Here is a 72,089-nt window from a genome sequence, read left to right as displayed (position 1 = left end):
AAAAATTCAAAGAGAACCGGTGTATTGGAGATACATGTACTGACTAATTTTCTTAGTTGCTGACTAGAAACAAAATAAAGAACAAGTCTATTTCGAGAACGTTTATACCGGACATCTTAACTGGTTTTCTGAATAACTGACAAGAAACATAAAAAGGGAATCAGTCTATTGGAGATATTGACTGGTTTTCTGAGCTTCTGACTGAAAACAGAGTAGTAGAGAACCGGACATCTTGATTGGTTTTCTGAGTAACCCGTAGTTCGAGCACTGATTTCAAGCCCCTAGTTGGAGCACTTATTTCAAACCCCTAGTTGGACTACTGATTTCAAACCTCTAATTAGAGTACTGATTTCAAACCATAGTTTGGAGCACTGATTTCAAACCGTAGTTGGACGACTGATTTCAAACCCCTAAGTGGACTACTGACTTTAAACCCCTAGTTGGAGCACTCAATTCAAACCCCTAGTTTGAGCACTGATTTCAAACCCCTAGTAGGAGGACTGATTTCGGACCCAAGTTCGAGCACTGTTTCAAACCCGTAGTTGGACTACTTATTTCAAACTTCTAGTTAGAGCACTGAATTTAAGCTCAGAATTGGAGCACTGATTTCAAACCCTAGTTGGACTACTGATTTCTAGTTAGAGCACCGATATCAAATTCTAGTAGAAACGCAGATTTCAAACTCTAGTTGGAACACTGTATTAACCCCGTAGTTGGAGCACTTATTTCAAACCCCTAGTTAGCTATTGATTTCAAATCCTAGTTTGAGCACTGCTTTCAAACTCTAGTTCAAAACCAGATTCGAACCCTAGTTGAAAGACAGATTTCAAACCCTAGTTGGAGCACTGATTTCAAACAACTAGTTGGACTACTGATTTCAAACCCTAGCTGGAGCATCGATTTCAAACCCCTTGTTGGGGCAATTTTCAAACCCGAGCTGGAGTATACATGGATAGTTCTGGGATAGATACTGTTAATCTGATGTCGCTCAAGAATGGCAAAAATGGCGATTTTCGTCAACTCCATTTTCGTGTTCATACACAACCACATAATTTCGACTTGCCCTGAACCTAGCATGTAATCTGTTTAACCCATTTAGGCCTAGCGTCTAGAAAAAAAGGCATTGAAAAACGCGTAGACCCAGATGAGACGCCGCACGATGCGGCGTCTCATCTGGATCTACGTTGTTTGCTTAAAGGAATTTCTGTAAGAAATATTCTAAATATAGAAATAGATATACTGAACATCCCTAATTTTGGAAATAAATTGATCCAATTTAGAAGGATGGAAGAGTCCACTAGGCATAAATAGGTTAAAAGCTTATTGTATCACCATTAAAAGTCAGACGTTTCTCCTCCGTGTTTATTTCTTTGATGAATAAGCTTTTTCGGTTGACAGTCGTAGTCTATCAGTAAAGATTAACTCGCTTGCTTCAGTGGTTTTAAATGTAATGGGATGACTAGGGATTTAAACACGATTATTTCTTGTATAGATAAACAACTTGAAACTGTTCATTCCCGCATTATGCAGCCTCAGGCGCGGAAGGACTGCCTATATTTTCAAATACACACAAATCGGTGCAGAGTCTAGACGGTGTTTCCTTGTTTTGCAGTGTCTGAACTGCATTATATCCCCGTCTAGCAATCTATTGCACATGATATCAACAAGATTATACGAAACTGTTTTATTTCACTTCAGAGTGTTTTATCAGCGGAATAAAAAATGAAAATGACGATTACAAACATGTATTAACTAAGTATTCTTGTAATCATCTTAATATTGTAAAACATTGGAAAATTGGCAATAGATTCGTTAGAATAAATGCGTTGTGTGCTTTCGTACTGATTAGAATTGTTTGTGTAAAAGTTCCCATCGTATCGATAATGGATGTATCCTCTGCTGATGAGAAATTAACTATGTTATTGTAAGTTCGATTTAATTTTATTCCGCTCCATTTGAACAAAAACAAATCTACTCGAAATAAGAAAGCGTATATAATAAGAGCCGCGCTCTGAGAAAACTGGGCTTAATGCATATGCGTCAAGTTTCGTCCCAGATTAGCCTGTGCAGTCCGCACAGGCTAATCTGGGACGACACTTTCCGCTTTTATGGTATTTTTAGTTTCAAGGAAGTCTCTCCTTATCAAAAATCAAGTTTAGGCGGAAAGTGTCGTCCCTGATTAGCCTGTGCGCACAGGCTAATCTGGGATGACACTTTACGCACATGCATTAAGCCCAGTTTTCTCAGAACAAGGCTCATATCTACAACATCGCCGCTATGTGTTTTTGTGTACAATCGGCTCAAGTTTTAGGTACAGTTAAAATAGCGATACAACTGACAGCTATCAAAACCATTAAACAGAGCAGATTGTTTTCGTTCAAATATATTACAAGTATCATTCTTAAGTGAGTTTAAAATGCGTCAGTCCCACTCGAGTGCACTGAGTACCAATAAATCAACTAGAAAGCTACATTCATTCATTATCAAACCTGTTTACCAACATTTTTGTGTTACGAATTAAATGCCCGGCAGAAAATGACAGGATTTATCCACTGTACGGATGATTAAACACGTTTGCGAGGGTTGCAGTTTATTCAATCCATATAAAGTGTGTCACTAACTCGCTGAAGAGTGGATGTCATAAATAGATAGTAACATTGGGTAGAGTGTAGTTTTGCAAATGCCATTAGTGTAGGTGTATCGACGGTATTTCAGCTTAAATAACATATAATAAACACATATTTAAAAAAGATAGTGCCTTTTGAAGAACTAGGACACAATACTAATAAAACCCCGACGATCCTACATTCCACCTTTCACCACAAAACCATTCAGAATTGTGTATGAGATTTTGTTCAATCACTCACAACGGCCATATCGCTTCGTCGCAAATTTTGGCAAACTGTTTGATGTTTTCGTGACACAAGACAACAGAATGTAATTTTTAGACATTTTAAAAGTAAATATTTTGAAACAGTCATGTGAGTGAGTGTGCAATCGGCGCAATGTTACATTCAATCACTAGCTCTAAAATATTGATAAAACAGAAAACTAACAAAATCAAAACGATTTAACCGAACTGAGTGTTGTTCACAAAATACTTTTCTAACATAACACTTTATGCACTTTAAACTGCGACCGTCCCTTTGTAGTTTACGTAGTGCTGTAAATAAACTGAAAAGCTAAACATAGATAATATCACGTTCGTTCATTATCAAAACTGTTTACCAACATTTTGCGTTACGCATTTTGTGCCTTGCAGAAATGTACCATATTCATTCATTTTATGGATGATTTATCATGCTTGCGAGGGTTGCAGAAATTAATTAACCCATTTATGCCTAGAGCGTCTAGAAAAAAGGCATTGGCAAACAGCGTAGACCCAGATGAGACGCCGCATGATCTCATCAGGGTCTGCGCTGTTTGCTTAAAGGAATTTCTGTAAGAAATTTTCTAAATATAGAAATAAATATACTACACATCCCTAATTTTGGAAATAAATTGATCCAATTGTGAAGGATTGAAGAGTCCACTAGGCATAAATGGGTAAAAACCGAATAATTTTAGTAGTTCACCATCTTGTAAACGAGTACGCGGTATAAGTACGTAGTAAGATAGGGTAGAATGCTTGGAAATGTTATTACGGTGGGTGTATTTACAGTATACAGTGTATTTAAACCGCATGAAACACGCATTTTTAAGTGAATGTTTCTTGTGAAGAACTAGACACAGTATCAATAAAACCCGGCCGATCTCATATTGCGCTTTTCACCACAAAACACTTTACGCACATGCATTTAACCCCCTTTTCACAGAACGCGACTCAAATGTGTACACTTCAACACGAGATGAACTTATGCCCAACCTAGTATTAGCTTTAATAGCTATCAATACGCGCCAACGGGGCATCCATGTATAATAATAAACTTATTTTAAATATCATCAATATCAGATAAGATGTTTGCTTTTGCGTATAAAAACCTAAGAACACATTCACCTGTCTTTATGTAGACGGTTTAGGTCCGTAAAATACTTTAGTGGCAATCACGAATATATGTGCCTGTAACTTTTCTTTTATAACAGTAAAAGAAGTTAATGTAATCAAGCGAGCAATGTGTTTCTTGGTTTTGATACGTTATATTGCCCTCCTCAAATGCGGCGAACGCTTCGCCATGTTACGTTGTCGTAAATGATTGCAAAAAGCAAGCCCCATATTTATGTATGTTTAATTGAGCCGCGCTCTGTGAAAAAGGGGTTTAATGCATGTGCGTAGTGTCATCCCAGATTAGCCTGTGCAGTCCGCACAGGCTAATCAGGGATGACACTTTCCGCCTATACTAGATTTTTGCAAAGAAGAGACTTTCTTGAAATGAATAATATCAGAAAGCGGAAAGTGTTGTCCCTGATTAGCCTGTGTGGACTGCACAGGCTTATCTGGGACAACACTTTATGCACATGCTTTTAGCCCCCTTTTCACATAGCAAGGCCCAATTTTAAGAGAGGTAAGTTATACCAAATGATGTTTTCAATCGATTTTAAAAGTAGGTCATAAAATAGATATTTAATTTGTAGTAACTTGGGACATTAAAATCATTTTCCCTCATAGCAAGAGTTCAAAATATTGCGCTTTACATCGCTAACATAATTTGACTATTCAAAAATGTCAATAAAATATCATTATATATACACAGCGCCTGCCAAAGACGGACAACGCGTGCAAACTATGAAGTCGCCAATCTGTCTTCGATCCACATACAATTTGAAGCTGCAATGCTAATCGCTATTGTTTTTATATTTTCTCAGTGGGGGTTTCTATTTCTTATTATCCAATACATTATAGTCTTCGAAGAAACAATTCAACATTAACAAATTATGCCACACATGATAAATAAAATTGGTACAATACCTGGTTATCAAAATTCCTAAACGCACACTATGCTAATATTAGAAAAGAGCACCCCAAAATACGACACAAGCAAAATTATTAAATCAATTCACAAGCACGCACAGTCCTTACCTCGGCAAGCAAATCCGCAAGACTGACGACACGTGAACACCGCCGCTACAGCTCTGATATCCGCCTGAACGCCTTTATAAAACACGGTCCACTGGTTCGGCCGATAGCACAAAGCTGAAATATTAAAACGCCGAGCGATTGCGAAATATGATCAATGTACAGTCGTTATTCATGTGACGATTTTATCAAATAAATACATATACCATGCGTCAGTACACCAACAAACCTACATCAATAAACTTATCGACAACGCTCGGTGAAAGTGGAAATTAGCTATGCTTCACCACTCATATTCGTCCTGTCTATTTAAAGCTGTAGGTTTGCACAACTGGATATTGCCAGAATTGGACTTCGTTAATGCTATTTACTATTATGGAAATTCCGGTTTTTACCGGAATTTCGTTCTAACTGGCTACACGAACTGTCTGGAATTTTCCCTTCCACTCTCCGTATTTGGCAAACAAGCAGAATTATAGCGCCAGACGGTAGCTTGATCGATCGTCGTCCTCGCAGCATGTGTTTGCATGAATGGTGCTGGGTTAAATAACACTATTTCGACATGGCAGTCGTGGTAATATCATATTTGTTGGAATACCACAAACAATATTAATATACGTGCGAATTGATATGTAAAATGTTTCTTTTGAAAAAGATAGGAATATTTATGTACAACACTAATTCGTTCGATTTAAGAGGTAACTTAGCTTAAATTAAGTCCTTCTGGTCATACACGGAAATGTTAATCCGTTTTGAATTATTATAAAATTATTTGATTTGTTTTCTGCCTTTCTAGGGATTTTTTAATTTCTGTGTTTCTTAGGATTTATTCAGTGAAACATAAGGACTCAGAACATTGTCTGCAAAACTTGGTTTAGCCTTATTGCTAGTTAGAATAGAATGTATGTGCAAATTTGATGGCCATGACGACACAACGATCACGTTAATACTTATTTTTTAGTTTCATTGTACCTCATTCTGTTTATCATGCTAGTATTAAAATTTGGTAATTTCAATTCAATGAAATCAAATTTTTAGTGTTTTTATTGCTTTAGAATGTATTGTTCGATGCTAGGAGATTAATATGTATTAATTTTTGCGTGTTTTGAGATTAATTCTGGACATAGTGCGAGGTTAGGCTAGCCATCAACGATGTGCTTTTTTACATTGACCGTTCCATGGCAGTGACTCCGAAATTAAACTTTTTTGGTGAAGGTTTGTATACTGCGATGTGTATTTGTTGTTATTTGGTTACATTCCATTAAGATGAGGTTGGACTAACCTTCAAACCGGCTTAAATCCCTATCATTTGCATTGACCGTTCCCAGGCGGAGACTTCAGTTTTAATCATTGTTTTATTTTTTTAATGTTTAACAGTATATATAGTTTTTTTTTTGTACAGACAATTAATCACTTTCCTAAAATAAATGACTACGAAGGTTTACAAGATTGTATTGCCTGATGTCTTTTGAGTTTCAATGTTCCTATATTTTATATGTGATAACCCATTTGTCCGCCATATTGTGACATGTCAATATGTACACGGGAATACGATTTATCATACCACCGCATTGATATCTGCCTGATATAACGTTGCCTGATATATTTTTTTATATCATGGTCAACAGGAAGTTCTTATATCAGTCAATGTTTGGAGTTACGTGGGATTTGCAATAAAGTCAACAATTTCTATCAACATTAATCAGGCTCAACAAAACAAACAATTTGATACCAAGAACGCATATATTCTATTCTAGTTTAAAGTCATAAATCACAAAAACGTTTATTTTTTAAAAAATAACCACAGCCCGCACTACAAAGTTAAATGACGTCATCAATGGGACAATAAGTCTTAAATATCGATATAGTCATTGCACTCGCAAGTGCTGCACAGAAAGTCAAGGCAAATGATAACTGTATGCTAATCCTCAACGTTTTAACAAATGAATTAACACGCTTATGTCAATATTGACAACATCATCAAAATGTCAATTTCAATACACATCTCCAAAATGGCGTCTCCAAACTATTCGGTGAAGTGTGTTCTTCGATTAAATTTGTCGCTGCAGTCCATTCCTGATCTCCAATTCAAGACGTTTATAATTAAAGCGGGTGTACTCTTCTCATTCGTAGTGCAAACAACTTCTTTTCTCTATACGATGTTTAAAATAAGCGACTATTCGTGTCTTCTTTTCGAACGCCGTTGCTATATGTATGTCAACGTGTAAAAGCCGGATCAGCAAAATCAGAGGGGATCAGTACATTTTAAATATAAAAAATGGATTTTTTTGCAGATTTTTAGAAACATGTGGTATGATAAACAGAAAAACAGGTTACTGTCCCATCGTTTTGTAATATATCAGGCTCGGCACGAATAAAATAACGGCTCGGCAAGCCTCGCCGTTATATTATTCTAAGCCTTGCCTGATATATTACAAAACGATGGGACAGTAACCTGTTATTCTCTATGTATAAAACCAGACAAAACTTTAGAATGCAACGAAGCACTAACAATCGAAATATTAATTGGCTACACTCCAACAACTATTATACCGCTTTTACAGGATAACTTGTGATGAAAAGTACATGCAAACTGTTATATTGATCTTATATTTATACTGACACTGGGTACGGTGTATTACAAAGATTATGTAATTTTATATTGTGTATAAAAATCACACTTAAACTTTCAATTTCATTCAATAAATAAACCCTTATTTCCAACAGTATTTTAATATCATGTAATGCGTTTGTAGTCCCACAGATGGTTCATAAGACTGACGGAGTTGGGTATGCCAAATATCGAATTGATCATGCTTTACTAGTAGGTCGGTTTTCAAAAATTGTCCTATCTGGATACATTGCTTGATAGTTTAATTTGTGTATGCCCCCGGATCGAATGATCGGGGGTATATTGTTTTTGGCCCGTCTGCTATTGTATGTGTGTGTCTGTGTGTATGTGTATCTGTGTGTTTGTGTGGCTGTGTGTCTGTCCCAAAACTTAAACCTTGGTCATAACTTTTTCAATATTGAAGTTAGCAACTTGATATTTGGCATGCATGTGTGTCTCATGGAGCTGCACATTTTTATTGGTGAAAAATCGAGGTCAAAGTCAACCTTCAAGGTCAAAGGTCACATATATGGATTCAAAGCAGCGCATTAAGGGGAATTGTGTTTCTGACAAACACATCTCTTGTCCAAACATATCATCTCACCTATAGAAAAGGTCTGTGTTACTTTGAAAGATAACACAAAAAAAAGAATGCTATGACCAGCATAGTTCTATAAATGCTTGGCTGTCCTTCTAGCGTGACCCATCAAAGGCGCTTACAGAGAGAGTTTCAAAGTTTATTGTCTAATCCATGACATGTACAATAAAATACATAAAATAACACAATTTACAAACATGCATGGCCAATCTTATATATTTGTAATAATTTGTAATGTGTGCTATTACGATTTAAACTGTTGCCTTTTTTACAGGCACATGTTTCATTGACATACATCATTAAAACCAGATTACCCCTGCTAACTTTTTGTTAAACACCTGTAATAAAATATTGAAGTTGATAAGACACTGGTGATTGTAAAACAGGGCATTAATGCGCAAAGTGTACACGTAACGAAGGGGAACAAGAATGAGAAATGTGTGACACTGTCGTGTTGTTTTTCTAGCGTATGGAACGCCATAGCTGTCTCACATTGTTACATTTCTTTTTGTCTTCATTAGAAGGTGTCTTATTATGTCAAACCGTCGTGATATATTGTCCATATTTGTTGTTGTCTTGTCAACGCACAATCGTATTATGTCAAACCGTCTTGTTATCTTGTCTGAATGTGATGCTGACTTGTCTAAATACAGTCTTATTATGTCGAACCGTCGTGGTATCTTGTCCAAATGTGATGTTGACTTGTCAATACACAGTCTTATTATGTCAACCATTTCGTCACAGGAAGTGGTTATAAACCACAATATTTTTGGTCAACAATACAGAAACGAACATCATGAAAGTGAACAACATCACCGAGACGAACGACATCACTGAATTTGACATAATAAGACAGTGTCTAGACGAATCATTACACATTTTTACAATATAACACTATTATTTGACATTATAAGACTGTGTTTAAACAAGTCAACGCAATATTTTGACAAAATAACAGGACTAGTTGACATAATAAGCCAGAGTGGAGACAAGTTATCACCGCATCTGGACAAGATAACATGACGGTTTGACATAATATGACTGAGTGTTGATATGTCAACACCACATTTGGACAAGATCAAACGACGTTTCGAAATAATAAGACTGTATTTTGAAAAGTCAACATCACATTTGGACAAGATAACATGACGGTTTGACAAAATAAGACTGTATTTTGACAAGTCAACGCTACATTTGGACAAGAAATCATGACTTTTTGACATAATAAGACTGTATTTGGACAGGTCAACACCACATTTGGACAGGATCACACGACTGTTTGACATAATAAGACAGTGTTTTGACAAGTCAACACCACATTTGGACAAGTTAACATAACGGTTTGACAAGTCAACACCATGCATATTTTGACAAGATAACACGACTGATTGTCATAATAAGACTGTGTTTTGCCAAATCAACACCACATTTGGACAAGATAACATGACGGTTTGCCAAATCAACACCACTTTTGGACAAGATAACACGACGGTTTGACATAAAAGGACTGTAATTTGACAAGTCTACACCACATTTGCATATGATAACACGACTGTTTGACATTATACGACTGTATTTTGACAAGTCAACACCACTTATTGACGAAATATTACGACGGTTTGATATCAAAAGACACCTTCTGAAGAAGACAGAAAGACATGTAACAACGCAAGACAGCTATGGCGTTCCATACTGGCGGGTTTAAAGGTTGTCGTCTTTTCGCACTGTCGGGTTTGAAAGTCGCATAACGCTTACTGGCAAAATACAAGTAAATATGCCTGTCGTGCTGTCGTGTTCTCGCACAAACGTCCTTCAAACCCGCGAACGCACAAGGTCGACATGACAACATCTGCTACCAAACAAAATTTGATGCATCGGATGAGCTTTTATAGATTGCGGCGTAAAAAGCTGTTCGGTAAATGTGATGCCGTCTACATGAATGTGCACAGTAGGGAGAACATAATGGATCAGCTGCACGTGCACAGTTTTAAATCTATTCATAATATCATCACCTCAGTTATGGATAAAGCCAGGGTATAAAAATGACAGAGGGAGGAAGACGTAAAAAGGCCACGCTGACCTCGTTTTATGAAGCTTTTTCGGATGTTCTGCTTGTATCTTTGAGTGACTCTTTAAAATCAAAAGCAAATAAAACACATTGGGTGTTGCTCTCTTTTACCAGCAAATACAAGAGGGACACAAATTATGAGACATATTTTAGAAAGGGTGGGCAAAAAATGGAGGACTCCGAAAGCCCAACCCTCACCCCCTCTGCTATTATGCTTTATCTCAAACCAAACTTTCTCTCGTTCGAAACCAGTAAGGAAAGCGCCATGAGACGCGCATGCCTGCGTATTATCACTTTCCATTAATTGTCGGGACAGACTGGTGTTTGCCGGGGTAATGCATTAATTGCTCAAAATACGCATCAGCTCGAACTGAGCTGTCATTAAATTATTGGCAAACCCATTGTGGGTGCGCTGCAGAGAAAGGGGGCTCATAAAAAGGAAAAGAAAAAGTAAAGCAAGCATAGATATTTAATGCAATTGGGTTCTGCACACGATTGTTTATTTGATCTTAGTAATATGGCTGAGTCTGTATCATAAATACTGATTAAATTGGATATCAACGGATGTAAAAACATGAATTATTTGAATTTTTTTTAAGTGGTCGATGGGAAATTTATGGTTCTTAATAAAACGGGATAAAACGGGCAGTCCGCACAGGCTAATCAGGGACGACACTTTCCGCTTTTATGGTATTATTAGTTTGAAGGAAGTCCCTCCTTACCGAAAAATCAAGTTTAGGTGGAAAGTGTCGTCCCTGATTAGCCTGTTCGGACTGCACAGGCTAATCTGGGACGACACTTTACGCACATGCATGAAGCTCAGTAATCTCAGAACACGACACATATGTGTACGCAATGACTGCGAAATTCTTTGTTACGCATTCATTGATCTTTTCAGCCTAATGTACACAATTTTCACTTATCAAGTGTTCTTAAAAGGTTCATTTCCACAACTTTAAGTTATGTACGATTCTTACAGCAAAACACTCGTTGTTTCATCGCCAAACCTGTTAACCAACATTTTGGCGTTACCCTTTAATGCACGGCAGAAATTAAATTGACAATATTCATTAAGTTTATGAAGAGACCTATAAATAGGTCTTTGAGTTTATGGATGAATAATCATGCTTTCGAGGGTTGTTAAAATTTATTCGATCTACATCATGCATTTAACTATCTCTTGGAAGACTATACGTTATAAGTAGGCGATTGAATTGGAGGGACTATTGCTTTGGAAATGTCATTTTTGTTGGTGTATTGACGATGTTTATCGTATATAACTTACGATACACACGTATTCAAATATCTTTTGAAAAACTAGACATCCAAATGTATAAATATAACCCGAACGATCCCGCATTCCTATTGAATGCAATGACCATAAACATTTTTAATCTCTCAAAACGTCAATGCAATGCTTAAGCTTCGCCCGAAAAGAGAGGCGTAGCATCCTACCGCCCCATTGTCAAACCTTGCCTCCTTACATCCCCACCATGCCCTTTGTGTGTTCTGATCACATTTATATATAGGGAGACCATGAGTGTGAATAAAAATATCACATTGGTGAAATATGAATATTTTATACAATTTTGTGCACCATTCATGTTTACAGGAACAAAAAAGTACTTAATAACAAAATGAGCAAACTGATCCTAAATTGTGATAACTGAGCTATCTAAAGTTAGAAACATAATATAATGTTTTTTCTTCCACAGTTAGTATAATTGATTTCGAAAATCATTCAATTTGCAAGATCATGTCTTCTATAGGCATTAAAAACTACTATCAATGGTTGCGAGTGTGTTGACATTAAATTCTATCATAACACATGCTTGAATTTGAATGCGAAAGTTGAAAATGACCGTGACTTTTAAATATGTTCTATACTGTCCAGATATCCGGTGGACCCAGGAGTCTGTTCATTAAGCGCTTACCCTATGAATTATCGCATGTCATTAAACATTCATTTCTTCGCCCTTGAGATGATTTTATTCCTAAATGTGTTTTCTTTTCATTTAAAAGACATTTGATATAACTCTTTTTATGTATATAAGGATTTTGTAAACATAACACAGTGATTTTTTTACAAATTTTCTCATCTGAGTCCTGGGACTCGGTAACTTGCAAATTTATGAGTCCCGAATTGAAAGAATGAGTCGTAATATTTAATGATATTATTTGTTGAGAAATTTTAATGCATTTTTGGGACTCGCAAAATTCGAAACCTTGCATCCCCAGAAGTTTTTGTGAGCACAGGACGCAGGAATCGCAGGTAAAAAAAATCACTGAATACATAATTCTTCCTTGTTCAGAAGTGGTTGTTGTTATAAATGGCTGCTTTTCGGTAAGCTTCATTGAAATAAGGATAATTATTGTATAAGTATTACAAAAAAGTGATCTTTATTGAACTTTAACTATTCTCCATAAAGCATAACATAACATGGTCCGGATAACAAGTATTTATCTTAAATACTGTGTGATAGGAAGCATTTTTTACATTCACCCCCCCCCCCCCCCCACAACCTCCGCAGTCCCAACCTGCCCCCCCCCCCCCCCCCCGGACTACTAACATGCCCTTTTATCAATCTGATCACTTTATTATCACGAAAGTTTAAACTGGAGTGCCAATTAATAAAATAAAGTGTTAATGACAGTAGTTTTATACATAATAGAAACAATGTTTTTAATGAAAACATACATGTACCATATTAAATAAGTATATATAACACATGACATATATAAAATATGACTAAGGCACAATGCCCTTTTTAAATCCTAGATGTAGCACTGGTTATATGTAGCTTCATTGTCCGTTGTGGCATACTGTTTGATGGTAACACGACAGAAATTAACAAAACGTTGCTGGTACAATGACAATAAGTCGAATGTATCATCTATGATATCTGTCAAATATCTGCAACAATATCTCCATAACTCTAGCACTTTAACGTGTAAGTAACACGTGACCCAAGCCATAATGAATATTAAAAACGGCCGAAATTGTGCGGTGATACTTACAACGAGAGCGCCGATGGCGCTGAAAGCATAGTTGCAAGATACAGGGAAGTTGCTGCTGAAGTAAATGTTTAGGTCAAAATATACTAAATAGTTTCCTTATATGTTTCGATGTAAAAGCGACAACTTTGAGCGAAAATAAATACAACATTTTGCACATAGAGACCCCCATAACCATACCTTTTCTTGACGGGCATTCTTAGCTGAATCGATTTAAGCAATAAAAAAGATATGTCATGTTCAAACCAAAAAAGAATTCGACTCAAATCAAAATCGACTGTTTTTGCGCCTTTTTTTCGGCCGTTTACTAGTGGATTGTAACCTTTTGCAGTGCCATTTTTCGGCGTAAGCTGTATTAAGCCAGCTTTTCACCCTGACTTGACCTTTGTAAGTGTCCAATAATATTCAAATAAAATTTCCCGCGGCTAGGTACAAATGAATACACTTCATTTATTCCATTGGCTGATTTGAGTATAACACCAGAACATTGGAAACATATCCGCGTCTTTGTAACACTGTTTTACTGCATGAAACAATTTTATCTCTAATGAAAAGGCTCAATATATAGAACAGTTTTACAATCAATTTTCGACATAAATACAGTTTGTGCGTTCACCTTTTATTTTCAGAGAATTACCAGCGCAAAAGCGTTTATACTAAAGGCTATATTCTCATATTTAGTACTTACTTGCATTGCATTTCAACCCGCGAGGTTTCGGGTCAATTCGCGGCCAGTGTGTGAAAGTCAGAGTTTATACAGTTCATCACCGGAGTTCGCAGAAGGGGTTGCGATCTTTTCATTGAAGGAAAAAATTGGAATCTATGCTATTTTTGTCTGATGGAGTAAATAGTTCGTTTAGTCGCTTTGTCGATGTATCAATATTTTAGGCACAGCTGTTGCCTTGGTCGTGTACAGTTGGCGTAAACAAGCCGTCGTTTCAGCAGCAGAATTGTTACCTAACTTTAATGCATTGCATTCCAATCCGCAAGGTATCAAGGTCAGTTTGCGGTCAGTTGCAGAAATCTTTATATAAACGCCGTCTCGTAAACTTTGTGCACTTGAAGTCTGTTTTGATCAGAAAGATACTAAATAAAGATATTCGGCGATATTATTGTGGTATGTCAATCATCGATTTTTAATATGTTTTCAACATTTGCATGAAAAGGACCAATTTCGATAAAATTAATTAGATATATTTATCCATTTAGACCAGTTTATTAAGCATGAGCACAATAATTCCCTATACTATAATTATGCAATTAAATAAGATTCGAGTATTGCCGGCTGACCTATATGCACTCGTTTATTTTCATGTTTCTTGTGTTTTTCTATTCTGTAAATATAGATATCTGAGTAATAATATCACATAAAGCAAAATAAGCCACGAAATCTGGCGCAACACCCCGTAATTGATTTGCTTGTGATGTAGCTAAGAACTGCGCAGAAAAAAGGCATCCGCTACTTTTTATCTCAAAGAGATAACTTTTGATCGTTCATAAACATCGACCACAATCAACGCCGTATATCTTTTTTAAAGATATTTCTTGTTTACTTTAATCTCCAACTTTATCCTATTTCAGGGATTTAGTAGTGAACACCTATGCTTACCCTATCAATATCTCCAAACGATAAAACCAGAACAACAGTCTAAAGTGTATAACGTGCCTTCGAGGAAAATATGATGATTTGTTTAGAGTGTACAGCCTTCATGACTCGACGATTATTTAGTATATTGTAACCTTAACGATTGCTGACATTATGTTCTATTTTTAGAAACGGGAATTCCAAATAGTGACGAATGTGAATACAAAATGACATAACTATGAAAATAAATACGTAGAATAACATTATTTCACGCATACCATTATGCAACCATCCGTTTTCTTTTCCGACTTGATACATTTACAGCTTTCCATTTAATATTTTACAGACACAACACTCGTCCAGAATTCGCGCGAATCCATTAAATCCGATGCAACATTTAAACCGTTAGCTCTACTCGTAACGTTAATTTCTGGCTCAAAGTGAATCATTTGAACTTCAATTAACACATCTCTATAATTTTCAAACTCTACTTCATCAAATCCATAGAAAGGAAGGTCAGAATCCATGTCATAAATCAGGAAACATTCATCGTACTCCGCCATTTTTTACACATTTTCAAAGAATAAAAGTGCTTTATGCCCCACTTCCTGCTGAGAATATGTTTTAATTTCTATTTATAATTAACCGATGAAATGTTACATATCCTTTAACCAGGGCCTTATGAATTCAGTTATGTAAAACAGTAAACAAAGGAAATCGAAATTAGGTGTGAGGTCACTATCAACAAGAACAGAATTGTTTTACGAACGAAATTTGTTTTAGTTTCTTAGAAGGTTTTTTCACGTAAAACGGTCTTAGAAAAATTCACTAAAAACGGTGTCAGCAATATTCTTGGAAGAAAACGTTAGAAAAACGTTTCAAAAAAAATTGTAAGAATTACCATATACTAAATTAAACAGATATTTCGTCTGATTTTTGATCAGGTAAGGCTTCATAATGGTCAACCGATCGATGTGGGTTTTCGAAATGTAGTATATACCTTAAGCATAGGTGCGTTGCACCTATGCTAAAAACTGCACAAACTAAATACGAGCTGGCATTGTAATAAACGTGCGATTTGACAGCGGGATTTACAGCACTACTGACCTCAACATTTCAAAACCGGCCCATATGGAGTTGTATGTACGCAAAACTGCCCCCCCCCCCCCCCCCCCACGCCCCCACAAAAGTTTTACAATTTTTACAATTACACGCGATGCATTTAGGCATTACCACGTGTAAGTATAACCTTACATGCACAAACAACAAAATAAAAAATAATTTATTTTTATAAAATCCTCAATATCATCATTAATGATAAACAATGATAAGGACTCACATAAGACCAGTAATACTTCGAGAAAACCAGTTTTCGTCTGTCGGCTTGCGAAAACTGTTATTCAATACCAATATTTACTATTATTTCAGTTATAAATATGATAGATAATGTCAATTATTCATGTTAAAATACATAACATCATTTATTTAATACATGAAAAAAATAACAGTAACAGTCCGCATTGCTGTCTTTTCCTTGTCAGAAAAAAAGGTCTTTGATGTGAAAAATCCATTTACCGCTCAAAACACACCGTTTGCTCGAAATGCACTGTAATATAATCATTAGCAAACCCATTTTCCCTTACTTTCTGAGACATGAAGCTCATATAAAGAGAAAAAACAGTAAAGCAAACATACATATTTAATGAACTAGTGATCTGCACACGATTGTTTATTTGTTTTTGGTAATCTTGCTGACAGTGTCAGTATCATAAATACTGATAAAATTGGATAAGCAACGGGAGTTTAAAAATGGAGGATTAAAATGTATTCAAAGTGGCATATCGGACACGTATAGTTCTTAGTACAACGCGATTGAATATGTAACGTTATTTGTTCGAAATTATTGGTTTCAAACTCATTTATTCTTCAAGTCTTATGTACCAAGGCTTCTCTTGTTGAGTGTGCTTCAAAGGTTTATACTAATAGCCACATGTTAAAACTATGTTAGTGTACTTTTCTTTAAAAAAATAATCTTAGACGGAAATTTGAGCATCGTTTTTTGAAAACAGGGCTAAATGCATGTGCAGAGTGTCTTTGCATATTATCCTGTACCTTCGACAAAGGCTTCTCAGGAATGACACATTTCGCCTTTACTGTAGTTTTCGTTTTAAGGAAGTCTCATGTTAGAGAAAATCCACTTTAAGCCGAAAGTGTTGTTCGTGATTAGCCTATGCAGACTGCGTATGCTTATATGGAACGACACTTTGCGCATATGCATTAAGCCCAGTTTTCCCAGAACGAGGCTAGTTTTTATAAGCACCATGGCGGGCTTGAGGATGGATGACCGGGTGGCTTTATATGGCAGTGCTGAGCGATTCGGCGGAAAGAGCCGGCACTGACAAAAACGTTCGCTTGAAAATTTGTATTTTAAAATAATGGCAGAAGTTTCAAGCGTGGTGAGAATCCATGCGAGCTAGCGAAATTCAGGTCTCTATGTCTGAGGGCAAGGTCAGACGACTCAAAGATCAAATCTGAAGGGAAACCAATAAACCCTAAGAACTTTTTTTGCGGAGCATAAATTTTGGTCTGCCTTGATTATGTTCATTCGAAAATGCTTTTCTCCAGATCTAGGTCAAAGTTAAAGATCAAAATACTTCAAACTGTGTAAGCCGAATTTTTTGGAATATCACATAACTGGAAAGTATTGACAATTATGGCCTGCGATAAAACTAGGTCACTAGGGCCATTTTCAATGTCTAAATTAAAGGTCAACACATATTGTTTTTCAGTTTTGAGCAGTCAAGCCTTTGCCTAGCCTGTTCAAAACAACGTTGCAGAGGCTATTTTCATTGGGATCAAGAGTTCCGGATAAAAAAGCATCCGGCCCGTAGATCCGAGGTCAAGGTCACTATTTGGTTCATGATAAACATAAATTTCAAATATTATTAACCAATGATAAAGGCTTAGCCTTAGAAAAAAGGAATTTGTATACGATGATGATTCTACTGCTGATAATTAATATTAGTATATATACTTGTATGCTAATGATTGTTTAAATGATGGTATTTAGGATGAGGAGGAGGAGAAGGATGATAATCCTGCTTAAAGCTTGTAAGATATTGCATGGAAGTCAATATCATCATCATCATCATCATCATCAACATCATCATCATCATCATCATCATCATCATCATCATCATCATCATCATCATCATCATCATCATTATAATCATCACCATAATCATCATCATCATCATCATCATCATCATCATCATCATCATCATCATCATCATCATCATCATCATCACCATCATCATCATCATCATCATCGTCATCGTCGTCGTCATCATCATCATCATCATCATCATCATCATCATCATCATCATCATCATCATCATCATCATCATCATCATCATCATCATCATTATCATCATCATCATCATGATCATCATCATCATCATCATCATCATCATCATCATCATCATCATCATCCTTATTATTTCATTTTAAACATCAAACGCATGATAATGTTCAATACCAAAGATGTGAGGTGATGCAAGATTCCTTTCACAAGTCGGGGAATCAAACAAAACTTGCAGCTGTGGTTAAATAGAACAAGAGCACCGCCTTGCGGGTGCAGACCGCTCATCTATTTTCTTTTTAAAGGTGAAGGGACTCTCATTTTCAATCACAAAGGAGGGAGGAGTGGAGTGAAGAGGGGTGTATAGTGTGTGGTTGTGGACATTTATTACATTATCTTCCAAAAAAGCGAAAAAAAAAAAAATAAAAAAAAATCGGGGGGGGGGGGGGGTTTTGGGTGCGATGGTTGGACGGTATTTCAAACATAACCGTTTTAAAAAAAAAATGGGGGGGGGGGGTATAGTGTGAGGGTGTGGTGATAATTTGTGAGATGATCTTAAAAAAAAAAAAAAAAAAAAAAAAAATCAAAAAAAAAAATTGGGGGGGGGGGTGGGGGTATAGTGTGAGGGTGTGGTGGTCATTTGTGAGATGATCTTAAAAAAAAAAAAAAAAAAAATAGGGGGGGGGGGGGAGGGGGGGAGGGCACGGGGGATGGTTTGGGTGAAGTCTATTGTGGTATGTCAGGTAAGAGTAGTTTCATCAAAGTATCAATCAAATCTAATCATAAATAAAGAAGTTATGGCAATTTTAGCAAAATTTAATAATTTGACCTTGAGAGTCAAGGTCATTCAAAGGTCAAAGTTAAATTCAAGTTGCCAGGTACAGTAACCTCATGATAGCATGTAAGTATTTGAAGTTTGAAAGCAATAGCCTTGATACTTCGAGTGGATCGAAACACAAAATTTAACCATATATTAAAAGTTACTAAGTCAAAAAAGGGCCATAATTCCATAACAATGACAACCAGAGTTATGCAACTTGTCCTTTTACTGTACCCTTATGATAGTTTGTGAGTGTTCCAAGTATGAAAGCAATATCTATGATACTTTAGGGGTAAAGTGGACCAAAACATAAATCTTAACCAAATTTTAAATTTTCTAAGTATAAAGGGCCCATAATTCCGTCCAAATGCCAGTCAGAGCTACATAACTTTGCCTGCACCGTCCCCTTATGATAGTTCATAAATCTTGCAAGTATGAAAGCAATAGCTTTGATACTGTAGGAATAAAGTGGACCTAAACACAAAACTTAATCAAATTTTCAATTTTCTAAGTATAAAAAGGGCACATAATTCTGTCAAAATGCCAGTCAGAGTTACATTACTTTGCCTGCACAGTCCCCTTATGATAGTTAGTAAGTGTTGCAAGTATGAAAGCAATAGCTTTGATGCTTAAGGAATAAAATGGACCTAAACACAAAACTTAACCAAAATTGTCAATTTTCTAAGTATAAAAAGGGCACATAATTCTGTCAAAATGCATGCCAGAGTTATCTAACTTTGCCTGCCCAGTCCCCTCATGATAGTAAGTAAGTGTACCAAGTTTGAATGCAATAGCATTTATACTTACTGAGAAAAGTGGAACTAAACGCAAAACTTAACCAAAATTTTCAATTTTTTAAGTATAAAAAGGGCACATAATTGTGTCAAAATGCACGCCAGAGTTATCTAACTTTGCCTGCCCAGTCCCCTCATGATAGTAAGTAAGTGTACCAAGTTTGAAAGCAATAGCATTGATACTTTCTGAGAAAAGTGGACCTAAACGCAAAACTTAACCGGACGCCGACGCCAACGCCAACGCCAACGCCGACGCCGACGCCGACGCCAAGGTGATGACAATAGCTCATAATTTTTTTTCCAAAAATAGATGAGCTAAAAATGGTGCGTACTGTATTGAAATCAAAGCCGTATGAAGCCTATATGAGATTTGTTTCAACAAACAGCTCCATAACGGTGAGGGTAGGTTTTTATTTGTTTCGGAACATTTTTTTATATTCTTTCGTTTTTTTTCCCAATTTAACTAGGTTGTTTTATGACAGAAATCTTGGAAATATAGTTGCAACATATTTAACTTTGTATGTTTAAGCTCATTATGTAAATATTATAAATTATCATCGAATGCAGCAAAAACTGATAGAAAACTTAGCAAGGAATATCCAAAGCATGTTAAGAATCGCCACGAAAAATAGGTGAAAAAACAACAACAACCTTTTGTATAACGCCTAATAATAAAATACACATTTAAAACGGTTGTTGGCTGGTTTTGTACACCTACAGATAACAGTAAAATAACGCGATATCAGTCATTATCTACCAGACCGTGAATAGCAAGTCAATGAAAACTTAGTTGTAAACAGCCACGTGGAGGTAATGGAGTGGCGATCACTAACTGAGGAATGTTGTCTAACTGCATTTGCCCACGGCAATGAATAATTTAATGGAAATTATTTTACGGGATAGTTGTAATAGCTTTCCAGTGGGATAGTTGTAATAGCTTTCTAGTATTAAAGGGACTTGCTCAAATGTTGCATGTTTTGAAATATATAATTAATGCATTTCTTTTAAAGATGCAGGATTAGGAATATTCTAAACCAAATACAACAAGTTTAATTAAAGCATTGGCCTTTGCGTGGACATACACTCGAGACTTAGGAGGTAAAAATGCAAATGTGTTAACAACTTGTTCTCTTAAGCTTGTACATTTAACTGATTAATTTTGCTCACAAAATAACTCTCAAAAATAGTGTTTTTCAATTCGTAATTGTAAGATGGTAAGCTTAGCATTAACAAGGAATTATAGGCATCGAATCATGTTGACGTTCAATCATAATTTCATTCAAATAAAAGCAGTGGTAGCGAAACGAAAGCATTGTCTGAATCAAATTAAAGATTTCGTGATCCACAAAACGCTAAGGTCTCTTTGTTACAAAGAAATGTATATACAAAGGCTTTTCAACGAATCTGCACTCATGGAACTAACTTTAAGAATACTCAAAGACTTTAACGAGCATCCACAACCAGCCGCCGACATATCGAATAGTTCCCAACTGAGCGCCTTCTAGTCGCCAGCCACTAGTGCATGGTTCTTATTGGTTGTTTAGATCGCACACTTTCGTTCCCTCTTAGAAACTTGTCCTCGAGTACGATTCCATTTCATTTTCTTCATTTGGGTAACCAGAGTTTGTCATCGATGATTTGACGGTTGGCGATACTTTGTCGGCGACAAATATGTAGCATAGGCTGAAAACGAAAAGATAAAAATAAAGAGAATACTAGTTTTTAACTTAAGGCTAAGTATACGATGATGAGGATAGGAACACAAGTGATGAGGATAGGAACACCGGCGATGAGTGTAATAACACCGGTGATGAGGGTAATAACACCGGTGATGAGGGTAATAACACCGGTGATGAGGATAATAACACCGGTGATGAGGGTAATAACACAGGTGATGAGGATAGGAACACTAGTGATGAGGATAAGTACAGCACTGATGAGGATAAGAACACCGGTGATGAGGATAATAACACCGGTGATGAGGGTAATAACAACGGTGATGAGGATAATAACACCGGTGATGAAGATAATAACACTGGTGATGAGGGTAATAACAACGGTGATGAGGATAATAACAACGGTGATGAAGATAATAACACAGGTGATGAGGATATGAACACCAGTGATGAGGATAAGAACAAAGGTGATGAGGATAAGAACACCAACAATGAGGATTAGAAAACCGTAGATGAGGATAAGAACACCAGTGATGAAGATATTAACACCAGTGATGAAGATAAGAACAAAGTTGATGAGGATAGGAACACCAGTGATGAGAATAAGAACCCCAGTGATGATGAAAGGAACACCAATGATGAGGATAAGAACACCAGTGATGATGATAGGAACACCGGTGATGAAGATAATAACACCAGTGATGATGAAAGGAACTACATTGATGAGGATAAGAACACCAGTGATGATGAAAGGAACACCAATGATGAGGATAAGAACACCAGTGATGATGAAAGGAACACAAGTGATGAGGATAAGAACACCAGTGATGATGACAGGAACACCAGTGATGAGGATAAGAACACCAGTGATGATGAAAGGAACACTAGTGATGAGAATAAGAACACCAGTGATGATGAAAGGAACACCAGTGATGAATATAAGAACACCAGTGATGAGGATAAGAACACCAGTGATGCAGATAAGAACAACAGTTATGATGATAAGAACAACAGTGATAAGGATAATTACACCAGCGATGAGGATAATAACACCAGTGATGAGGATAAGAACACCACCAATGAGGATAAGAACACCAGCGATGAGGATAAGAACAACAGTTATGAGGATAAGAACACCAGTGGTGATGAAAGGAACACCAGTGATGATGAAAGAAACACCAGTGATGATGAAAGGAACACCAGTGATGATGAAAGGAACACCAGTGATGATGAAAGGAACACCAGTGATGAGGATAAAAACACCAGTGATGAGGATAAGAACACCAGTGATGACGAAAGAAACACCCGTGATGATGATAAGAACACCAGTGATGATGAAAGGAACACCAGTGATGAGGATAAGAACACCAGTGATTATGAAAGGAACACCATTGATGAGGATAAGAATACCAGCAATGCGGATGAGAACACCAGCGATGAGGAAAGAAACACCATTGATGATAAAAGGAACACCCGTGATGATGAAAGGAACACCAGTAATGAGGATAAGAACACCAGTGATGAGGATAGGAACACTAGTGATGAGGGTAAGAACAACAGTTATGAGGATAGGAACACCAGTGATAATGAAAGGAACACCAGTGATGATGAAAGGAACACCAGTGATGAGGATAAGAACACCAGTGATGAGGATAAGAACACCAGTGATGATGAAAGGAACACCAGTGATGAGGATAAGAACACCAGTGATGATGAAAGGAACACCAGCGATGAGGATAAGAACACCAGCGATGAGGAAAGGAACACCAGTGATGATGAAAAGAACACCAGTGACGATGAAAGGAAAACCAGTGATGAGTATAAGAACACCAGTGATGAGGATTGGAACACAAGTGATGAGGGTAAGAACACCAGCTATGACGATAAGAACACCAGTGATGATGAAAGGAACACCAGTGATAAGGATAAGAACACCAGTTATGATGAAAGGAACACAAGTGATGAGGATAAGAACACCAGCGATGAGGATAAGAACACCAGTGATGATAAAAGGAACACCAGTGATGAGGATAACAACACCAGTGATGAGGATAGGAACACCAGTGATGAGGATAAAAACACCGGTGATGAGGGTAAGAACACCAGTGATGAGGGTAAGTACACCAGCGATGAGGGTAAGTACACCAGCGATGAGGATAGGAACACCATTTATGAGGATAAGAACACCGGTGATGAGGATAAGAACACTAGTGATGAGGATAAGAACACCCCTGATGAGGGTTAGAACACCGGTGATGAGGATAAGTACACCAGTGATGAGGATAAGAACACCGGTGATGAGGAAAAAAACACCAGCGATGAGGATAGGAACACCAGTGATGAGGATAAGAACAACGATGTTGAGGATAGGAACACAAGTGATGAGGATATGAACACCAGTGATGATGATAAGAACACCAGTGATGAGGATAAAAACACCATCGATAAGGATGAGAACATCAGTGATGAGGATAGGAACACAAGAGATGAGGAAAGACAACAAGTGATGCGGATAAGAACACCATAGATGAGTATAGGAACACAAGTGATGAGGATAGGACCACCAGTGATGAGGATAGGAACACCCGTGATGAGGATAGTAACACACCTGATGAGGGTAAGAACACAGGTGATGAGGATAAGAACACCTGTGATAAGGGTAAGTACACCAGTGATGAGGGTAAAAACACCGGCGATGAGGATAAGTACACCAGTGAGGAGGGTAAGTACATCAGCGATGAGGGTAAAAACACCGGTGATGAGGATAAGTACAGCAGTGATGAGGGTAAGTACACCAGCGATGAGGATAAGTACACCAGTGATGAGGGTAAGTACACCAGTGATGAGGATAAGTACACCGGTGATGAGGATAAGAACACCGGTGATGAGGATAAGTACACCGGTGATGAGGATAAGAACACCTGTGATGAGGGTAAGTACACCAGTGATGAGGGTAAAAACACCGGTGATGAGGATAAGTACACCAGTGATGAGGGTACGAACACCGGTGATGAGGATAAGTACACCAGTGATGAGGGTAACTATACCAGTGATAAGGGTAAGTACACCAGTGATAAGGGTAAGAACACCAGTGATGAGGGTAAGTACACCAGTGATGAGGGTAAGTATACCATTGATGAGGGTAAGTACACCAGTGATGGGGATAAGTACACCAGTGATGAGGGTAAGTACATCAGTGATGAGGGTAAGAACACCGGTGATGAGGATAAGTATACCAGTGATGAGGGTAAGTACACCAGTGATGAGGGTAAGAACACCGGTGATGAGAATAAGTATACCAGTGATGACGGTAAAAACACAAGTGATGAGGGAAGAACTCCAGTGATGAGGATAAGTACACAAGTGATGAGGGAAGAACTCCAGTGATGAGGGTAAGTACACCAGTGATGAGTGTAAGAACTCCGGTGATGAGGATAAGTACACCGGTGATGAGGGAAGAACTCCAGTGATGAGGATAAGTACACAAGTGATGAGGGAAGAACTCCAGTGATGAGGATAAGTACACAAGTGATGAGGGAAGAACTCCAGTGATGAGGGTAAGTACACAAGTGATGAGTGTAAGAACTCCGGTGATGAGGATAAGTACACCGGTGATGAAGATAAGAACACCAGGGATGAGGATAAAACACCATTTATGAGGATAAGAACACCATTTATGGGGATAAGAACACCATTTATGAGGATAAGAACACCGGTGATGAAGATAATAACAACTGTGATAAGTATTAGAACACCGATGATAAGGATAAGAACAAAGGTGATGAAAATAAAAACATGGGTTATGAGGGTAAGAACATCGGTGATAAGGATAAAAACACCGCTTATAAGGATAAGAACACCGGTGATGAGGATAAACACACCGCTGATAAAGATAAGAACACAATTTATGCGGATAAGAACATCATTTATGAGGATAAGAACACCGGTACTGACGGTAAGAACACCGGTGATGAGGCTTACAACTTTGGGAGAGATTGAAAGCCGCTTCTCATGTTTAAGTCGGGCAACTCAATTGCTATATTCATCCCACCATTCCAACTTTCATCTGAAATGAAACTTAGGCAGAACAGTGTAAATAATACGAACTACTTCAATGAAGTCACGACAAACAACACAATTGAGTCATTTTACTGCGGTAATTTGTTGTAATCAACAGCGTAAAACCGCAGCTGATATGTGTCGATACAAGCTTACTAATGGGAAATACGATCTTTCGGAAAATCAAGTACATGCAGGTATTAAGGGTATCACGTTTACAGATTTTTCTAAACGTTTAAACGAAATGAAATAAACGAAACGATACCGTTTAAACGGTATCCATACGTCCGTTTTAAAAGCATCAGTGCCATCACATTTCCAAACTGAAAGTATTGATTATTTTTGAAAGTTATATTTAGTTCATAACCCATTCGCACAATGACGTCATATTAAAACCAACTGTTCTCGTCGTTGTCTAACCATTGGGTTACGCGTTTTCTACTTACATGCCGTTATATTTTGTAACAAAGATGAATTAATATTTAACCCACATTTCTTCAATAAGAGTACACCGGTGTTAATTTTTTTAATTGTTTTACTTAACAAGATGTACATCAAAACGAGTATCTGTTCATTAAATTAAAAATGAATGCCGATGAATAAACGGCGGGAAATTTTCCTCATGCACTTCATGCCGACGCGCGTTGAATGTTCAAGACGTTTAGGGGCATGCTCATGCAAGAAATAGCGGGAAACTTTTCCCGAGCACTTCGTGCCGATGCGGGTTAAATATTCAAGACATCTAGGTCGTACAGGTGTATTGTTATGTCTACGGTACTGTGAATAAGGGCCATCTGGCGCACGTGATACAAATACGAGTCTTTTTCAGCAGCTTTTAATGAGTTTTGCAACATCGTAATGTAATGAACTAAAATGGATTCTTTTGAAATTGACTGTCGTTTAAACGTTTACTGTTTTTGTAAACGTTTTTGAGCAAAACACGAAACGCCATCGTTTAAACGTTTCAACGTGATACCCTTAGCAGGTATTAAATCATTTTTTAAACTTCACAATGCACATAAGACGTTCAAAACACATTTCGTTTTAAAGGTGTCGTTACAGTTTTTTTGTAATTAAATAGAACAAGTCATGTGAATGTTTTAATTAATTTAAAAAAACATCGATATAGAAAGCCGCTGTGGTATGCGACTTCCTTTTGACTAATTATGTTTTTGTAATTCGAATTGTTTATTTCAAAAATTGCGTTTTGTATATTGTTTAGCAAGTTATTTTAGGTTTCACCACTAGGATGGATTCAAGTGATGCAATTAGTTACAGGAACATCGATGATTATAGGGATTGTAGTAATTACGGGGATTTCAGTAATTAAATAGACTTCAGCAGTTATAGAAACTTCAGGAATTATTAAGTCTTCAGCAATTACAGAGACCCCATGTATAAAATTTAGTTTAGTAATAACATGGTTTTCAGGAACGATCAGTATTTATTTTCAGGGACCTCAGGATTTATTGGGGCTTCAGTAATTACAGGGATTTCATTTATTGCAGGGACTTCAGTAACAACATATGTCAGCAATTATAGGGATTTCGGTAATAACGGGGTCTTCATTAATTACATGGATTTCATTAATTAAAGGGATTTCGGTAATAATAGGGTAATAGTTTCAGTAATAAGTGAGATTTGAGTTATAATATGGATTTTAGTAATTATAGAAAAATAAATATTTCAGTAATTGTAGATACTTAGGAATGACAGGGACTATTGTAATAACCGGGACTTCCGGAATGACAGGGACTACTGTAATGACCGGGACTTCCGGAATGATAGGTACTACTGTAATGACCGGGACTTCCGGTATGACAGGGACTACTGTAATGACCGGGACTTCCGGAATGACAGGGACTACTGCAATGACCGGGACTTCCGGAATGACAGGGACTACTGTAATGACCGGGACTTCCGGAATGACAGGGACTACTGTAATGACCGGGACTTCCGATATGACAGGGACTTCTGTAATGACCGGGACTTCCGGAATGACAGAGACTCTAGAAATGACATGGATTCTAGAAATGACAGGGACTTCAGAAATGAAAAGGACTTCAGGAATGACAGGAACTTCAGAAAAGACAAGGACTTCAGAATTGAAAACTTACAAATACTAAATATACGCTTAAAGCATAACACGATGCGCAAAAAAGAATACGTAAATTTCAAACGACATGTAACAAGTCTCAAAATTCAATTCGCAAGAAGAAATTCGCATACTAGAATCACAAAATGCAATTAGCAAAATGCAAATCGAAAAACCTATTCAGAAGTAATTCCACAATGTTTCACTCATAAATCAACATCACAAGCTAATTTGATAAAGAGATAAACCGGTAATTATGCAAAAAGCTTTTCTCCCAAACAAGATATTCGCAATAAACATGCGCAATTTTGCAATAAGCAAGTCGCATGGCGCATCGTTTTTTATACATTAAATCATATCCATTTTAAGTTGCTCGCTTGCGAACTGTTAAGGTTTTTTCATTTTCGCTGTAAGAGCCGCACTGACCTAGTTCTGGATCCGACAAGTGAGCAGTTATTAAGAGTCATAAAAATATTTTACGTTTAAATAAACAACCCTTACCAGACATGTAACAGATAATAAGAAGACGCGCGAACGGTTGTTTTGCTGTCTACATGTACACTGTCTTTTTACGATCTCTGCGTTATATGGTTACATTTTCCCACTAATGCATCCATTTTTAAAGTACACTTTCATAACCAAAAAAGATTATTTAATCTGAACTGACTGTATGTCAGTTTAACTGATGCATGTTAGCCCAAATACTATCAATTGGTGTCATATATTGTATGTTAAAGCATATAGAATGTGTGTTTTAGACGGACACGTGTGCGATGAATATGTTGAAGGCTTTATTTTCGGATGGTCTGAAAGTATAAAAAGTTGTTTGTAAAATTGACACGAACTGCATATATTTTTAAAACTAAAATTAAACTTTTTAACACATATTTTGCTCGATTAACAAGAGAAAAACAAACGAAAAACAAGTTTAACGCATGTTTCAATTCTATTGCATAATGTTGTTATATCAATTGTCAAAATACAAAAACGATTCTTTTTTCACATACACTATTCTTTTTAAATGTATTTCTTGACTAAAATGTGACTAAATAGCCCGTCCCTTTATTATAAGTTACACCTGAAGCCGAAATCATTTGTTTTTTACGATGTGTATTACAACAAGTTGATTTTATGGTTGGCATTGATGAATCGTTATTCCGCAATTGACCAAGTTACAGTGATTTCATTGAATCGTCGATTGTATTTGACCAAAGGCGACAGATGTCGGTACCGACAGAGCTACAGCGAAGTTAAGTACAGTTTAAAACCTGTGAAAACTTCTTAAGTTGTTTTCATGAAATCACCTGAAAATTATCACGCGCGCTTTAGTTCGTTTCATGCGTGAACGTCAGCATTACCACGCGTTCTTTAGTGATGTGACTTTAAATAAATTTTATATAGCAATACATTTTATCGTTGGTTGAGTGTGTTAAAGCAAGATTTATCAAGAACAATTTATCCTTATTTCTCTAAGTATTTTGCAAAACAATCTCCTTTAAATTGCTTTAGCTGTTCTTTATGATAATTCGCCATGACCATCGGTATTACCACTTATTTGATTGCTTATTGCTACAGCGTTTTTTCCCTTTGTTTCGCCATAACCAACAGCAAGTCGTCGACCTCAGTTTGTATCATGTTTGTATGTAATGTTTTTATGTATGTCCTGTCCTGTATAGGCAATTGATCTCTTGTCATTAATAACTGAGTTAGCATGTTTACGCGCTTTATGTCCTGTCGATGTTTAATGAGGGAAACTGGGGCGACCCTTCACGCCTATACGAGTTTTCTCACAGCGTGGCTCATATGTGAGTTTTCTCCAATTATGCTAAATGAATAAAGTGTTAGACATCTTGATCTTTATGAATACAGTAAATATCACCCAAAGAAAATGACTGTGTACAAGAAACTGTATCAATGCTTGGTTGTCGTTAAAGCGTGACAAATCAAAGGCGTTTAATCGCAAAATATGGACACAATGTATGTATCTATGTATTTATGCATCGTGTTATCGGTCGGGCGGGTACAAACTTCTCGTCCCGGCGCTTTAAATTTGTCGTTCTTGCGTTATTGTGGCCTTGAAATTCGCAAACGACACGTACATTTATTTGTCGTATCGGCGCGTAAATGTAGATATTATCCTTGCGTGTTTTCGTGTTGTCACCCTTCAAATCGATATGGCAAAAAAATGCCACCATGCAAATTACGATGTTGCGCCTTACATTTTATGGCTTGCGGCTTAAAAAGCTATGTTGGAAATGTGATCCTGACTACATATATGAATGTATACACTATAAAAACGTTATGGATCAGCTGCGTGTTAACAGATGCAACTATATCCTCAATATCATCACCTCCGGTATGGATTTAGCCAAACTACAAAAAAAAGGCGATTTTGGAGGGCCTTAAAGGGCACGGTGAACTCTTTTGTAAAAAATTCGTCGGGCGGTCAATTTTGTTTACATGAAGTGACTTAACTATGTTGTTTCTACGTAAATACTTACACCCAATTATCCATTCAGCATATTAAATGAGGTATATTATGTATTCAATATATTTGATATAAACATCAAGTGTTACGATATGCAACTCTTAAAAATTGTCAATAGCAAATAAAACACATAGGGTGTTGACAAATAAAACACGAAAAACAGGTGTCAGAGATCTATTTTAAAAGTGTTGTGCCTAAACAAGAAAGAGGCCTCATATTTTGAAATGGTGATGCACATTAAATGAAAGCCCCTCCCCCACCCTTTCTCTCTCTTCCCCAGCTCAACCCATACGGCCGTCATTCCAAACAAGTACGGTAATGAAAATTACATAGTCAGGATAAACTGGTCTTTGCCAGGAAAAATGCATAAGGCCAGCATTTTTTTGTTTTACGGGATTTTTTCAAAAAAATTGAGTCGTGGGGGGGAGGATAAATAAAAATAAAAATAAAATCATGAAAAGTGAGCAGTCTACCAAAAAAAAACTGTCTAAACCGATTATTTTTTTTATTTTTGAAAATTTAAAATTAAGCCAATTTAACCTTATGTTTACTTGCATTAAACTTTAAGTGTTTTATACATATTTTTACACTGTTGTAGAAGCTTTTTATAATAATAGTTAACATATTTTTATAAATAATTACATGTAAAAGCACCTTTCGCATGTATTATACTATGTTGCTTCAATATAGACCATTAACCACGCCAGGTGTGTAGTGTATTATAGTGATCGTTAAAGTTTTGTTGAGTGTTTATCATATGTATGTTTATAACAAGTATAGCATGCATTTGACTTAAATAAAAAGAATTGAAAACTTTTAAATTGTTTAATAGCTTTAAATATCAACTAATTTCATCCATGGGTGGAATATGCACACTAAAACATACTATTTAATATACAACAGACTTGCTTTATATCATGATAATTTGTAATCATCAGAAAAAATGAGCCACATGACGATAACAGCTATAGCCAATGAAAATCGCTGACGCTTTACAAGTCGAATTGGCACAACGAAACAACCCGTATTATAAACAAATTTTGAACAACACTTTCGGCAATCTGCGCAATTTTTTTTCTAATTTTGGATAAAATACTAGGTCGGCGGGTGAAATGTAAATAAAAAAAAACGAAAGTGACTTTTATTTTTATTTGTATTTTCCGAAAAATAGGGTCGGTCGCTCCCGTAAAACAGATCATAAAAAAATGCTGGCCTAAAGCGCGCAGAACACGCGCCTGCTTGAAATAACTAGTCATTAACTAATTGGAAAACCCATTTTCTTTGCACTGCAGAGACACGAAGTTCATAAAAAGAAAACACAGAGTAAAGCAAACATACATATTTAATGCAATGGGGTTCTGCACACGATTGTTTATGTGATCTTGAACATCTTGCTGTGTCTGTAACAAATACTGATAAATTTGGATAGCAGCGGGTGCAAAAACGCGAAGGATTAAACTTGATTTAAATTGGTTATTGGTGAATTTGGGTGAAGATCTTAAGAACTCTCCCATTGTGAAGGTCAACCCTGTGACCTCCCGGTCGATTGGTTTTGAACTCATTTGCTCTTCAAGCCTTATGTTCCAAGGCAACTCTTGTTAAGTGTTCTAAAAAGGGTCACACCCACAGTTTGAAACAATGTTCTTCTGTCATCCTTTGAAATCCTTTGAAAACATGATCTTGATATTAGCTGCAGCGTTGTATCGGCATATAGCGCTGAATGGCGGAAAAAGCTGGCCCTGACTATCACTTTGGCCAGGATTTTTTTATTTTAAAGTAATGGCAGAAGTGCCAAGCATGTTTAAACTGCATGGGCGCTCGAAGTACACAGGTCTCTCGGAATAACCTCGATGTTATACGGCTAAACGGTGAAATCTGAAGACACAATCTATATTGAGCACTTTTACGGAGCATACCTATGTCTTGCATGGCTTCTTTTAGCTTGCGGGTGACTATCTCGAGATCAAGGTCAAGGTTAAAAGTCAAAACACTTAATAAGTAAACCGTATGTGCAGCATAAATAGTATGTCCAATAACTGGAAAGTATCCACAATCATGGTCTTCCAAAAACAAAGTTACAAGGGTAAACGAACAGTTCTCAATTCAAGACAACCAAGAATTGTATTTCAGTTCTGAGCATTCTAGCCTCTGTCTGCCCTGATCGTTTTTTTTAAACTTCTTGGCAGAAGGAATGACCATTGAGATCAAGAGTTCCGTGAAACATCATGCCCATTGGATCCGAGGTCAAGGTCACTAGTTTAAGTCATAATGCACGTCAATTTTCAAAGATTGTTTATCAATGCTTAAGACGGAGGATATCTGTGAATGCATTTTCATACATATGAGCCTCGTTCCGGGAAAACTGGGTTTAATGCATGTGCGTATAGTGTCGTCACAGATTAGCCTGTGCAGTCTTATCACAACACTTTCCACCTAAACTGGATTTTCTTTTTAAGGAAAAATAGCATACAAGAGGAAAGTGTCGCCATTATTAGCCCGTGAGGATTGAACATGATAATATGGAACGCCATTTAACGCAGATGCAGTCAGCCTAGTTTTCCCAGAACGAGGCTCAAATGAAGATTATGATGAAGCAGCTGATTTATAATATAAATATGCTTACCATTATGATAATGTGCATGTTGTTGTTGTTGTTGCTGCTGCTGCTGCTGATGATAATGATGGTTATGATTATGATTATGATGATTATGATGATGATGATGATGATGATGATGATGATGATGATGATGATGATGATAATGGTGGTTTTGGGTGGTGGTGGTGGTGATGATGATGATGATGATGATGATGATGATGATGATGATGATGATGATGATGATGATGATGATGATGATTATGACGATGATGATGATGATAATGATGATGGTGATAATTATGATGATGATGGTGGTGGTGGTAATTATGATGATGATGATGATGAAGAAGAAGAAGAAGAAGAAGAAGAAGAAGAAGAAGAAGAAAACGATGATGATGATGATGATGATGATGATGATGATGATGATGATGATGATGATGAGATGATGATGATGATCCCGCGCATTCCGAACACCAGTCAAAAAGCTAATCAAAACAGCCGTAATAAAATAGTCTAGTCTGCTTAATAAACTCATAGCCGTATGAAAATCGTTACATCTCCCTAACAAATATGGTAGGGTAGGAGTGAAAGCTTTTTTCTTTACCTGTTTATTAACATTCTTAAGATATATACCACGTTAACAATAATTTTTAGTGACAGACATCATGCAAATATATTTGTGACACATTTTTCTTATATGTGTGAATATATTTAATTACAATCGAACGAGCAAAAACTGACAGAAAACTCGACAATGAATATCAAACACATTATAAGAATCGCCACGAAAAGTAAGTGGAAACAAACAACCTTTTATATAACGAATAATTTTAAATTACAAATTGAAAAAAAAAGATAAAAGGATGATTGGGTACACCCACTGAGATCAGTGAACTCATGTGATATCAGTCATTCTCTACCAGACCGTGATACGCCGCCTCATTGAAAACCTGGTTTTAAACAGCCACGTGTAAGAAATGGCGTTGCGATCACTAAATGAGGAATGTTATCTTACTATATTGAAAATTGTTTATTTGCAATAGCTTTCTAGGGTTTAAGAGACTTGCTAAAATGTTTCGTGTTTTGAAAATATCATTAATGCATTTGCTGCAGAAAGTTCAGTATTTTAAAGATTCTAAACCAAATATTATGTATACAGTTGAATTAAAACATTTGCCTGCAGGGACTCAAACTTGAGACGCATGAGATAAAAATGCGCATGCGTTAAATACTCGGCCTTTTAAGCGTGTACATTTAATTTTATTTGGTGTTTTGAAACGTTAAATTATACACGTAGTTTACAATATATGTTTTCAAAAATAGCACTTAAACATATTTGTTTTCGATACGCGTTTTTTAAGCTTAACTTAGCAATAACAAACAGTTTTTAACTTTAAATAATGATGACATTCAAGGAGACGAATACTCAAAGAAATGCGATGGTAGCGAAGCGAAAACATTGCCTGCTGTATGCACATTTTGGTTTCGTTATCCACAAACTGTGGTCTAAATGTTCCAAAAACAGATTACCATGGTCGCATTTTCTGCTTTCTTCAATTTACATAATTTTATAAATGTATATACAAACGTTATTTAAATAATCATGCACTAATAGAACTATTCCAAATAACAATTATCAGATCGCCAACCGGTCGCCTACCAATCGAATAGTTGCAAACTTAGCGCCTACTAGTCGCCAGCTAGCGGTTAATGGTTCTATATGGTCGTAACTCAACCGCAGATTTTCATGCGACCGATTCGGGACAGTTCCCCGAGGGAGATACCAGTGCATACCTTAAGGTTCTTAGAGTTTGTCATCGACTGACGAAATTTTGAAGGTTGTCGATACATCGTAGGCGACAAATTTTAAGCATAGGCTGAAATCGAACAACAATTTTATAAAGAATACAAATGTTGGCCATATGGCTGACTATCCTGTGTTGCAGATAAAAACTTGGTTAGCCTCTTCTCATCTTCGTGTCGGACAAAGCAAACATGGCTTATTCTACAAAGATTACTAAATTATATGCTTATCCCACTATTTCAAGCAATTTTCACGTTTCGTCTGCAAAGTAACTTAAGCAAAACACTGTTTATTGCGCGAAATATTTTGAATGAAGTCAAGATAAAAACTTAATAGTGTAGTTTTACTGAGTTATTTGGTTGTATTCAACGGGGTCGAAAAACAGCTTATTTTGTACGAGTTTATTTCTGTCAACACAAGCTTGCCGGTGGGAAAAACGGTTCACAGGACAAGCAAGTATGCAAAGTTATTAAAGTCAGTTTTATTACAGGGATTTAGTAATTACAGGGAGTCAGTTATTACAGGGATTTCAGTAATTACATGGACTTCGTATTCATACACATTACACGAACACCAAATAAACACCGAAAGCATAACACAATGCTCATGATTTGCAAATTGCAAGTCACACGTCTGAAAATGCAATTCGAAAAAGCAATTCGCATTTAACACAATATAATTTCGAAGTCATTCCATAATGTTTCATCAATAATACATTATCACAGGGGAATTCGAACAAACTATCCAATACACCATATTGAAATGTATTATTGGCAGTACAGACATTTGAATCGAGCGTCATTTATTATGCAATAAGTAAAAAGCATTTCCTCAAAAAATGATTTTGCAAAAGTCAAAGCGTAAATATCAAAAGGCAAGTCGCATGTCTCACCGGCTTTCTTAACATAAAAGCATGACACACCATTATTTCATGTACGTTGTAAAGACCGCACTGAACAAGTTTTAAGTAGCTGCGCCCAGCTCGCTTGTATAAACAGTAAGAAACTATTTTACGTTCTTAATAATCGATATAAGCTGGGATGCGAGCCAACGTATTTCCTCATTCACGCTTTGCACGTTATGTCAATTATTAACACAACACACAACACATTTTAATGGGCGGCTAACGATCCAATACAATTGTATTAACAATTTTAAATAAAGGTCCATCCAGCATAATAGACAACGTCACAGCAATGTCTGAATGTGTAATTTTGATTCATGCATGCGTTTTTTGTGCCGTCTGCATGTACACTGTATTTCACTCCAACTGCGTTGTATGATTACATTTTTTTTTTAAGCGCAGACCTGTCCATGGGCTAATTTTGCAACCAAATTAGCTACGTAAACCTGAAATGACTGTATGTCAGCTCAACTGATAAGCCCAATGTCGACCGAGTTAGCAGACATTTTGAATAGCTTAATAGAATACTTATAATCTATCATATCTATGTATCGATAATTAGAAACCTAAACCCCGATTATTACTGCCGCGTAAATACATGTATTTTTATTCGACAGTTACTTGGTATTGTATTTATCGAATTATTTATAATCTGTTTTTTTTTTCTGCGCATCTTTCTGAATAAATTATTGACTATTCCAACTCGGAAGAAAACTTCCGTCATTAGGCACGAATGAATAAGTATGAAATAATATTTGTCTGTTGTTATTGAGGCAGTGGTTCGAGCGCGTTTCATCTCGGCGAACCTGGTTTACTCCCAGCTTCTTGCGCATGCGAGTTTAGTTGCTGGTCATCGTACTGAACAGATGGTGTTTTGTCTGGAAGCGCCTCCCCCTTCTTAGCACAAGACAAGAAGAAAATTGAAAGACTTGTGGAAAAATACCTAGCGGGTAATTGCAGATATAATTCAAACAAACGATATATATTTTAAAGATATGTCTTTTCTAATATGTGAAAACAGAGACGTTCCCTATTATATAAACACATGTAACCGAGAAAGTGTTATTACAATGTGTACTACAACCAGTTGATTTACGGTTGACATTTAATTAATGTTTTTTCCGCACTCAGATACAATACTTTTATTGAATTGTCGATTGTTTTTGACCAACAGCGACACATGACGTTGCCGACAAAACTACACGTAGTTGTTGCAACCGGTGAAAACTGTTTTGTTCATTTCATTAGTTCACGTCAACATTATCATGCGAACTTGAGTTAATTTCATGCGTGTCGGAGAACATTATCACGCGGGCAATTCAAGTGTATCACTGGGCCTACAAGCTAATCAACTAATTACTCGCTGACTTTGGATACTTTTAACTTGGCATAAATGAACGGGCGTTTTTCTTTATTTAAAACTTAATGTAAAAATACACATTAACTGTTCGTTCTTATTATTTTTAATTGTAAATAATTTGTATATAATTATAATTTTCATAGTTGGTTTTTGTGTGTTTAAGTCACTTTTGACAAGAACAATTACGCAAAATGTCTACTAGCATTTTAGGAAACAATCTCTTTTAAAAATGCTTTCGCTGGTTTTTAGGATAATTCGTCATGACCATCGGCAACATCACATAGGTATTCATTGCGATAAAGCTGTTTTCGTTTAATTCGCCATAATGACTAGGAGAAGAGTGTTAATGATTGATATAGGTGTAATATTTATATTGTATGTATGTACAAGATTTTATCTCCTGAGGCATTTTGAGCTTTATTGTCCAATATTTTAAATCTTTTCTGCCATATTGTAAACTGTCAATATATAATCGGCAATACAGTGGTTGACGCCAGACAAAAGAATCGAAGGAAACGAAGCTCTTACAATCGAAATAATAAAATGGCTACTCTCCACCAGCGCCTGATATTTTAATCGTTATGGAATCAGAACATTTCACCCAAAGAAAATGTCTTACTCTGAAGGTTAAACAGATGCGTTGATCTGTATAGTATTAAACATGCTTGGTTGTCTTTTTGACGAATCAACGGCCCTTACATGTGAAAAATGGGAGCAAGAAAAAGACATGCATGTGTCTTGCTGTCGATCTTCTTCGCCATAAAGCGCACTCGCAAAAGACAAGTTCATTCATTTGTCATATCGGCGCGTAAATGCACATGCCGTTCTAGCGTGGTGTCGTCTTGGCGCACTTCAAATCCATCAACACACCAGACAAATATGACATTAATCAGCCGCCATATCAAATGTGATGCTTTGAACTATAATTCTTAGATTGCGGCTTAAAAATCCATGCAGAAAATGTGATGCCGTCCACTTGTGTGTATGTATACAGTACTGCAAATATTATGTATCAGCTGCGTGTTAATGTTCCGACTCTATTTCCAATATCATCACCTCTGGTACTAATTTCGCCAAACGAAAAAAGGCGAGACATGGGCCTTAAAAGGGGCACGGTAAGATATTTTGTAAAAATACTTCGGGTGGTCAACTTGTTTACATATAAGGTGATTTAATTATACTGTTTCTACTTAAGTTCAATTAGCACTTCAGCAAACTGTCAAGTGATATATTCTATAAGATATTATTGGATTTATATATAAAGTAATACTGAATGTTACTGTTTACAATTGTAAATAGCCAAAAAACATGTTGGTTGTTTCTGTATTCAACGGAGTATTGACAAAAACGGAAAGAATAACGAGACCTGTTTTAGAAAGGGTTGAATGTAAAATATTGAAGAGTCGGGTTTCATATTGTAACACGGTGGGGCATAAAAATGGAGGCCCCCTCTTATGTTATTCTGCTTTAGCTAAATTCATACTTCTTGTAAGTTCATTCATTTAAGTCAGAAAAATAAACATGAAACGCGCGTGCGTGTTACAATTGTCTGCACCAGCCTGCTGGAAATCACATGTCATTCAATCATTAGCATACCCATTTTGTTTGTACTGCAGAGACCTGAAGTTCAAGACAAAAGAATTTTAAAGCAAGCAAACATATTTAATGCAATGGGGTTCTGCACACGATTGTTTATTTGATCTGGTTATAGTGCTGACTGAGTCTGTATCATAAATAGTAAAAATTTAAATACCAATAAAATTGGATAGCAAATGATGCAAACACTCGAAGGATTATAATTTATTAAAATTGACATGCAACGTGAGTGTATATGTGTATATGTGTGCGTTACGAGTTTTGAAATCCTTGTTTAGCTTAAACTTATTTACTTGAGCTCGATTGCATCGAAAGTCTAAGGCTTTTTGAAACTATCTCGAGTCATTTCTTTGGTAGATCAATGTATAGATGTATTTTGGGGAAATCTACAGAACTCTGCCACTATGAGGATCGCCCCATTACCTCCAGGTCGCTTGGTTTCGAACTCATTTGCTCTTCATTATGCCTTATGTAGAATTTTAAAAAGTTCATGCCATTTTTTTAAATAATGTTCTTGAACATTCATTTGAAAAACTGATAATTGATGGAACGTTTTGTAAACACTATGCCCGGAAACTCTGGATCAGCAGACGATTTATTGCATCTATCTTGAGAAGTATTCCGGGGTGGTTGATGTATCACGCTTGCGTGCCCGTCTTACGGATAAGTGATCGGAAATCTTTCACATCGAAATATTGTGCTGAGCAAGGTGACGAAAAAGCAGGCCCGCAACAGAACTTTGGTCACGGGTTTCGGATTATAAAATAATCTCAAAAGTGCCGAGTATGGTGAAACTGCGTTCGCGCTCACAAATTTGAGGTATCTAGGTCTAAGGTCAAGACAATTCCAATCAAAGGTCAAATATAAAGGATAAAATCAACCCTAAGCACTTTTCAGCGGTGACAAAAATTGTCAAGCATGAATTTTGTTCTTTTGAAAGTGCCTATCTCGAGATCAAGGTCAATGTTTAAGGTCGAAACACTAAATACTTAAACTGTATGTGCAGCATTGAATGTATATCCAATAACTGGAAATAATTCACAATCATGGTCTGCAATAAAACAAGGTCACTAGGACAATTATCCAGGTCTGAATTCAAGGTCAAACACATTTTGCATTTCAGTTCTGAGCAGTCTATTATTCGTCTACTCTGGTTGTATTTTTAGCTCGGCTGTTTTTGAAGAAAACCGAGGTATTGTCATAGCCAGCTCGTCCGCCATCCGCGTCGTACTAAAACCTTAACATTGGCTCTAAAATCATAGTGTTTCCAACAACAACTTTCAAACTTCTTATGTAGATGCACTTTGATGAGTTCTATACGCCACACCCATTTTGGGTCACTAGGTCAAAGGTCAAGGTCACTGTGACCTCTAATAAAAAAACTTCTGACAAGCTTTCATTCATTTAAAACTGCACTCACAGCCGAGCGTTGGCACCCGCTATGCGGTGCTCTTGTAAACAACTTTGCAGAAGACATTTCTATCGGGAGCCAAATTTAAGCATCAGGCCCATAGATCCGAGGTCAAAGGCACTCTTTTAAGTCGTATTAACGCACAATTTCAAAGATTTATAATCAATTTAAAAGAGCATAAATTTGGATGTATTTTCATATAAAAATGATAAATCATCGCCATCGTCATCATCATCATCCTTGTCGTCATCATCATCAGCGGCGTCGTCATCAAAATCGTCATGCTGTTAATGCTTATATGCCTCGTATCCTCAAAACCGCTTTAACCTTAGAAATAACAAATCAGTACCTCTTATCCAAGCATTAAGTGAATCATATCGATGCTAATTTCTGCCAACAAATATACGTGAGCGGAATGCCCTTACGGCTGTCTTACAACAAAACTATAGTTCTTAAATTCCAACAATATATTTCGACTTTCGTTTTGTACAAACTCTTCTCATAAGACTAAACTGGCCTACCATATTTGATGTTATTGAGTACCCTTCCGTTCCTGTTCTTCGTCGTTGCATTCGGCTAACTTTATTCATACTGTATATTTAATATATAAAAGTATATGTTGTATCACTTCATGCACAGTTCAATGTATAAACGCTGTAATTCTGCTTCCAATTGGTAATTGCTTTTACTGGTCACATGTGCTAATTTCCTTAACGCTCTATGAACATACATAAAGAAGAATTTGTACTTTTTTAGAAACTTGTTTTCTTATCCGTTATTGTATGAGTGTAATTTACGTGTTATATGCAAAGTGTAATAATAAATACTGTTTAAACCAAAAAGCAATTTGATAATAAAAAACACGAATAATCAAAGAAATGGCAGCGAAACGAAAGCATTGCCGGCTCAAGAAAAATAATGGTTTCGTTATCAGCAAACGGTCATGATCTATGGTTACAAAGATAGATAAACAAGGTGTCATTTTATTTTTTGTTCAATTTACACAATAAATTAATGTAAATACAAACCCATTTCAAAACACTGTGCAGTCAAATCATTTATCATCATCATCATCATTATCATCATCATCATCATCATCATCATCATCATCATCATCATCTTCACCATCATCATCATCAATCCTTTGGCCGGTTTTTACGTTTGGGAGGACGATACAGAAAAACTCATCCAGTCAGGTCTGTTGTGTGCTGCTAAGAGTAATTCATCCATCGGGAGGGATATCCACTCTTTAACATTGTCCATCGAGCTTTTCTTCTATTAGCCTCGCCGTCGAACTCCCTCTAGCGTGTCCTGGAGAACAATCTTGCACAAAGAGTCGTGCCTGGTGACGTGTCCAAACAAAGCCAGCTAATACACGTGTCTTATTGTAGACGTCATAAGGCTGACTTATATGCATATTATGCAGTTGTATTTATCGAAAAATGTGCGTTTTTCTTCTTTTTTTTTAACAATATACATTTGAACAAGTGTGCATTTTTATACCACACTTATATAGCGCCCTTTTCATACTCGAGATGTGAGCTCAGAGGCGCTTTACATTTTTCCCTGATGACTGGGTCATAGGTCGTCCGTTAACATCTCGGCGCAGTATGCAGCCACGGCACATTGGCTTATTTCCCTCACAGGTACCCATTTATACACCTGGGTGGATAGAAGCAGATGTGGGATAAATTTCTTGCTCACGGCAGGATTCGAGCCCGGGACCTCTCGATCCTTAAGCCAGCGTCCTACCATTAGACCACTGCTCCTATGGCGTTGTATTTTGAATAAACACATTTTGTAATAGCTGATTTCCATAATAAATCGAATACATAGTTACTGTCTTATGATAGCATATTAATATTGGAGTCGGATGAATTTCGACAAGAACGTCTTGGCAGCCCTCAAACTGTTGTCATGATACAGAGATATTTATTATGTAGGTAATTCACTTGTTCTAAAAATTTTGGTCAAACTTAAGTGAAAAAAATTATTTCCTCAAACTGCCAAAAGAGTCAATTTCTATCAAATATATAAAACAAAGAACTGTTTGGCAAATCCAATTTAAACCACAAAAGTGACTTTTTAAAAATTAAATGTTCATATCACTAAGTAAAGAAGATTAATTTGCAATAACACTACGATAACTATTATTGATACATAAATATGCAATGCTTAAATAACAATAATACGTCAATTTATAGTAATTAAGCATTACATAATGATATTAGTATGACAAAATAATATTGGTTGGCTACATCGGTTTTGTTTTCATATTAAATTACTGATGACAAACATAAAAAGTATGTTAAATTTATAGCATTCATTTTGCTGACAAAAAATAATAATTGACTTTGTAGCTGAAAAGTAAGTACCTGTCTCCATTGGCGCTTCATCAATTTGAACTTTTGAATTAGGTAACATAACTGCAACGCACAGAATTTTGACTTATTAAAAAATGCTATATATGTCTCAAAAAAGTACCAATAGGTGTAGTCATTGTATGGATTAATATTTTAAGAGTAATAGCGTGTTCAATATAATGTATTTGCAGTAATATTTTCGAAATAATTGTAATGCGGGTACACCATGGTATGTAAAGAATTTCAAAACATTGCGCGCAATCACGCATGAAAGCGTGGTATACACTTCTGTCATACAGATCAAGGCGTCCTAAGTTTGTGTTGTTTTTATTTACATCTGGTTTCAATACCAGCCATGCCTAGATATGCCTTGGTTTGTAAATGTGTGTAATAACAGTAAAAAAAACATGTTATTTATCAAGCAGATGTGGTGACATATGATGCTGCTTGTGCATTATTAAAATGAAAATACCCCGTGCCAAAAGCGGGTAAAAAAAAACTTTTTTAATCAGAAGGTATGTATGTTTAATTGGTAACAAGATATGATCAACGGTATTTTCCAACAGCTTATTATGAGGGATGATATACTTCATGTTTGATGTATCCCAATAGACGCTTTGCGCAACATTTAAAGCATTGCAACATATGTCACATTTAACTGCCTAATTACTTTTCTATGTTTATACAGGTCATGGGAATGATGCATTTGGTTCAAATGCTCTTGCAAAAAAAGCATAGAACTGTGCCAAGCGAATTGCTTTTCGGCTAATTATGTTTTTGAAACTTCGCATGCTTTTTGTGTTTTAAATATCGATATTTCAGTAATTGAAGTGATTTCTGTATATTACTAGGACTTCACGAATACATGAATTTCAGTTATTACATGGATTTTAAAAAGCTAAATTGTTAAGAGTAATTACATGGTTTTAGTCATTACTAGGACTTACGTAATAACATGGGACTTCGTATTCTTACACACCACACGAACGCCAAATAAAGGCCAAAAGCATAACACAATGCCCACAATAAGCAAATTGTAAGTAACAAGTCGAAAATGCAATTCGCAAAAAGCCATTTGCATTTTACAAAAAAAAAATAACTTCGAAATAATTCCATAATGTTTTATAAATAATAAATTATCAGATGCGAATTTTTAACAAACGATCAAATAAACCATATTGGCAGTAAAGAACTTTGAATCAAGCGTCATTTATTATGCAATAAAAAAAAAGCATTTCCCCCCAAAAATGATATTCGCAACAAGCGAAGCACTAACATACAAAAAGCAAGTCGTATAGCGCACCGGCTTTCTATTTATTAAAGCATGAGACACATTATTTCATGTATATTGTTAAGACCACACTGAAAAAGTTCTAACTAGCTGCAACCAGATAGCATGTATTATCAGAAATCAAACATTTTACGTTTTTAAAACAACCGTGACCAAATTTGAAAAGGGTACAATGACACAGCAATGTTTAAACTTGTAAGTTTGATTCATACATGCGGTTGTTATTCGGTCTACATGTACACTGTAGTTCACGCTCTCTACGTTTAAGTTTAAATACAGTCTTAAGACTGCTCCTCAACCAACATCATCAGCATGGATTCCGCCGTCTTAGAATGTTTCGGCCCTTTAATTCCATGAACATTCTGATAGCGGTGGGCCAACAGTGGTGATCAGTCACTGTGTGTTGGTTGATTGCCTCCAGCTCTTCTCCTCTCGCCTCAGCCACAGCCAGCTTGATGCCCGTTCGGCTGCTTGGCTCAGTCTCTGGATAGCCACTCGTCTCTCCCTGCCAGTTGTTCCTAATGCTGTCATCAGCCTGTGCACGGACTGGGAACAGAATCCTCTAACGCCAACTTCCACGGGAAATAGCCAAGTTCGCCAGCCTTGTTGCTTGCACAGATCCATCAGTTCTGTGTACTTGGCCTTCTTCCGCTGGTTACATAATCATAATTCGTATACCTGAACTGACTTTATGTAAGGCCACTCCAAATTAATCTGTTGGTCTGCGGATTTTTTTTAACAAAAATATGAAGAGGCGTTCGAAAAAAAAATTGTTTTTGAAAACAGGAAAATTCTCGTGCGAGCGAAGAGCGAAGAATTAAAAAAAATCACATTTCGATAGAAAAATATTGTATTAACAAGAGATACAGATTTAAACAGCTATAGTTTACATTCAAATCGATTCTTATACAAAGAAAAGAATCTATGTACAAACAAGCAATACTATATCTATGAGTTACATACTTTTCAAATAAAAAATGCACTAAAATTAGGTTTCAGCACTTAAACTTTAAAATGTAGAGCACAAGTCTAAAGCTAGTGTTTTCATATCTGGAATAGCATTACTTGTAAGTTTTAATTAAACATCTTCTTATGCAATTAGTAAAATAATGTTTATATTTTTATATTGAATAACTCTTCCATGAATATTCTGCACTGTCATATGAATTTGCAGCCGTTAAAGCTTTCCATATGATTTCATGTCGGAACGATGCTACAGCAAATTGATGTTAAACGATATGAGGTCGATGTATATTTATAAGAGTAAGTTGCATATGACCTTTGACCACGAAATATAACCAGATCATTGAAGTGAGGGACACATGTCTACCTACTGCTGCTTATATTTGTTTGAAGTTTTAAATAGTGAAAGCTGTGAAAACGTATACCAGGTTGCAAGCTGTGAAAAGGTATACCATGTTGCAATACCACTTGAAGAAGGACAATCATCAATATGATAATGACAGACAGTTGGACAAAGGCCATGCATATAATCCATTGTCGCTACCTTATTTTAATCAAAGCGCTGAAGGCACTGAAGATGTTCGTGGTCAGTTTTCGTCATTAAGCTTTGGGAACTCGCACGGTATACATGTTATTTTTTAAAATAATGTGTTAATATTTCATATTATGGAAATTATATATGAAATTGAATAATTGATATATGTATTGAACTAAATTTACATAGAATGTCACTGTATGATGACTGTTAGAAAGATTGTATTATGTGATGTATGTTTGACGTTTTGATGATGGTTATTATGTTAAGTATAATAATAAATGGACAGCCGGTATGCGAGTCCCTGCGGCTAGTACCAAAAAACAGAGTTTTTGTTTGTTTGCTATATAGGCAAAGGAGGGATGTAAGGGAATTCAAAATATACGATAATCTTCGTATCTTGTATATGGAGGAATAAAAGTATATAAACATTGCTGTTTATGCTTTACTTGTTACCCGAGCAGTTCACACGGTGTCAACAACGCTAACATAAACATAGGTATAGAGCACTAATGCGCTTTTAGGCGAAGCTGTTTCAGTTTTCATCTTAGCGACTTTTACATAACGCCAACAGACACGCATGAATATTTTCGAATATTTAATAAGCTGATTCGAGATACAACCTCTGATTTTTTGCTACATCACTGCGTATGTGCTCAATTCAAAGGATGTAGCACTGTTCAGTGCAAGGAATTCCGGACTACTCTCTGTATGCTCAAACGACACAAATTGTGGCCCTGTTACAATTACGCATTACAATCCATCTCGCAGAATTTCACTTTCGCCTCCAAGATGAGAAAACAATTATTAGCGAAATAGTATAGTGTCACGATAAGAGAAAATCGTTTAATTATCATACCAGAATGTTTGCCGTACTTGGTCAGCACGTCTGGAAATCATTCCTTAATGTGTGGATAGGCTGCCATTATTAACAAGTTTTCTATTTTGAATTTAATTTTGTATTAAAAAGCATTGTTCTTAAATGTGGCATTTTCAATTCGCAATGAGATTTGTAATGACCCTCGTCATGCGAAAATGGGTCTTATTCCATATGCGCCCATCATATAAATAGCCCACTCAGCTATCCCTCCTTCTGGTAAGGAGAAACATTACATATTGAGTGATTTTAAAGCGAACAGCATCGCCTATGGCCTGACTGCGCAAGAGCACATGTTGGGTTTAACAAACGCTTTCCGAAACGCATAAGACCCATTTTCGCATGACGGCGCTATTTACGTGTGATTTAAATGTGTCGAAAGAAAACTGCGTTTAAATTAAATATAAACATACGATATATTTCGATAGTGAAGAAAGATACTCATAACAAGGCATATGAGGACACATATGAAGTGCTCTCTCGTAGTATTTTTTTTTTATTTACTCACACTTATGTGTGGTTTGACAATCCTAACACACATTTCATACGGTGAATATGCAGCTTACAAGTGAAAAACACAACACAATAGTTTAACTTTTGTTTAATTGTATTTAATTATTTAGAAAAGTAAATTGCTAACTTTATTTCAAAGTCAGCGTTTACGCCGACTTCATTTTTAAAAGACATTTATTGTTATAAATATATTTAATATAATATATTTAGTTGTTTTCGGTTTTAGCGATTATACAGCATTTTCGAGGTTGCCTATAGTATGCCTGTAGTAATTGATGAACTCATATCCAACTGTCTATGTATTGAGAACTGTGAATATAAACAAGCTAAACCTTCTACTAACCGTCTACTATTGCGTTGCTAGCACCCGTAAATACAAAAGATCGCCGCTATCTGTTGAGAACCAAAGAACGTTTTCCAGGAATACCCGCTGTAGTAGCATGAACGAGGTTATGAAACAGGTCATTCGTATTATTATTATAAATTGTTTGTTATATTCGGGTTTAGCGATTATGAAACATTTTTTTGTTTTTGTCTATCGTATCGCTGAAGTTATTGTTATACTAATGTTCAACGTTTTATAAATTGAGAATATAAATAAGCGTCAACGTTTTCCCGAATCTCTCAATTTACGACCTGTACTACGTCATTGAGCTGTATGTGAGAGCGTAACCTATTGCGTTGTTATCGCCCGTAAACTTTCCTTTGTTTATCGACAGGCGCATCTATTAATAGCCTCATATCATGAATGTCAAAACACCCGCGAAAAAGAACCATGTGACCAAATAGGACGCTAAACGCAAATACCATGCGACTACGACTTTTATTATGTAAGAACGCTCCGCAATTCCTTTGAAGCCGGGGCCTTGTGATTGCTATTACGTAAAGAATTGACCTCTAACTGAAGTAAGCAAAGGAAACGCAGCACCTAATTGACCCATTCCTTCTATGTGCGAAGGCAGATACTAATGTATGGTTTGCCTATTATAACACACATTATAATGCGGTAAATATGCGACTAAAAAGTAAAAAAAACACTATAATTAAACTTTTGTTTTGAATTAAGTTATTTAGAAACCAAATTTCCAAACCTTATTTCAAAACAGCAAGACTACATTTTTTAGAGAATATTCTTGTTATTTAACAGTTTCAGCGATAATGTAACCTTATACTAGTGCGTTATTCTCACCCGGACTCCACTTTGTTTATCGCCAGCCTCAGATTTATGAATGAGATGAGCGAAAATACTACGTCACGCAGCAGAAAGAGGACTATTTTAATCGTTCATAAACAATCTCCTCCGCGACACGTACAATACGATCATTGTTTTTTTTAATTCTTTTCTATAAAACACCATTCGAAACTATTGCATTTAACACGATATTAATATAATGTTTCCATTTGTGAATAAACATAATTGGAGAACTCAAACCTCTTGCATAAATTATACAACTCTTTCTTCGCGCGTAGTAAGCGGGAATTGGGCTAATCATACCTAGGCCGTACCGACCTGAATTTTACACTAAGCACTTTAGACGGTCGCTTAAGCGACCATCTAAAAAGGGCATATCGATTACTAGAACGGAATTGTATTTTTCTGAAATAAATTTATACATTAAAAATTACTTTTTTGATGTTTCTGAAAAACACGGACCTAGCTGTAAAACATGTTCCGTCAACCATGTATTTTAATACTTATAAAACATTGTCCCTGTGACACTTTTAGAACCAGCCTTGGATAATTTTATGTTTATTTTTTGTTCACTAAAAATTGTGTTTTAGGAAAAATGTGTCTACATATAGAGAAATACCGTCTATTTGCCCATTTAATGAAGAAAATGCATAAACAATCTTACGTCATGTTTCCTGATGTTGTTTCAAATTGAACATGCTTCAACGGTATCTGCAGTTAGTTGCATATTCGAACGTGAACAAACACATTCAAATAAGTCACAGAACGTAGCAGATGTCTTTATATTTATAAGGGTTGGCTGCAGCAACCTTTTACCGCAATTTGTTAAAACGGTCACGACAGCGAAACATGTGCTGCTCAAGCAAGAAGCCATTTTTCTGGTCGTCTTGATCGAATTTTTTGAGCGTCTGCAGTTTTCGATTAAAAAGATTATGAAACACTATATATGGCATTCGTATTCAGCGTCAAAATCGTTTCTGCGAGATTGCTTTTTTGATTGTTTTTTTCACAAATTAAAAAACACATGCGCAATGGTTACAGAAGGACACAAAAATGAGTCAGAGCGGTAAAAAAAAAAATTTTCATTTTGAAAAAATAGGTGCGGCAAATCCGACGACCAACAAATCAATTTGGAGTGGCCTAAGCTCAACTCTTACGTGTTTACCAAATGTCGACCCAATAGGCAGACATTTTGACCAGTTATATATCTATCGACAACTTAGGAGTGTTAAATGCTCATATATTTATTTATCGATACTCTGAAAACCTTCGTGCCGCGTAAATAGTTGTGTCTATATTTTAAAATGACTTGGTATTCTATTTATCAAATTATATTCACATTTCTCTGTCTTCGTGTCGAAAGCTAACGAAAGAAAACGTTCGGACACCACACTAAACATTAAATGATGTCCTTCAAGTTGACTTCATAACTATACTATTCCCAATGTCGCTATGAACGTTACGGATATTTTCATTACATAATCTTGTCCGCTTTCCCAGCCGTTGGTACAGGAAACAGATTTCAACTGTCAAATACGGAATCCCTGCCCAGTACCTTGTATTTAATGGTGAAACTATTAAGAATAATTATATAATAAATGCTAAAACTATAAATAGGCTTATTTGAATAGTATATGGATGCAGTCTCCCATTTCGCAATGATATTAACAAGCTACTTCTATAGTTGCCCCTTTATTTTAATCGTGTAGAAAAAACAAAATGTAAATAATATAATGTGTCATTTGAGAAGAAACATACTCTGAATTGGCGTCATATCATATATGTTGAAGCATGGAAGTATGTCTATAAATATACATATGTGCGATGGATATGTCCTTAATATTTTTTCGCAATTATATAATTTCCATGATGTATGTATGTAAAGTTGTTTATTTTATTCAAAGTTCAAAAATGTATTTATTTATTAATTATTTTATTTTATTAATTGATATGTAACTTTATAACAAACACTTTGCGCGGTAACAAACGAAAAACACATATAATGTTCACACAATTTTTTATTTTATTGAATTATTAGCAAATATCATATGTCAATATTGATTTTCACACGAACAATATATATATTTTCATTTGAACCTCGCTCTGAAGAAAACGGGATTTAGTGCATGTGCGTAATGAATCGTCCCAGATTAGCCTTTGCAGTCCGCATAGGCTCATCAGGGACGACATACTGGATTTTCGCTAAGAGACATCCTTTAAACGAAAAATGTCATTAAAGCGGTGAGTGCCGTCCTTGATAAGCCTGAGTATTTACGCATATGTATTAAGCCCGGTTTTTCCAGAACGAGGCTAAAATGTATGTATTGTCTTATATGTTATATCATAGACTGTCCCTTTAATATAAATACAAATGTGCACCTGTAGCCGAAAGAATTTGGGTTTATTACGATGTGTATTACAACGAGTTGATTTGATGGTGGACATTGACGAATCGTTGCTCCGCGATTATCCCAGTTAATTCATGATTTCATGTGATTTGATTGAATCGCCGATTGTATTCGACCAAAAGCGACAAATGTCGGTTTCGAGAGAGCTTCAGCAAAGTAAACTACATTTAGGTATAGTAACCTGAGAAAACTGCTTTAGTACGTTTCATTACCTCACGTCAACATCACCACGCATAATTAGTTTGTTTCATGCGTGGACGTCAAGTTTGAAACGTGAGCTTGATTAATTTCACGCGTGCAGGTGAACATAATCACGCTGCCGGTCAACATTATCACGCGTGTTTTTATCACTTAAATTACAAGCTATCAATTAAATGAATAAACAGGCTGACTTTGATACTTTTCACATGGAATGCAAGCAAGGTGTTTTGTCTTTACCTGTATTTTAAAGTTTTCAAGGGCGTGGGAAATAGGGCGGCAGAGGCTAGTCGTCGATATATAAATAAATCGTAAAATCACAAAAAATCGCCGCCCCAAAACCAGTATTTGGCAATCACGCGCTTTCCGATGTTGCCAATTGTGATGTGTCAATATCCCTTGTTAGGTATCATAAACCAGGGGCCCGGGTAAATGACATTGCGTTAATTTATATATTGAGATTTTCCGTGATTGCACTGTCGGTGTTTTGATTAAGGAAAGGCTATTCTTTTAATTTTAATTGTTTGCTTTAATTCAAAGGTAACTGCCAATTAAAACAATTTTGAGTAAATATACGCGTGAAAAAACATTAATTTGATTCAAAATATTTTTTCTCTAAGTATTACAGTTATTATTTGATTAGAAATCATTGAAACAATATCATATATGTAATTATTTAATGTTCAAAATGAGTATTCCTAATCAGCCTCGAAATTTTGCATTCCTAAGCGTACATTCGGGAAAAAAGAGCCAGAACGTTGTTCATTTCAATCTAGTTGGTTTGATGTGTACACATGGCTCTACTACGATGAGGTATGTGTATTATTGTTAAATTTTAATTTGCGACCGTTCATACCATTTATGAACCTAACGTCGATCTAAATACAAACGAAATTTAGAAAAAAAAATCAACATACAAATAATACTCGTATTGTTGCCTAATAATGTTTTTTTTTAAATAATTATCATTACTATTTAGCACACAATTTATTACAATGTTATTCTTTTCAGGACCGGGACCTTGCGTTCTGCCATCTCTGCATGGCGGCCAAGAAGACGGGCAAGATCGGCAACATGAAGGTGGACGGCAGCTTCATCAGTGACGGCTTCTCCAACTGAAATTAGCACGAGTTTTTGGAAAGAAAAAAATAACTGTTGAGATTTCTGGGTCGTCGTCGTCGGCATTGGACAAATCATGACAAACTGAGAGTGAGACAAAAATCGAGCATTTATATCAACATGAAAGCTCCCCCAAAACGTACCATATTAATTGCAATTGGAGTTGTTGTTGTTTTTTTTAACCACGGGAGATGACAACCCTCTCAAACGAACCCCCTTATGTTCCCAGTACAGAAACTGGACCGCCGCCCTAATGTTTGGAGTTTGTCTACGCCCCTGGTTTAGAGTGAAATACACTTTAGCTGTTCGTTCTGATTATGTGCTTGTAAATATTTATTTATAATTAATTATAATTTTCATCGTTGTTTTTGCGTGTTTAAGTCACTTTTTACAAGAACAAGTTCTCTGAATTGCTTTTAGCATATTGCAAAATAATGTCTTTACAAAATGCTTCGCTGTTCTTGTGGATAATTCGCCATGCCCAAGTGCAATATCACACAATGGATTACGAAAATGTAGTTTCCCTGTAATTCGCCATAACCATTAGCATCATCACATAAATGCACGCGTCAGAGTTGTTTCCCTTTGATACAAGCAGCAGGTACTTACGCTCTTACGCGGCTTACAATTACACTTATTATTTTAACAAATTAGTACGGGATCCAACGGTATCCGGTGAGTGAATAATTAGTGTCGCAGTCCGAAGTCGACACACGACAATGAACGTTACGCCCTTTAACACGATAGGAATTTCGAAATCGCAAAACAACAGTCGACAATGACGAATGCCATTCAATTTTGAATGAATACGAACGTGATACATTTACTTTTGATCAAGCCTGTAAGTGTATCACACGAACACTATAGATGATTCAACGTTCGACTATAATTTAAAGAATCGACACTTTCCGCTTTTAGACTATTTTTTCGTACGACACATCCAATAAGCCTCAATTTCCAAAAACATACCTTATCAATTCTAAAAAGTGGCAACTCTTTGAAACCGTGGAGACTATGTTCTAGTCCTTAGCGTTTTAAAGCTTGACAGCGGATATATGATAATATGATTTCAAACACAACTAAATAGAAATCGAAACATTTAATAATTACATTGCTCGAAACAATTGCATATAACAACAACAAGACGTGAGTTAAGGTCGCTTATTTTCCGCCGTTACCTCAGTCACATCGGCACTTAGAGTAGACGCAGTGCCAGCCAAATCGACAATCTCCGGTACAGTCAGTAGTGTCGGCCTAAGTTTTTTCGACTGAAAAAAAGAGGAAAAGAATTTAGCATTGTTCTTTTATTTAATGGCGATTTTCTTTATACGTCCAGTGTTTAAAAGCAACATTAAGGTAGCGCACCCGTAATGGGTACCTTTCCAAATATAATCTTATGTATCATTTTCTTCATCAGCTTTCCATGCTTTTTTTTAAATATACTGATTTTTTTTTAATACCACCCTAACGCTCGGCTTTTGTCCACTTTATTTGCACCCCTGGGGTATATGAAAGTTCCATTATTCATCCTGATTTCCAAATATAGGCACGTTGTTGGTGTGTACAGATGCAGTAAAGGTGTTTAAGGTTTAAACAAGACGAAATAAGTTTTCTTTCACAGACATTTATTTTTTACCACTTGGAAGAGCGCCATGAAATGTAAGTGGTTTCAGCCAAGTAGAAATTGGGTTAGTTATAAACAAAGTGTCATAAAATTTAAAATAGTATCATTTAAGTAAAATTTTGAACTTAGTCTTTAAAGATACAAAACAAATACCAAGAAATAGGCAGATTTACGGTTTACTTTTTGAAATAAAAATGAAAATGCAACATGCATGATTCGTATTTTCAGCAGTAAATCACCCAATTTAGCCATCACATTGTTTTAATTTTAAAAATTGAAGAATGTGCATAAAAATTGCAACATATTTTACAATAAACATAGCTTATATGCTATATTCAATCAAATTACGTTACAAAAGAAATAAAACGCGAGTAAAAAGTATGCGTTGTCGGCAGGATTGGAACCTGCGCGGGAAGATCCCAAAAGATTTCAAGTCTATCACCTTAAGCACTCGGCCACGACAACTTCACATTAGTACCTGCTTAAATTAGATATCCATATGTAAACGGGTAAAAGGGCTCTTCGATCTTTGAAGAAATCGCGGGAAATCATTACGGATGCGCTACCTTAACGTAAACACGTTTTGTGACATCTTAGCACGTGTCATTCTAAGTGGCGAGTCTTTCTTTATATGAAATAGGAATAATTCCTTACGTGGTAAAATCGTAGTAAACAGACTGGTGGAGGAAATGGAGTGACGATCACTAACTGAAGAATGTTGTCTCACTGCATTGGCTCAGGGCGATGAAATACATTAATGGAAATAATTTGTCCGGATAGTTGTGATTGCTTAGTTGTAATAGCTTTAAGGGGCTTGCTCAAATGTTTCGTGTTTTGAAAAATATCATTAGTGCATTTTTTAAAGATACAGTATTTGGAATATTCTTAACCAAATAGGATACAGAAAGTTTAATAAAAACATTGGCGTCCGGAGGGACAAACACTTGAGACTTATTATATAAAATGAAAATATATTAATTCATCGGTCTTTTAAGCTTGTACATTTAATTTGTAATTTTTTTCCACCAAAGTACATGTACACTTAAAATTAGTATTTTTTTATTAGTAATTTTAAATATGTAACATTAGCAATAGCAATGATATTTAGAATTTAAATCATGTGGACGTTCAATCATGAATATAATCAAAGAAAGGCAATTGTAGCGTAACGAAAACATTGTCGGCTGTATGAAAGTAAAGTTTTCGTTATCCACAAAATGTAAAGGTCTATATTACAAAGATATATTAAAATGGCATTTTTCTTCTTTCTTTATTTACATGATAGTATAAATTTATATGCAAACGGTGATTGTTCGCTCATAGAACTAACCTAAAGAATAATCAAAGACTTTTTAACGAGCATCCACAACCAGTCGCCGACCAATCGAATAGTAACCAACTTAGGCCTACTAATCGCCAGCCAGTAGTAAATTGTTCTTGATGGTCGTTAATAGATCGCACACTTTCGTGCGCCCGTAAAAACCAGTCTTCGAGTATAATATCATTTTCATTTTCTTCACTTGGGTCACCAGAGTTTGGCATCGATCAACAAGAATATGACGGTTGTCGATACTTCGTTGGTAACAAATATGTAGCATAGGCTGAAAACGAGCAAAATAAATATAAAGAGAATACAGGTGTTGCCCTTGAGGCTAAGTATCGGGTGATAAGGATAAGAACACAAGCGATGAGGATAAGAACAATGGTGATTAGGATAACAACACCGCTGATGAGGGTAAGTACACCAGCGATGAGGATACGAACACCATTGATGAGGATAGGAACACCAGCGATGAGGATAGGAACACAAGTGATGAGGATAGGAACCAGTGATGAGGATAAGAAAACCAGTGATGAGAATAGGAACCAGTGATGAGGATAGTAACACCAGTGGTGAGGATAAGAACACCAGTGATGATGATAGGAACAAAAGTGATGAGGATAAGAAAACCAGTGATGAGGATAGGAACCAGTGATGAGGATAGGAACACCAGTGGTGAGGATAAGAACACCAGCGATGAGGATAGGAACACCAGTGATAAGTATTAGAAAATCCTGAAGAGGCTAAGAAAACCAGCGATGAGGGTAAGAACACCGGTGGTAAGGATAAGAACACTGGTAATGAGGATTCGAACACCAGTGATACGGATTAGAACACCCATGATAAGAATACATATGTAAAAAATCCAGTGATGAGGAAAGGAACACCAGTGATGAGGATAGGAACAGCAGCGATGAGGATAAGAACACCAGTGATGAGGATAAGAACACCAGTGATGAGGATAAGAACACCAGTGATGAGGATTGGAACACCAGTGATGATGATAAAAACACCACTGATGGGGATAGGAACACTAGTAAAGAGGATAGGAACAACGGTGATGAGGAAAAGAACACCAGTGATGAGGGTAAGTACACCAGCGATGAGTATAAGAACACCAGTGATGAGGATAAGAAAAAAAACGTAATTAGTATAGTAACACCCATGATGAATATAAGAACACCAGTGATGAGGATAAGAACAACGGTGATGAGGATAAGAACACCAGTGATGAGGGTAAGAACAGCGGTGATTAAGATAAGAACACCAGTGATGACGATAAGAACACCAGTGATGAGAGTAAGTACACCAGTGATGAGGATAAGAACACCAGTTATGAGGATGGGAACGCCAGTGATGAGGATAAGAACACCGGCGATGAGGATAAGAACACCAGTGATGAGGATAAGAACACCAGTGATGAGGATAAGAACACCAGTGATGAGGATAAGAACACCAGTGATGGGGATAAGAACACCAGTGATGAGGGTAAGTACGCCAGTGATGAGTATAAGAACACCGGTGATGAGGATAGGAACATCGGTGATGAGGATAAGAACACCAGTGATGAGGATAAGAACACCAGTGATGAATGTAAGAACACCAGTGATGAGTATAAGAACACCGGTGATGAGGATAGGAACATCGGTAATGAGGAGAAGAACACCAGTGATGAGGATAAGAACACCAGTGATGTAGATAGGAACACCAGTGATGAGGATAGGAACATGGGTGATGAGGATAAGAACACCAGTGATGAGGATAAGAACACCAGTGTTGAGGATAAGTGCGCCAGAGATGAGTATAAGAACACCGGTGATGAGGATAAGAACAACAGTGACGAGTATAAAACACCAATGATGAGGATAAGAACACCATTGATGATGGAAAGAACACCACTGATGAGGATAAGAACACCGGTTATGAGGATAAGAACACCAGAGATGAGTATAAGAACACCAGTGATGATGGTAAGAACACCGCTGATGAGGATAAGAACACCACTGATGAGGATAAGAACACCACTGATGATGGTAAGAATACCACTGATGAGGATAAGAACACCGGTTATGAGGATAAGAACACCAGAGATGAGTATAAGAACACCAGTGATGATTGTAAGAACACCACTGATGAGGATAAGAATACACTGATGAGGATAAGAACACCACTGATGAGGATAAGAACACCACTGATGATGGTAAGAATACCACTGATAAGGATATGTAATAATGCAAAAAGCATTTCTCAAAAAACAAGATCTTCGCAAATAAACATGTGCAATTTTTAAATAAGCAAGTCGCATGGCGCATCGTTTTTTTTATACATTTAATCATATTAATTTTTAGTTGTTCGCTTGCCAAGCGAACAGTTAAGGTTATTTCATTTCCGTTTTAAGAGCCGCACTGATCAAGTTCTATCTGGATCCGAAAAGTTAGCAGTTATAAAGAGTCATACAATATTTTACCTTTTAATAAACAACCCTTACCACACATGTAACAGATATAAGAAGAAGCACGTACGGTTGTTTTGCCGTGTACATGTACCCTGTTTTTTCACGTTCTCTGCGTTGTATGCTTACATTTCTTACCACGCAGCTCTTTTATAGCATATTTTCATAACAAAAAAAAGATAATCTAACCTGAACTGACTGTATGTCAGTTTAACTGATGCATGTGAGCCCAAATACTATCAATTGGTGTCATATATTGTAAGTTAAAGCATATAGAGTGTATGTTTTAGACGGACACGTGTGCGATGGATATGCTGATGTCTTGAGTGTTTGAATACTGTTCACAGCCTGTCCAGGGCCTGTCTGGAGTGTTCACAGACCGTTCACAGACTGTCCGTCAACACTCAAAACGTGTTAAAAGTCCGTACAGCCGATTGTCGCGTGCGTGCGTTTTGAGTATTGACGGACAGTCTGTGTACGGTCTGTGAAAACTCTAGACAGTCGGTGGACAGCCTGTGAACAGTATTCGAACACTCAATACCGCTTAAGTTCACTCTTTTCACACTCAGACAAGCCCTGAATACACGGAAAAAGCGTGCGCGACAGTCGGTTGTAGGGACTTTGAACACGTTTTGAATACACGCTTTCGATAACCGTCGCTTACCCTCACCCTAACTATATGTTACCCCCGTAAACCATCGGTATACCCTCGGTAACTCTAACAGACTAGGAACACACTAGGGACAGGCAAGGGACAGACCAGGGACAGAATAGGGACATGGACAGAACGGGGACAGAAAAGGGATAGAAATGGACAGAGAGGAACAGTAAGGGACAGGAAAGGGACAGGGCCAGAACGGGTACAAAAAGCGCCAGAGAGGGACAGTAAGGGACAGAGATAGAACGGAGACAGAAAAGAGACAGAAAGGGACAGAGAGGGACATTAAGGGACAGGCAAGTGACATAAAGCGACAGAAAGGGACAAGGAAAAAAAATTAATATTTTGCAGCCTTTATCCCTATGTAAGAGGGGACCTGCCAGCTAGTGAACTTCTTTGGCTTGAATCTGTGTAAGCTAGGGGGTAATAATTCAGACACAGTTGACCCCAATAATATGGGCATCATTGGAAAAATCTTAACAACCCGCGTCAGGATGTGAACGAATTGTGCGGCTCGAACCTTCCGTTCAAGAGTTATGGCACTTGGCGCAATGAGGTATGATTTTACTGTATTTATTTCCGCTTTTTGATGATTTTTTATTCTTCTTAGTGTTCATAGCTAGACATCTTATTTTTGGTTTGTAGATGCTGGTTGTGAATCTCTAAAAGTCCCTGGATATATGCACGGGAATAAGCGGAGTAATAATGAAGTTGTGGGCCTAGGGAGCTTCGATTTTTATTGTTCTTGAAGACAGCGGGATGTTTGTCTATGTCTGTTTATTTTATTTCGCAATTTAACTGACATTAATTAATATTGACGGAAATATATCTGAATTTCCAACAGACTCTTTAAAATTTAAAATCGGGCAAAAAAATAACGTGCTAAACGAGTTATAACGTGCTTGAGACACGATTTTGCGGTTACAAATCACTAAAAGTGATAATATACACCACTATTAGGCGCTATTTAGCAACAGAGTACCGTGTAACCATATATACCGTTGGAAAGGTCTTTAAAATAAGGCAGGATTAAAAAAATAATAAAGAAATAACATTTTATTTTCCGTAGGAAGCTGATAAACCTGTTTTGGCTTTTTTTCACCTCATTTTATACAATAACAATTATTTAAATTAGTAAATTTGATAATTAATGCCCGAATCTGGTATATATGGATAGATATTCCTTCACCGGACCTGACGAAACCAGATTTAATTTTGAACATTTGGGGCCGGCAAAAGGCGTGTCAAACAGGGGTACCCTGAAAAACAATGACATTTGTTTGTGTTGTGTGCTCTTTTTAAGGTTAAAGGGACCAAAGTCGGCCATTTCTTGACTTATATTCTTGAAACTTGGCACAATTATTTATATTTGTATGCCGGGCCGGACAAAATAAAAACTTTGACCTTTATATTTCCCCAAGGGTAGGATAAGGGGGGTCAAAGTGACCTACCCTCGGGCGCTGTGATCATTTTTTACCATCAAACAATGTACTTTTATATATTGCTCATGTCTAGACCTAGAATATTTGGTATATTTAAGAAGGTGTTGGCCCCCGGTTGAGCCCGGAGGTCGGCCCGGCCGTAAGGGAGGGTAATTAAGCGCCCCACGTGCGTTCTTAATGTGGTTTTGGGGCCTTAAAGGCCATTTTGAGAACACATTGTGAGTTTTTCTCGAAATATAAGTAGATGTTGGTAAAAGGAAAAAATGAAGAACAAATCGAAAAAATATTCAAGAAAAGTTGATTTTGTTTATAGGGGTCCGAAAAACTGATTTTTTTATAAAATTGCATTGTTTGTTAGCCCGTTTCTTATTGAGATATTTTGTTAAGCTTGACATAGGTGTCACAATTCTATATTTTGCCGGTAGTACAAAGTATAACGGGCACACTGATGTGCGCATTGGGGGTATACCTGTGCCCCGGGGTCGAAATAGGGTGTGTCAAAATGGGTAACCCTCGTCAACATACATCGTCACGCATCATTTCTTATCATCCGGCAGCACAATTCATCATGTACATGGGTAACGTCAATCATAATCATTCACATAGAGAATACTAGGTTAGCGTTGAATAGAGAGAAGTTTATGTTGCGAGGCTTAGAACACCGGGAGTGCAAGCCTTGGCCTTGGAAAAGGCTCTCGCTCGGACATATTGCTAGCCATCTGAAGGTAAATAAAACATTTCATGAAATCTATACACAGGCTTATTATTAAATAATCTGATAACATAACCTCTAAGCAAAATGTCACACAATGTCTATGTTTAAGATATTATAATTAATTAGACAAAACACAATCTTTAAGAATTTCCTGTATTATGTTTATTACAAAATATTCACATTACAAAACAAACGTATGTCATTGTTACATTCAATTTTCTTTTAAGCACTTATAATAAGTTATGCAGAATAGAAGCACGATATATATATATATATATATATATATATATATATATATATATATATATATATATATATATATATATATATATATATATATATATATATATATATATATATATATATATATATATATATATATATATATGCACTTTACCATTACTTCATTAGTATATCTACTAGCGGAATAATATTAAATTATCTGTACAACAAATCTCTATATACAAACGTTTATTTTCTAACCAGGCAACACCCTATAACACCAGACTTCCTACATAGTCTTATTAACCAGGGTCAAATATTTGCCTAGGTTTAATTTAACGTTCCCTTCGTGACCAGGGTAGGTAGGGTTCGACTTGGACATTTTTCTTTGTTTTTGGAGCTAATTTCTGATTACAGATCTTTGATGGCTTAGGTCCTTCATAGGGTTTCAACTGATTAACATGCAGGGCTAATATTGATATGCCCTGCATATAGGAACATCAAATGTACCTAACATTTGTTTATACATATTATGAATATAACTTAACTTACCCATTGCTGTACAACTCATGTGTTGAATATTTGAGCAGCCATAATTTAATTTGCATGTGAACTGGTTCATTTCACAGAGCACCATACAAACAAAAGACATAGCTGTTTAAAATCATTTCATCCGTTTAATGCAAAGTCCACTGTTGTTGTTGTTGTTACTGCATTTGATCTTCGATTTTATGTTATTATATCTAAGTGTGTTCACACGTATTACACTAACATAATGTTAAGTGATCATACCTTGTTATCTTCGTCGTATATCTATTTTAACATGCATAAATGAGTACATTTTCGTAGGTTATTGTCAGACCATTCTCATTTCTGATCTGGTCGCAGCCATTTGTCGCGTTGCATTATGGTCAGGTTTGAACTATTGTCTGCAGTGAACTAAGCATGAAACAGGTTATTTTTAGATATGATGTAATCTCTGTTAAATACTTGTTTAAAGTGGTGTATCCATCTTTCTAAGGGCCCATAGATTGTTTTACATAAATTTTTGTTCAAAATCCAATATGGCGGTGTCTTTTGGCGTGATGTCATTTCAATGCATTTCGAGCGTTCATGACCACTTTTTGTGGTCAATCGACGTCATTGACCCACTTTTGGGGCAATGACCATTTATTTTGGGTACATGACCAGTAATTTTGGGGAAGGCGACCAAGAATTCTTGGTCGGGCCATAAAAACTGGGCATTGACCAACCTTTTGGGTCGCTCGAGTATTTAAGGTTTCAGGAACTTTATTAAGTAATTCAGTCAGGCCATAACACCAAGGGCATAACATCTTTTATTAAATATTCAGAGACTTGTAAGACAAACTTAATATAAACTGAATTCATATTAATTGCTACTGTAACTAAATAATAGACTTTAACCCAACAAAGATATCTTATATTAATATATTAAAGATTGTTTATTTATTTAAAACGTATACTCTTGTGGTGAATGAGTGTTGGACACTTGCGTGAGAGAATTGTTTAAAATATTTGACTTATTTCTGAGAAATCATCGTATTGTGTGGTGTATTTGAACCGTTAAGAAATTTACACTGTTAATGTTTACGTTGTGTTAATGAAAATATAACTTCTATGATTTCCGACATTAAAGAATAAAAGATTAATGAAGTTTTAAAATGACTTGTTTTCCTCGTTTTAGTAAATAAGCGTAAAAACCACATTATTATTATTGAACTATTATTGAACTATTCCTGACAAGAATACGGAACAGTTGGCTCGCAACATTTTATGGTGTCAGAAGTGGGATCCTTTCAATCAACAATCAAGGGATCCAGTGATTGGACTCACGTCTGCGCGTATTATTATTAAATAACAAGTTAACATTTTTAAGCAGTATATCTTTAATAAAAACCCAACAAGATACTTTCCACGAATATTGTGACGATTAAATAAGTTAACATGAGTGATCTAAATGACAGTGACACGGAAGTAACTATCGGAGCGGGGCTCGATAGGGGAACACGATTTCCACACGCAACGTGCGCTCAAAGGGACGAGGCGCGCACGGAAGTCTCGCCGGACGCATCGAGCGTACAAGGTGACGCGGCGCGAATCGAAGTCGACACGGACGGAAATAGCGACAACGAAGGCGGCGGTGGCATGGCCGCCACCAATGGGTTCATGCGCGAGGTAGCCGGAGCGCTCAAGGAAGTTGTATCCGAGCTGCGCGTTCTTAAGGGCCAAAGTCACTACAACAACCGGGGTGCGTTCAACGGCGATGTACCTGTCGGCGCTCAATATGCACATGAGCGGGATATCGCGTATTTTGGCAATGGCCGTGACATCGTACAGCACGGGTTTGGCGGCCAGCGCGAGGCGAGGAACGGTTATCGGCAGCGACGTCACGACGCGTATAGGCGCGATTCGGGAAACCCGTTAATGGAACGGGAGCTCGACGGCATCTACCAACGTCAGTCGATGGGCAATCGCAACAACTGCCATGAGGACAAAGACGGCTACGGGGAGGGAGACAACGAAAACGAAAGTGTTCACGATTATAGGCAGCGAGCGCCTGCACGTCACGCACCAAGGGCTGATGGCATTTATAGAAGGCCCGCAATAAGGCGGAATACTCGGCCGGTGCCAAAGATACCACCATTTACAGGAAAAGAAGATTGGGCGGTATGGTCAGCGAAGTTCGACGCGATTGCTAGGAGATACGGTTGGGACGACGATGATAAGCTTGACAATCTGCTGCCGATGATAGAAGGTCAGGCTAGCGAATTCGTGTTTGCACAGCTGCCTACGGAAGTGTTGTCTGACTATCATGAACTGACTTCAGAGTTGACAAGGCGATACCGCGTAATCGAGACAAGCAGGTCTTTCGCAGCCAAGTTTAGTAGGCGCAACCAGAAACATGGGGAAAAAGCGGAAGACTATGCTGCCGAACTCAAGCGTCTGTACGATAAAGCGCATAAACAACGGGATCGAAGCACACGAGATGAGGACCTAGTGAGAAGATTCCTCGATGGGCTGGTTGACCAGGAGGTGAAGTTCGAGGTCGAGTACCACAAGGAACCAAGGAATATCGACGAGGCGGTGTTCCATGTGGTGAATTTCATTCAAACGAGAATCGGGATTAAATCCGATCGAGAGTTCAAGCATGCAACCAGACGAGCTTATACCACTGACGAGCATGACGACGAATTCTCAGAAGAATGTGAAACTGAAAGGGCAGCATGCAGAGTAGTCACAGACCAGAAGAGAAGTACGCCTATAATGTCCGAGAACACGGGAAGCGACATTGTTAAGCAGCCTACTGACCAAGAGTTATTGAAAACTCTTATAAGTAGGATAGAGAAACTGGAAGAGGAAAAGAAACATTTGCAGAGGCGGCCACCAAGAAGAGACGTAGAGTGCTTCAGGTGTCATCAAACCGGCCACTACGCAAGAGACTGTCCGCTAAACCAAACAAGGGATACGTCATTTCCCACGAAGTCTAACGGTGCAACGCCATCTCGGGAACATTTAAACGAGAGAGGGGCTTCTCTCGTGCCCAGAGGGAGGTCCTGTTAGGAAACGAAGTCAACGGTGATTTAAAGGGCGAGCAACAACACACGGGGGTAAGCGAGGCGGAGAGCGAAGTACCCTGTGCTGGAGTGAAGGGGGGAACAGAGCTGACCACTGGCGTTTATATCCGAGGGTGGATAGGGGAGACACCAGTGACCTTCACCACCGACACAGGTGCTTCGAGGTCGGTAGTATCCAGTCGCGTGTATGACCAGCTGAGCACCAAGGACAAGCCGGTCCTAAAGGGGTCAGTCAAGCTGCGTGGGGCAGGTGGTTCACCAATACGTGAGAAGGGGGCGGGAGAATTTAATCTTATATTAGGCCCAGTAAAGGTGATCTGTCAAGCAGTTGTGGCCGACATTGAGGACGAAGTGCTACTAGGGTTGGATGTGTTGGCTGGGGAGAAGGACGGACAGGCGGGCATCTTCCTAAGCAAGAATATAATCAAGCTAAAAGGGAAAGAAATCCCATTGATACCCGCTACAAGGAGGCTACGGAAAGTCACCGTTGCAGAAGATGTTGCCATCCCGGGGCTCTCATAAGTGGTGGTTGATGTTTATGTTGAACGCGATGAGGCTGACGATAAAGACAAAGAAGAAAATTTTATCATTGAACCCACAGAGGGTTTCGTTCAGCGTTACCCATTGGTAATGGCTGCAACCTTAGTGAACATAAACAGAGCAGTCACCTGTAAGGTAAAAGTTTTGAACCCTTTCTCAACGAGCGTAACGTTGCGGCACCATGCAGAAATCGGAGAGGCAGAGAGGATAGATTGTTGTACAGGGGTTATAGCAAATGAAGAAAACGAAGGTGAGCGAGATAACATCACAACGGTGAGAAGAGTACAGTTGATGACAGTTGAAAAGGACAGCCGTATTTCAGACTTACCGGTTGCCAATGCAATGGACGTGCCCACACACCTGAAATCACTGTTTGAAGAATCAGTCGTCGGAAAAACGGAAGAGCAACAATCCGTTATAGCTGGGTTGTTAGTTAAATTCGCAGACACGTTCTCAAAAGACGAATGGGACTTGGGACTTACACATCTATCTGAGCATGCCATAAACACAGGTACCGCAGCTCCCGTTAAACAGCGACCAAGGCGGGTTCCATTAGCGTACGCAGAAGAAGAAAAGAAAGCACTTGAAGATTTGCTTAAGAAAGGCGTTATTCAGAAAAGTACATCCCATTGGGCCAGCCCAATCGTTTTGGTAAAGAAGAAATCAGGCGCTATACGACCTTGCGTCGATTATAGAAGGGTCAATGCATTGGTGAAGCCAGACGGGTTTCCGCTACCACGAATCCAAGATTGTTTAGACGCTGTGGCCGGGTCAAGCTTCTTCAGCTGTTTTGACCTTACGTCAGGGTATTTTCAAATACCGTTAAAGAAGGATGACATTCCTAAGAGCGCTTTTTGCTGTAAGTATGGTCAATACGAGATGAAAACAATGCCTTTCGGTTTAAATAACGCTGCAAGCACCTTCTAGCGTACAATGGAACTGGCGTTACAAGGTTTAACTTGGCTAACGTGTTTAGTTTACATTGATGACATTGTAGTGTTTGGATCCACGTGGCTGGAAAACCTTTTGAGAACTGATGAGGTTTTACTTCGTATCCAAACTGCAGGTTTGAAGCTTAAGTCAGATAAGTGCCGCCTTCTCCAGTCAAAAGTCATTTTTCTGGGTCACGTAGTCTCAGGAGAGGGGATAAGTCCCGATCCGACGAACATTGAAAAAATTGTCAATTGGCCAAAGCCCGGAAACGCGAAGCAGGTTAAACAGTTTGTGGCTACTGGTTCGTACTATCGTCGATTTGTAAAAGATTACGCTAAAATCGCGCGACCTTTGATTGATCTGACGAGAAAGGAGGCCAAATTCGAATGGAACGATGCGTGTGATATGGCGTTTAAACGAATCAAGGATGCTCTTATTAGCGAAAACGTCATGGGACATCCACTGAATGAGGGTGGGACAATTTACCTCGACGTCGATGCGTCCGGCACGGGGATCGGCGCGGTGTTAAGCCAAGAACAGCAGAGTCGCGAGCGAGTTATTGCCTACGCCAGCAGGGGGCTGAATAAAGCCGAGAAGAATTACTGCATAACTGAGCAAGAGCTTTTAGCGGCAGTATACTTCATCCAGTATTTCAGGCAGTATTTGCTGGGGCGGCATTTTATTGTAAGAACAGATCACCAATCGTTGATATGGCTCTTTAGTTTAAAGGAACCGAGTGGGAAAATCGCGAGATGGATTGAGATTCTGGCCGTGTATGACTTTTCCATTGAATATAGAGCAGGTAATAAGCAAGCCCACTGTGACGCTTTATCGCGCTGTGAAAGTCCCCGGTTCTGTACGTGCAGCGACGTAGATACAAGCGAACCGTTGAAGTGCGGCCCATGCAATAAATGCCGAAGGAGAGCTGAACTAATGCTGATGAAACCAAACGAAAAGGAAGAAGGTGAAGTGAATGCGGGGTCATCTGAAGACGATTGCGTAACGCCTGTCGTTTTAACCGAAAACGCGCCTGTGATCAAGAGTGTTAAAAGTAGCGAGTGTGAGGTGCCAAAGCCAGGTCCATCGGATGACAGGGGAAGTTCTACTCTGCACACATGGGCAACCGAATTCACAAGCGTAACAATGGCAGCCATGCAGAGTGATGACCCTTATATAGGTAAAATTTATAGTGTGATACGCGATGGTATTAAAGCGCCGGTTGATGAAATGGTAACGTTGAGTCCAGAGACACGTCATTACTGGGTGATACGAGACTCGCTCGTACTAGTAGAAAACGTGCTATATAGGAAGTTTCAGCGGGTAAACGAAACACACGATTGCCTTCAGCTGATTGTCCCGTACACACTGCGAAAGTTGGTATTAAGTAGAATGCATGACAGTGTGACCTCTGGTCATTTAGGGGTCAAGCGAACTAGGGCAAGGTTAGCGTTAGGTTATTACTGGTTCAATATTAAGGCTGATGTGCGTGTATATGTTGCCAGTTGTTCCGTTTGTGACGCTGATAAAAAGCCACAAAAACCGCCTAGGGCGCCTATGGGTCATGTCAGGTCTGGCGCACCCTGGGACGTCCTAGCGATCGATTTTACTGGGCCGTTCCCAGTCACTCCGCGCGGTAATCGGTACATTCTCGTGGTAACGGACGTCTTTTCAAAATACGTCGAGATCATCCCAGTGCCAAACCAAACAGCCGAAGTGTGCGCATCAATGGTCCTAAATGATGTCATAGCGAGATGGGGTACCCCGTTAGCAATACATTCCGACCAGGGCGCAGCGTTTGAGAGCAGGGTCTTCAAGGAGCTGTGCAAGCTGTTAGAGGTCAAGAAGTCCAGAACTAGCGCCCGTCATCCTGCAGGCAACGGACAAGTAGAAAGATTTAACAGAACGATGTTGAGCATGGTTAGAGCGTATCTTGTTGGCGAACAGGAAGACTGGGATCAGCACTTGGCCTGCCTAGCAGCAGCATACCGGTCGACCCCACATGAGAGTACCAAACTTTCCCCCAACCTGCTAGCTTTAGGAAGAGAAGTCCGCATGCCAGCCAGCCTCATCTACAGCCATGTTGACGCATCACCGAAGCAAGAAAACCCAGGCGAGTACGTCCTTCGGCTGCAAGAAAGGATGTTGAAAGCCCACGAGGTGGCTAGGAAACACATCGGAAAGGTCGCTCGACGCAGCAAAGAAGTCTACGATGCCAAGCTGTCCTTTCATCACTATCAAGTCGGTGACGTGGTGTGGTGCCTGCATGAAACTAGGAAGGTCGGCGTCAACCCTAAGTTGGAAAGGGCATACGATGGTCCCTATCTTGTAACAGCAAAACTCTCCGAGATCAACTTCACCATCAAGCTAAACAAAGAAGGCCAAACCAGAGTGGTACACCACAACAAGCTTAAGCCATGCAAAGCAGGGATAACGGCCACCGGAAAAACTTTGCGAAACCGAAATTTCGCAAACTTAAGTACCCTTTTTCTTGAAGGTTTGCTTATTTGTGATAAAGTTTAAGATAAAAGTCTAACTTGTGATTAATAATTGGTTATTTTTGCTTGTTAAATGCGTTTTCTTCACTATGAACTTTATTTGCAAAGTTGGGGTTCCCATGGGATTTTTGTAATATCCCATGGGATTTTTCATTATCCCATGGGAATTTTGGTTTCTCCCATGGGATTTTTCTCCAGCTTTTTTTATGGGAGAAAAAATCCCATGGGATTTTCAAAAACATAAAACACGTTCGTTTGTGCTTAGTTATCGATTTTAAGCATTGTTTAAGCATTTGTGCATATTTTCGTTCAATTTACTTTGATAGAAAAAAAATCCCATTTTTTTATGGGAAAAAAAATCCCATGGGATTTTTTTCTGATTTTTAGAGATTTATTAATGTAACCTTCAGAAACACTACCTTTTAACAAATGATGAGCATTTCTCGCGATTTCAACGCGTTAAATCGTGTTTTAAAATAATAAAAAAATCCCATGGGATTTTTTTCCCATGGGATTTTTTTGTCCCATGGGATTTTTTTTTCCCATGGGATTTTTTTTTTCCAATGGGATTTTTTTTAAGGTATAAGTTTCTAAAAGCTATATAATAATAATAATAATAATAATAATAATAATAATAATAATAATAATAATAATAATAATAATAATCGTGCTCAATATGATGAATTTGTACTTTTAAGCGACTAACATTTTTATTCGAGCCGATCGTCGAGTCCGAATGGTGAGTATAAGAGCATTTTACCAGTACAAATAAATCACACTTGTGAAGAGAACGCTACCGTACTATAAAATAATCTTGATAATAAGTCATATCATTTCTCGACAGAAAATGAAAACAGTATCCATATTGATGTCAGCAATGTCCCCTGCTATGATAAATATTGACAAAATGAAAAACCTTGACAATAATTCCGTGTCGAATACGCATTAGATTATAGCAATCAAATTCATATAAGCATTGATAAGATAATATGCGAAAATGGGTCTTATGTCAAATACGGCAAGCGTAGCTCCATTCCATAATGTCCGGTATTAAGTCACGTCAAGTTTCGTGGTCGAATTAAAGCATAATAATCATTTTCACATTACGCGAATCATATGAGTTTCCCTACATATATTGTGTTAAAATTTATGTTACACTAATGTGCGAAAAGGGGATTTCGGTAATTCTACATTCGCCCGCCTAGTACCGAAATCCCCATATTTACGCCTTAAAGGGTGAATAGGTCATCGGTATGAATGGTTTTTGACTTCACATGAATGTTAAGGTGCAAAAAAATGATATTAATTTTAATTATTAAGCACTCTTGACAGCATTAAGTTGCCTCTCAGTGGGGATTTCGGTAATTCTACACTAGAACTTAAACGCGCGCCGGTACCGAAATCCTGCTGTGCAAACTTTCAAGTGTCAACAAAATTATTATAGTGTTTTTTTTTTCATTAGCAACAAGTGACATGTATTATCTCCCATTCGGTTACTTCTTTTGGAAAATAATTAGCGGGGATTTCGGTACTGCTACATTCGTACGCCCAGAGCCGAAATCACCCATGTTTACGCCAATCCCCCATATTACGCCTTAAAGGGTCTATATGTCATTATGTTTGGGTTTTGGCTTTGCATTAATGCTGATTTGTACACAATCATATTAGTGTTAATCATTTAAACACTCTTATCAGAATATTTTTTCCATTATTAAATAGTTTATTAATGTGAAAAATGTGTAAACGAATGTAAAAAGGTAAAATGTACATTTAAAACATTGGTTACACAAAAGTATATGTAAATATAACATGACATAGTAATAATAAGTCTTCAGAAAGTATTTTCCAAACAAATCTGATGAAACAAATGATATCGTACTACCTTATTTACAATATGCTATACACTTTTGCAATTTAGTTATCAATGTTTAATCAAAGCATAAATCAGGATAATATGTTGCCTCTTAGCGGGGATTTCGGTAATTCTTAACAAGCACATAAACCCGCGCCGGTACCGAAATCCCCGCTGTACAAACCTTCAAGTGTAAAAATATACTGATTTAGGTTTAAATAAAGGGAACAATAGTATTTTTGGCCACCAAAAAGCACTTCCGCGTCAACAAAACGATTGAAATTATGTCAGAAACCCAGCTTTTCATTGTATATATTGCAATACACCATCGGCCGCCGAGAGCGGAATACTGCGCTTGGCCGCTAAATAATGTGGATTGCATCAAATTAAATGTCAATTTTCGATTGTATTACAAAAATAAACACTGCCTTTTTATAAATATGTCAAGCACGTACACTTAACAAAAAAAATCGATATATCTTTATGTAATGTAGAAAAGTAAAGCGCTTTATATATAACAATGTTTTATAATGTCTCTCTGGTTGAGAAAAAAAACTAAACAAAACCATGTAGAACATATATGTTTTCATAATTAAAAAAAAATATTTAATGATGCACGTGATGTTTTATAATTGATATACGTTCACGTGTCATTGAACTAGTTAAGGGAGAGATGCGAATTAAATTACACATAATTAAAAAATGATACTATACTGTCAGCTTGATTTATAAATTGTGTTCCATCGCGCCAATATATTCATTGTTCCATGAAATTGTGTATAAAAGCAAAACGATTGAAATTATGTCAGAAATCCTGCTTTTCACATGAAATGATCTTTAACACTTTATTTATTCCAATCAGGTAAATAACAAATACAATAATAGGGGAAGTCTATACTGTGTATTAGAAACTTATTGTGGTGATCCCTATCTTATCCGCTCAATACACATCCACCTGGCTACTGTACAGAAAAAAATAGATTTACTTCCAAAATAACTGATTTCATTAATTGCTAACTTGTTGTCTACATTTTAAATTAACAACGATAATGGATCAACATCACCGTTGCACAATTATTAAGTTCACAGTAATCTGTACTTTAAATAGATAGCCTAATTAAAGACGGTGCTAATAAAGAACAAAGCGTGAATGTGGATATTAAGAAATTAGATCCTTTTTTGCATGACACTGGCAGTATATCATTTTATCTTATATAAATAAGCCACATTTAAGACATGGATAAAATTAAAATAAGACACATTTGCATCTTTCATTTCTTGAAAAAAATAAGCACGCAGTCACATATAAATAAGATACATTGAAGACACAGAAAAAAATATATAAGACACATTTGCATCTTTCACTAAATTTTCTTTAAAAAACATGTGAATCTGAAGAAAAACATTTATTACTGACACATTATTCTAAAAGTCGACTGACAACTTAAGTTCAAAGAGGGATTTACAATTAAATAAGATCAATTTTCGCATGATGCTGGTTGTAGAGCAAGCAATACATTTCTTACTGACACATTATTCTAAAAGTCGACAGGCAACATAAATTCAAAGAGGGAACCACAATTAAATAAGATCAATTTTCGCATGATACTGGTTGTATAGCAAGTAGTCACATATTAATTACAGCTTGCATTAGTTGCAATAATTTTGTTAAGTGCGCGTGCTTCTGAACGTTGCGTTAAGCGAGAGTGTTGTCATTTTGTTAGTTTTGTATTTTGGTATTATGTATGATTATTGCTTGTTTTGAGTTTGAAATAAACGCTTTCTGGCAAATAAGCATCGTCTTAATTTTAATAAAAATAATGAACATTTGACATACAAAATGTCCAATAACATACCGGCAATAACATTATATATATGTTAATTTCTGTGCATGTTTATACCGAAATTATAGCCGACATCGGCAGTTAGGGAAATTTAGTGACACACTTTAACACATCAAACATGCATGATAGTTCTTTTTTCATATGATATTCCCCTGGTTGCTTACCGGTGTATTGGTGCAGTTGATAACCCCGCCGGGACTACAGTAGGGTGCTAATACACACGTGTATCGTGTTCAATACAATCGTCTTAATTTTAATACAAATAATGAACATTTGACATACAAAATGTCCAATAACATATCGGCATTAACATTATATATATGTTAATTTCTTTGCATGTTTATACCGAAATTATAGCCGACATCGGCAGTTAGGGAAATTTTGTGACACACTTTAACAAATCAAACATGCATGATAGTTCTTTTTTCATATGATATTCCCCTGGTTGCTTACCGGTGTATTGGTGCAGTTGATAACCCCGCCGGGACTACAGTAGGGTGCTAATACACACGTGTATCGTGTTCAATACCCGATCCATGCTACAACGTGTAAGAACGGGAATTTCGGTAATTCTACCTTTTTAAGCTTGCGCACCTCTAATGGGCACATATCCAAATATAATTTAATTAATTATTTTCCTAATCAGCATCATTTCACTAAACTACATGCAAATTTGTAGGTAGCTTTCCATGCTAAAAAAAACCGATTTTTTCAAAACCACCCTCACGCTCGGCTTTTGTCCAGTTTATTTTCACCCCTGGGGTATATAAAAGTTCAATAATTCATTCAAATTTCCAAATATGGGCATGCAGTTGGTGTGTACAGATGCAGTAAAGGTGTTTAAAGTTTAAACAAGATGAAATAAGTATTCTTTTACAGACATTTATTTTTTACAAATTTTAATCTATGGAATAGCGCCATGAAATGTAAGTGATTTCAGCCAAGTAAAAATTGGGTCGGTTAAAAACAAAGTGTCATAAAATTCAAAATAGTATCATTTAAGTTATATTTTAAACTAAGTTTTTATAGAAACACTATATACAGCAAAAATACCAAAAAATAGACAGATTTACCGTTTACT

At 37.0% G+C, this 72,089-nt stretch overlaps 3 protein-coding genes and 1 non-coding gene across 5 annotated transcripts in view; 2 read left to right on the top strand and 2 right to left on the bottom strand.

Annotated features, from left to right (window-relative positions):
* Nucleotides 1–5,377, bottom strand: part of LOC127851866 (uncharacterized) — an 11,060-nt gene extending 5,683 nt beyond the window's left edge. The window contains exons 1-2 of one of the 2 annotated variants that reach the window (XM_052385817.1): nucleotides 5,248–5,377; nucleotides 5,018–5,131 (exon numbers count right to left, since the gene is read on the bottom strand). The gene's annotated coding sequence lies outside the window, so the exon portion shown is untranslated. Of the gene's footprint in view, nucleotides 1–5,017; nucleotides 5,182–5,247 lie in introns of those variants that run through there. The other variant, XM_052385824.1, reaches the window with a different exon arrangement.
* Nucleotides 5,378–17,212: 11,835 nt separating this feature from the next.
* On the top strand, nucleotides 17,213–51,314 carry LOC127854910 (uncharacterized protein DDB_G0290685-like). The gene is made up of 6 exons (XM_052390044.1): nucleotides 17,213–17,283; nucleotides 21,624–22,009; nucleotides 22,055–23,782; nucleotides 24,070–24,925; nucleotides 27,426–27,768; nucleotides 51,207–51,314. The coding sequence occupies exons 1-6, from the start codon at nucleotides 17,213–17,215 to the stop codon at nucleotides 51,312–51,314; spliced, it is 3,492 nt and encodes a 1,163-aa protein (XP_052246004.1).
* A 2,007-nt stretch (nucleotides 51,315–53,321) lies between these two features.
* On the bottom strand, nucleotides 53,322–53,403 carry Trnas-uga (transfer RNA serine (anticodon UGA)). Its single transcript has one exon. It is a non-coding gene; the product is annotated as a tRNA-Ser (tRNA).
* Nucleotides 53,404–54,810: 1,407 nt separating this feature from the next.
* Nucleotides 54,811–58,035, top strand: LOC127854849 (uncharacterized protein DDB_G0290685-like). The gene is made up of 5 exons (XM_052389936.1): nucleotides 54,811–54,980; nucleotides 55,129–55,346; nucleotides 55,517–56,034; nucleotides 56,130–56,459; nucleotides 58,015–58,035. The coding sequence occupies exons 1-5, from the start codon at nucleotides 54,811–54,813 to the stop codon at nucleotides 58,033–58,035; spliced, it is 1,257 nt and encodes a 418-aa protein (XP_052245896.1).
* Nucleotides 58,036–72,089: the final 14,054 nt, after the last annotated feature.

The sequence above is a fragment of the Dreissena polymorpha genome, chromosome 1 (assembly GCF_020536995.1).
Source record: "Dreissena polymorpha isolate Duluth1 chromosome 1, UMN_Dpol_1.0, whole genome shotgun sequence".
Taxonomy (NCBI): Eukaryota; Metazoa; Mollusca; class Bivalvia; order Myida; family Dreissenidae; genus Dreissena; species Dreissena polymorpha.
The sequence above is the reverse complement of the archived record's forward strand: the minus strand, read 5'-3'. Positions and strand labels throughout refer to the sequence as shown.

Bases quoted from the DNA above. Each gene is read 5' to 3' on its own strand.
- LOC127854910 (XM_052390044.1), top strand. From the start codon at position 17,213: ATGGCGGGCTTGAGGATGGATGACCGGGTGGCTTTATATGGCAGTGCT. The intron at 24,926-27,425 runs GTGATGAGGGTA...CCGGTATGACAG, and splicing joins GTGATGAGGGAAGAACTCCA to GGACTACTGTAATGACCGGG. The intron at 27,769-51,206 runs GTAAATTTCAAA...TATTCTTTTCAG, and splicing joins CGATGCGCAAAAAAGAATAC to GACCGGGACCTTGCGTTCTG.
- LOC127854849 (XM_052389936.1), top strand. From the start codon at position 54,811: ATGAGGATAGTAACACCAGTGGTGAGGATAAGAACACCAGTGATGATG. The intron at 55,347-55,516 runs GTAAGTACACCA...GCGGTGATTAAG, and splicing joins AAAGAACACCAGTGATGAGG to ATAAGAACACCAGTGATGAC. The intron at 56,460-58,014 runs GTAAGAATACCA...TTTGGTTTGTAG, and splicing joins TAAGAACACCACTGATGATG to ATGCTGGTTGTGAATCTCTA.